Genomic DNA, 72,089 nt, shown 5'->3' on the forward strand with positions numbered 1-72,089 from the left:
AATATCGGATTTTCTGGCGGTTTTCAAAAGACACGAAACGTTCTTTTTTTTAATACAACTTATGAACTCACCAACATTTCATATGTTGACGTTTTTCAAAATACTTGTATTCTCAGGGAACCAGTGAATCAAAGGAAATCTTATTCAGTGATGGCTTGCAGTTTACTTATGTACGAATCGAACAATTTATTGTGGAATGTAATGTTTAAACAATGTATTTCATGTAAACTCTACTGGTTGTACAATACTAATGCATGGTGACGAATGTTGTTATGTTTCATATATATTCAATGTTATGGTATTCAATTGAGTCACGACAGCCCCCGGACGTTTCCGCCGTCTGGTTCGGGGGTGTGACATTATTTATATATGATAATGAACGGTAAAGGAAAGCATTATTTGTTGATAATAATATGTACATTAACCCTTTAATCAAGTTAGTATATTTTCATGAGAAAAACAAATTTACTTACATTTAAAGTTAGCAAATTTTATGACACTATGTATCCAAACATCGAAAATAGTAGAACGGTAACTAAAATTGGGATTTTTGTGGGGGTTTTCTCATTCATCAAAACCAAGAATATCAACTTAGTGAAATCCTCTGTAATAACCGTTAATCAATTGTGAGCGAAGAATGTTGTGTATAGATCTATATGGGTTGACGCCCCCGTCTGTATGGTTGTTAGCTACAACCTTCGTGTGACGAGACAAATCGGATGATAACTTCTTGTTTTTATCTTATTTCTTTTATCAAGGCGTTGATGAAGCGTCGTTGGGACAACAAGCACCGTATTGTTCTTCACAGAGGTTTGAACAAGTCATAGCTCAATTATTTACTCCACAAAATCCCGGATACATAAATACTAATACAAACTTCGCCAAGGTTGTATGTAGTATAAGGCTTTGCTTGTAGAACATTGATCAATTAGTTTGTGTTTATTTATACAAAATAAACACTTTATATTACACATCGCTAAAATATGTCGATTATTACTGAGGTATACTTGTATCGGTTTACAAGTATACAACTCACACGGATTATATCGATAATATTTTTGATACAAACATTTTTTTGCAAATTTTTCTAGGTTTTATGAAACTTATTTTTTATAAAATTTATAGAGTAAAAAAACTGTGGATTTCACCAACAAATTTTGTTGATGTATTTTTAAAATGTGTATTCTCAAGTAACTAAGAAGCCGGAGGTAAAACATCGGTCCCAAGGAATTATATTTCTTTTCTCTTGTTATGAATTTGGTTTATCTTATTGTTTCATATTTCAATAATTACTATATTGTAATAATGTTTACAAAACCAAAGTTTGTAATATATCAATTTATGAATGTTCGATATATGTGGTTGACTGTGGTTCCAATTGTAAACATCGCAACCCTGGCGTTTCCGTGGTCGGTCGGGGTGTGACAATCATGATCAAAACAGTCCCTTAAGGATCTATTTTCGAGTGGCAATAAAACCAAGAAACACATCTCATTCCTTCTTAAAAAGCTTGTGTCTAACTACCCTTTTTGGAAATCGACCTTGGGACTAAAAGAGAGGTAATTACTTGAAGTTTTTATTCACCTTAATATAAAAATAACCAACAAGATTATGAAAGTAAAACTTAAGGATATTCAGCTCATTAATATATATATATATATATATATATATATATATGTGTGTGTGTGTGTGTGTGTTAAGACCTTCCAAAAATCACTGCAATCGCAAGGTGGCGGAACCAGAAACATCCCAAACTAGAAAAGAAATCAACTCACGTGACAAGGGTGATGTCTACGACCCCTTTTTATCGTTTTAAAACACTTTCAGGGTAGAATACACATAAAAGTCGATATAAACTCAAAATATGACTATTTAAGTTTATATATATATATATATATATATATATATATATATATAGAGAGAGAGAGAGAGAGAGTCAAGATCAAATAAGAAGGAAATTTTTAGTAGGAAGGTAAGAAGTTTTTTTTCTACATATTTTTTTCGTGAACAAACAAAATGAATCATTAGATGATTCATTTTTAAGATGATTCATAAGAAAAAATTCTCAAAAAAACATCTCGATGATTCATTTATACAATGATTTTGTTGTTATTCACTAAAATTGTCACAAAAGTGAAATTTTTTCTTAATTTACTTAAAAATGAATCATAAAGATGTTTTTTTGGGAATTTTTTCTTGTGAATCATCTTACAAATGAATCATCTAGTGATTCATTTTTTTTGTTCGTCAAAAAAATATGTAGAAAAAAACTTCTTACCTTCCTACCAAAAAATATTTATTACCGGATCTATATCTTTTATATATATATATATATATATATATATATATATATATATATATATATATATATATATATACTTTATGTCATATTTATACATATATACATGTAATGATAAGTTTATGTTACCGGATCTATATCCTATATATATATATATATATATATATATATATATATATATATATATATACTTTATGTCATATTTATACATATATACATGTAATGATAAGTTTATGTTGTGCATGCAAACCTTTATTTCAATTAATACTCTTATATATATATAAGTGTTGCATGAAAAAAACATCAAATATGTCATAAAAATTTACGATTTTAGATCAAACATTTCATATAATCTTGTAAAAGTTTATAAGTGTCAAAATACATAAATAAAGACTTGTTGTAAGAAAAGGAACCCTTTATGATATTGTTCGAATTTGCATATTTTAGGGACATAAAAATATCGTTGAAATAAGTTGTTCATGAAATGGTCACATCAAATGTCTAATGGTTTAAATGATTAGAAATGATTTGGTTATAGTCATATATAGCTGGTATGCTGTCAAAATTTTGGTAGGAAATAGTTTTTATTTACATTAAGGGTAAATGAACCTTTAAAAACAAGTTTCCGAACATAAAGAACTGTAGAAATGTAACTAAAACTTAAGATTGTTATGAAAGTTTCTCATTCATCAAACTAAGAACACCAACTTAGTGAATTATCTGTAATAAATGTGAATCTAATGTGAGTGAAGAAAGTGTGTGTATATATATATAGGGTTAGGTTATTTTGTTTTTACTAACTATTGTGTGTCAGAATGCACAGATCTGGACCACGGATGGAATATAATCAAATGTCATGATTTGAGGGTCTATGGTAGTAGAAAAGGATAACATGTACCATATAATCAAACAAATTTCAGCATAAGGGCATTTTAGTCAATTAACCTATATTAAAAAAGGAAATTTTCGGATTTTTAGGGATGATTAATTCCTTTATTTTTTAAAAATATGAATATTTTAAATTAATTCAAATTTAAAAATCCGATTTTATTCTGTCAGAATGATAGAATGTCAACCATTAACTAGTAAATGTATTGTTCGATTTTATTCTAGCAGAATGGCAGAATGCCAAACAAAAACTAGTAAATACATTCTGAAAGAATACACAAAATCGATTCTTGAACTAATAATATATCAAAAAAATTACATTGTATGATTGTGATTCATTGAATAATAACAAACATTCTGAAAGAATAACAAGTATAATTCTTAAAAAATAACAACATTCTTAAAAAATGAGTGTGATCATTCTATAATTCATTCTTCAACCCTTTCCCATCAGGTCTTCAAGCCATTCTTGAAGTCATTTCTACCAGAAATTCATTGCCAAATAATTTGTAGTGATACACTTGTAAAACCTGCACATTAAACATACAAATAATTAACTACAATTCTATCAGAATACAACAAATAATATTCTTACAAAATAAACTATTCTGCAAGAATATTCTTTAAGAATTTGTATTATCAAGAATATACCCAACAAACAAAATAAGGAACTAGCATCAACCTATTGTGACAGAATAAGGAACTAACATTCTTCGGGTTCCCTGTGTTTCTTCTCGATATGCTCAATGTATTTAACTGCAAATTCTGACAGAATAAGGAACTAGCATCAACCTATTGTTATGAAAATGGCATCCAACCCAATATAAATTGAGTTATATAGTTCTGAAAAGAATAAGGAACAAATTGACGTAAAAACATTAAAGATTTTTAACTATTTTTTCATTGAGGCATTTCATCGAACACATGGAGGCCATGACAGAATGTTGTTTCAAGAAATTACCTGTGATCAGATTAAGCATGTCATGCAGGCTAGCACTAAGTTCCTTTGGCATGGCTTCTAACAAGGGTATCAATGGACGAAACTGTGACCCATTGAAACAAGTAGCTGCAAAGGAGACAGACACTGTTAACCGCATATGTTAATGGTGGAAAAAAGAAAATTTTGATCAGTTGAAACACACACACACACACACACACTCCTGAGTTGGCCAAAACTAAAAGAATATCAACTATGCATTTTATCAAACACGTGGTGTGCTTCTTCAGTTTCTTCAAAAAAAATAATGATAGTCTTACCAATTTAGTTTCTTGAATTCAAGAAACAACCCCAAACAACCATGAGTTATATCCCATCCATTATCATAAATTTTTTCAGGAAAACCCAAACATCCAAATTTACATGGATTCAAATCAAAATAAGATGAAGAAGAAGATCACCTGTTGGCCATGGATGCAACACCGCCACCTCTTTTCTGAACAATCTATCCTCCAACCTTTCTTTTCCTTCTGTCGATCCTTGCTGCCAAATCGTTCCTACCTGATGTCACTAAAGTCCTGATTTGATTGAAACGATTCATAAAAAATGGAAGCTAGCAGGTAAAGATTGTGGAGGGGGAGGAGCTATTTCGATTGGAGAAAGGATTCAAAGAGGAACACAAGCCCTAGGTTGAAACAGATTGGTCGTTCGATGCAGACGATCGTCGTTGGAGGAGGCATATGTGATATGTTGTATAAGGTTATTAGGTCAAATATATTTACTTTATTTCCATAATTGTAGGATTTCAATTAAATGATTTCCTTAATTAAAAGTACAAAAGGTCCAAAATACCCTTTATTGATTTATTTAATTATTTATTATTTCTTGAATTCTCATTTGTGCATTTAGACACACAATATTTGTTAAAAACATTTGAACCTAACTCTCTCTCTCTCTCTCTCTCTCTCTCTCTATATATATATATATATATATATATATATATATATATATATATATATATATATATATATATATATATGGGTTGACTCCTCGTCTGTGGTTGCTAGCTACAACCTTCGTTTGATGAAACAAAAGAGACGATAACTTCTTATTTTTATCTTATTCTTTTTATCAGGACGTTAATAACGCGTCGTTGGGACAACAAGCACCGCCCTATTTATTGTGCTTCACAGAGGTAGATTCAAGTCTTATAGCTCGGTTATAACTCCACATAATCTTGGATACAAAAATGCTAATACAGGCTAAGATAAGGTTGTATGTAGTATAAAGATTCACATATAGAATATTAAACAAATTGTTATTTATTTATATAAAGTAAACACTTAAGATCCCATATTACGAAAGTATGTTGATTTTTACTTATTCATTATAAATAAATTAACATGAGTACTTGTATCATATTAGAAGTACGAGTTTCACATAAATCATATAATAACAACTTTGGTTATATACTTGCACAAACTTTTCTCTACAAGCATTCTAAGTTTTATAAAATTTACTTTTATAAAACTAACGGAGCCAACACATGTAGAATTCACCAACAAATTTTTGTTGACCTATTTTAAAAATATGTATTCTCATATAACTAAGAACCAAAGGTAAGATATCGGTCCCAAAAAATTATATTTCCTCTCTTTTGTGATAGACTTGGCATGTTTTATATTATCGCTATGTGTACGAATTATTATGATGTTGTAATTTCATTTCCAAACTTAAAAGTCTGTAATATATTAATTCAAGTATGTTAAGTGTTCAATATATATGTGGTTGACTGTGATCCAATCATAACGTCGCAACCCCAACATTTCCGCTGTCGGGGTATGACAATTCCGGCTCATCATATTTATGATTCAGTGATTCGTGCTTGGCCACTAACACTTTGCATCGTTTCCTTTTTTACGGTCTCACCTGTTACATGTTACATCGACCGATTGACATTCCTTAACCTATATAGGCCAAACAATGAACATAAAAAAATGGACGCTAAGATTTAAGTGGGCCGGTCTCGCTTGTTACATCGACCGATCGACGTTCCTTAACCAGTCTAGGCCAAACAATGAACATAAAAATAAAATTTTTTAAAATAATGGATCCTAAGATTTAAGTGGGCCTTATTCAAAGACAAACTTTTGAACACCCTTTGGGCCAGTTTTGGGCTTCAAATGAGTGTCATTTTTAACCACCATCAAGGTGGCTTGGTGGCCTAACGATGAATTGATGATCATTTGGTATTTAAACACTCTGAAATAGGATGAGTTTTAGGTTCAAATCACATAAGTTTCAATCTTCAAATAGTCTGCTGATTAATATCCTCGAAACACCAAACTAACCTAATATTCTTGAAATCAAATTAAAACAATGTGCTTAAAATTTATTCTAAAAAAATCACAAATCAATTTATTAACCAATGCAGGAAGTGTTGTCATAGCAGGACTATATATGTAAAGTCTCTCATCAACTTTGCAAGTATCTTCAACTGTTTTAGAAAAAATGGTTGTATGATAAAACAAATTTTAATAAACACGTTACAATATCTATGGAATTTGACTTCTAGAAATTACAAACATACAAACCGATGTATACAACATAAGAAACACACATTAAACTCTACCATTGTGAGTTACAAAGGGTCGTCAGCAAGCCACCTCATAAACATGCTTAGACATTCTTTAGGTTTATACTCTGGAGCTGTGTGACCTCCTCCCTGGTAACAACACAAACAGGTCAACACCATCATGTTCATAACAAGAAATGCTTCTTTTGCCTCAATAAATTTGCAAAATTTCTTTTTTTATATCAGAAGGTTTACAATTATATCATCAATATTGCAAATAGACTAAATTACTATTGCTCAGTAAGTTTCAAGTTTCAGGGTAGTATACTTGTAGAAATGGATTAGGGTTCAAGGTTTAGCGGTCGCAGTAACCACCAAACAAGGGATTGTTTAATTTATTTGCATCTCACATTATGCTTATTGGATGTGACAGTGTGGGCCAGCTTAGCTTAGGGTTGCAGAAAAATAAAAAATTTTGTAGATATTTTGTTGTATTTGACAAATAGTAAAACTCTTTACAAAGTCGAACATTGTCATTTTCATGAGACAAGAGGAGCATGGAGTGAGATGATTTTCAGAGGAAGATTTCTCACCTTTACAGTAGCAAAGGTTAACGTGTAGTTGTGGTTCGAGTATTTCATGGTATATCTGCAAGAAAATAAGAGAGCAACATAGTATTGAAATCGAAAGTATTACGATTTTTAGCATTTTTTGATGATAGCAAGTCAAATATTGAAAATACAACTCACCCGGCTACTTGTTCATCAACAAACCAAGGTCTCCAATCACTCACAACCAACAGATTTAACAACTCAATCCAGTTCAATGTACCCAGATATGGAACAACCATGTCATGATCTCCACTGTAAAATGTAAAGGATGTTTATGCGCTTGAACATTTCTCTACATATTAATTAATGTTGACAACAATCTTGAGCCCACCCACACCACTATGCAATAACATCATGTGAGATGTAAATCAGGTAAACAAGAGCCTACTATAGGTGGCTGGCATATGGGTCCCGTGCCAACAAGAAGCTCAATCCACATTAGAATTGAAACACCTACACTGTGGTTGTTAGACTCTATTACAAATTATGTTTTCCCATAAAAGTCAATGCCTTTCATTAAATCGTATATATACTCGATACCATAGTTATCGATAGCGAATAGCGGCAAATAGCGCCGGCCACCTATAAGCTATGTAGCAAATAGCGGTAAATAGCGACCGCTATTTCGTATTTAGCGATAGGTATAAAAATATTAAAAAATATTTATTATTTAACTATTATAGCTATTATAACCAATAAATAAGCAAACAAACCACTAAACTAGCTAAATAACTTAACTATATTAGTTTTTTAGACATGGATTCGAAGGCAGAGCAAGTCCAGAGCGTAGAGGTGGGAAGCGAAGTGGCAAACGAGACTTGATTTTAGTTAGCGTCAAGCCGTTAACCCTAATACGTTTATTCCAGCTTTTTTTTAAAAAAATAATAAAAAAAATAACCCTATCGCTAAAAACCCCGCTTTCTGTCGCTATTTAGTCCATAGCGGTCGATGACCGCCTCGCCATGCTATTTGCTATAGCGACCGCTATGGTCGCTATTGACAACTATGCTCGATACATGTACATAATTGGGTAGGTATACATAAGTGGGCTTATAAACATAAAGACCATAGAAAATATATAAAACAATATACTAAAGGAGAATATTACGTCTAACATCCCCCCGTAGTCTGAACGGGACATCAAGAACGGACGTTCAGATTAGATCTAAAATCAAGAAACAATGTGGATGGCAGACCTTTAGTAAAAATGTCAGCATACTGAGAAGACGAGAGGACATGAAGGACACATATCTGTCCTAAAGCAACCTGGTCACGAACAAAATGGATATCAATCTCTATATGTTTGGTGCGTTGATGTTGAACTGGGTTGGAGGACAAGTAAACCACACTAACGTTATCACAGTATACCAGGGTGGTAGATAGAGGAGGATAAAGGAGCTCACATAGCAGGTTGCGTAACCAACATGTCTCAGCAACAGAATTTGCAACACTCCGATACTCTGCTTCAACACTAGAACGAGAGATCGTACCCTGTCTTTTAGATGACCATGAAAGAAGATTCTGACCTAAAAACACACAATATCCAGAAGTAGAGTGACGAGTAGAAGGACAGCCAACCCAATCAGCATTAGAGTAGGCAATAAGACCATGCGACGGAGATATGTATAGTTGGAGACGATGATCCAAAGTGACATCTAGATACCGGAGAATACGCTTAAGAGCCGTGAAATGAGGCTCCCGAGGATCATGCATATAGAGACAGACCTGCTGAACAATATAAGTAAAGTCTGGTCTGGTAAAGGTCATATACTGAAGTGCACCATCGAGACTGCGGTATAAAGTGGGATCAAAGACAAGAGGACCCGTACCATCAAACTTGGCAGAGGATTCTGCTGGGGTTCATGCGGGTTTGAAATGACGCATACCGACACAATCAAGAATCTACGTGGCATACTTCTGTTGAGATAGAAACATGCCATGTCTGTCACGTGTAACAGCAACACCCAGAAAATAGTTTAGAGGACCCAAATCAGTCATTGAGAATTCTGAACGAAGAGAATCAATGATTTGTAGAAGAAGAGCAGCGGATGAGGCAGTTAAGACAATATCATCCACATAAAGGAGCAAATACGCGATCTGGTTACCCTATCTGTAAATAAAAATGAGAAGTATCGGATCTACTGTTAGTAAAACCATGACCGGTGATGAACTGAGCGAAACGGTGGTACCAAGCACGGGGTTCCTGTTTCAGTCCATATAAGGACTTCTTTAATAGAAAAACATGAGTAGGAGCGGACAAGTCTCGAAACCCGGGGGCTGATGCATGTAGACAGTCTCCTGAAGATTCCTGTGAAGAAAAGCATTCTTCACATCTAGCTGATGAACCGGCCAATGATGAGAAATTGCCAAGCTGAGAACGGTGCGTATTGTAGCCGGTTTAACAACCGGACTAAAAGTCTCATCACAGTTAATACCGGGTTGTTGACTACGACCATTTTCCACGAGACGCGCCTTATAGCGAGCTAGAGACATATCTGCATTATGTTTATGTTTAAACAACCAAATACAATTAACCACATTAGCATCGGGGGGCCGAGTCACAAGCTCCCAAGTCCCGTTAGAAATAAATGCATTAGATTCTTCTTTCATAGCATTTAACCAGTTAGGATCTTGAAACGCTACAGAATAAGAACGCAGGACAGGGGAGGAAGATGACTCGACATGAAGATTAAGTTTATCAATGGGTTTGACAATACCGTGGCGTTTACGAGTGACCATAGGATGAGTGCTTGTAGTGATAGGGTGAACCGGCACACGAGGAGGACCAGACACATCCGAAGAAGAGGTACCAGTAGTAGAAGAAAAGAAACAGGAGTAACAACAGTCGAGTTGGGTTGTTGAGTGGCAGGATCTGGACCAAAAGAATGAGGGCCAGTGTAATGAGAGGGTGTGGGTTGAGAATTGAGGGGTTGAGCTCTATGAGAAGGGTGATTAAACATGTTGCGTGTCTCCTCAATATGTAAGAAATCATAGTTAGGAGAATCATTTGGAGTCATTGAACCAAAGGGAAATACGGTTTCGTCAAAAGTTACGTGACGGGAAATGATGATTTGGTTTGTTTCAAGGTTAAGGCAGCGATATCCTTTATGAATCGAGGGGTAACCAAGAAAAATACAAGGAATAGAACAAGGTTGAAACTTGTTGGTATTGTTAAGGTGATGATAGCAAAGACACCCGAAGACACGAAGGTGAGTATAAGTGGGATATTTTTGAAAGAGTTTGTAGTATGGGGAGTCATTCTTAAAGGTGGTGGAGGGAAGAATATTTAGGAGGTGAGTAGCCATATGGAGAGCTTCAACCCAATACGTGGGAGGTAAGTGAGCTTGAAAAAGAAGTGTGTGAATGGTTTTATTTATGGTCCGAAGCATGCGTTCAGATTTACCGTTTTGTTGAGAAGTGTACGGGCAAGAGAAACGCATATGAATGCCATGAGTGGTGCAAAGATTATGAAACTGGGAGTTGTCAAATTCTTTTCCATTGTCACAGTGAAAAGTTTGGATATCTGTGTGAAATGATTTTTGATATAAGCACGAAATATGACAAACTTGGAGAAAACATCAGATTTGTTACATAGGGGATACACCCACAAAAAATGAGAAAATTGATCTAGAAAAATGACATAATATTTAATACCACTATGACTTTCCAACGAGGAAGTCCAAACATCAGAATGAACAACTTGTAAGGGAAATAAAGCTTTAGTTTTAGACAAAGAAAAAGACAAACGGACATGCTTGCCAAGTTGACAAGCATGGCAAAGTAAATGAGAATATTTTTTATTACAAGAAATGACTTTATTTGATACTAAATGCTTGAACACTTGTTGGACGGGATGATCGAGATGTTGATGACATGTGGAAGACTTGACACTAACAATAGCTTGGGGAATTGGACTTGTAACAGGATAGAGATTACCGGTGCTATCGCATCGTAGAAGAATTTGTTTCGTTAAAAAGTCCTTCACAGAAAAATCAAATTCATCAAACTCAATAGAACATTTATTATCACGAGTGAACTTACGCACAGAAACAAGATTTTTGATAATTTGGGGGGGGGGGGGGGGGGGGTAATAAGAACATTTTTTAAATGAAGCGTTCGAAACGGATTATAACCAAGAGTTGTGTTACCCGTTTGTGTGATGGGAATGCTAGATCCATTACCGACTAAAACTGAGAAATTAGAATTATTACATTTATTGCTAAAGGACTTGGGAATACCTGGGTCGGCGTTAAGGTGAGCGGTGGCACCGATGTCCATGTACCGGTCCGCGGTTCCCGGATCATGAAGATTCATAGTGGAGAAAGCATGTGGTAAAAGGGTAGCTTGATCCGATGAAGCATAGGCAGAATTGGGCCAGCCAGAAAAATTGGTAGTGGGTTGTCCATTATAGAATAGAGCTTGTTGCTGGGCCTGAGAAGGCTGATTCCAAGGAGGTTGAGTGAAAGGCGCATGAGAGCTGGATTGATTAGTCCATTGGGCTGCTGGCCAGTGGGCCGAAGATCGTGGAGTCGGAAGCAAGCCACGTTGAAGTGGGTAGTAGACAGGCCAAGGAATCAATGATCCCCAGCCCCAAAAAAATTACCAATGCCGCCTTTAGGACCAGATGAGCGACCACGACCCCCTCTACCATTGCGACCTCCTCTTCCACTGCCACGATTCTTTCTACCACCGTTGTGGGAGCCATTGCTGCTACGAGATATGTTATTGGAGGAGTTTGTGGATGGGGATTGGTGCTCGGTAGCAAGAACGGTAGGGGAAGAGGAAGTTTCGCAGTTAAATGTTTGAAGACCACGTTTTTGTTCTTTTAACATGGAGCGTTCCTCAAGAGATAGCATAGAACGCATCTCGAAAAATGAGGGAATACCGGATCGTAAGGATGATGTGAACATAAGTAGAAGGCATCCAATTGAGAGCATACATGACGAGAGATCCCGGGGGCACAAGAGATCCGATATTAGAAAGGAGATCGGCAATGGCCTTGATCTTGGTACGGTATTCAAGAATGGTGGAGTTGCCAAGAGTGATATTTCAAAGTTCATCCTCCAATTCAATTGCTTGAAATTCCTTATTTTCGTGAAAGAGATCCTGTAGGGCACCCCATGTGTCGGCAGCAGTACAACCTGGTTTGATGATCGATTGAAGAACAGGCTGGGATAGAGTGGCATACAACCATTGTTTAACCACATTATCTTCTTGAGGCCATGATGGGTCGTCGGGTATAGGGTCAGGAGGTTCAAGGTGATCGAACACCTCATAGCCACGACAGTGAGTCTGAAAAAGTTCCTTCAAAGCGTCATAGTTGAGTCGATAAATGTAAAGAATGAGAGGCACATAAGATTTTATGTTGGTAATTCTGTATATCTTGTCGGTGGGACAAGAGGGGGGGATAGAAGAGACTTTTTTAGGAGGCATGGAATAGAGAAGCACAGAGGACCAGAAGAAGAAGAAGAAGAAGAAGAAGAAGAAGAAGAAGAAGAAGAAGAAGAAGAAGAAGAAGAAGAAGAGATACTCTGTGATAAGGGATCGGCTAGGGTTGGCACGTAGAAAGGCCTGATACCATATTACAAATTATGTTTTCCCATAAAAGTCAATGCCTTTCATTAAATCGTATATATACTCGATACATGTACATAACTGGGCTAGGTATACATAAGTGAGCTTATAAAGATAAAGATCATAGAAAATATATAAAACAATATACTAACGCCTTGTTCCCCAGTTTTTTTGTAAATTCATCAAAGGAAAGGGAAGGAAAATTTTGACCGAAAGAAAGGAGGGGAAGGAAAATATTCATTATACCGTGTTCCCAAGTTCGAAGGAAATGAAAAGAAATGAGAGGAAAAATTTATGTTTTCGTGTTCCCGAGTTAGGAGGAAAAAGAAAATAAAACTTGAAATTTTCCTTCCCCTCACTTTCTTCCCAAATCCGCCCAATTTGGAAGGAAAATATGACTCCAAAATCCTTCCCCTCCCTTCACTTTCCTTCCATTAATGAAACTCGGGAACACGATTTTCCTTCGATACCCCTCACTTTCCCTCCATATCCTCCCATTTCCCTCCTTAAGTAAAACTCGAGAACAAGGCGTAAAGGAGAATATTATGTCTAACAGACTCAAACCATAGACCTTTTTGTAAGTGTATCACCAGGGACCCAACTGTACTATGTACACCCTTTGTGGTCAAGGGGAATCTAGTTTAAGGAAAAATAGAATTGATATAATATTTTGGGAGAAAGAGATGGATGAAGGGTAACACCTGTATACAAGAGCTCGGCAATTTTTATGATTAGCAAAGTGTTGATGATAGGTGATCGTACTTAGGACATTGTGCGTGTATGATAAGACTTCCTTACCAAAATCAAATTGTAAGGAATAATTGCATCGCACCCACTCGATTTCATTAAACTCCTGGTGGTCATGAGAATGTTATCCTACATAATCGAGATGAACATGAAATAATAGAACTCGTTGTGAAATACAAACCTCATGAATGTGAAGAGCTTTTCGCACGTTTCTACTATTAGCCCATGTATAAGAATACAAATAGTTGTCTGCCTGTCACATGTATAGATAAAAGATAAAAATTATAAAGAGTGAACCATTGATACTTGTAAATATCTCATATGTAAAGCCATAATACCTGAAAAAAATGGATATTTGGCTCTCATTCTAAGAAAAAACATTTTCTCCTAAATCTAAAAAACGCCATTTAAATCACGATTTGTTTAGATCACTCACACATATTTGACTTGTTAGTGTAACATGAGCTTTTTCCTAAACAAACTGAAAATGTACTATTTGTCAGGATAACTCTGTAAGATATTTTAATTTTAGTATGTCACAATAACTATTATGTTTTTCAGAATTGAAGTGCCTGATAACTCAATGACACCTTAATTTACTATAGGGTAAAATTAGAACTTAAGATAGTGAGTAATACACGACAGCCTTGTATCTGAAGTTGAGGTAACGACCACATATCATTAGGGGTTTTGTCAAGAGATCTTAAGACCCTTCTGAAGAGATCAGATTTTAAGGCGTTGAAAGTGTCACAAAAAGGCTCTAAAATGTGCGGCTTGCGGATTCTTTCAAGGCACTGCAGATCGAAAATAAGAAAGCGACAATTAAACAGAATATATACAGATTATGAAGTAGCCATTATTAGCTAGTAATCCAAGTTGAAGTCTAAGTCAAGCACCTTATCTACTACTTGAAGATCATGTATGCAGAGACTGTTGTTGGGATCTACATTCAAGTGCTCTCCATAGCAATTTTCTTCAGTTGACTGCAAAAATATAAACTTAATTAATTCCTAGGCATATTGCAATTTTGTATTAGTCGACAACTCAAGTGTAGTTTTTTTTTTTGCCTTGTAGATTGCATCTGATAAGAGTCCCATACGATGAGCAAATGGGATTCTTGAATTATAGTCACCACTTGTGTCTGTTAGAGGATTACCAAGCAGGTACCCCTATAAGTTTGAAAACATAATAAAAGAAACATTAGGTAAATCTTTTCCAAATCAAACTCATGCACAAACATTGTTCATTTTAGAATTGTAAATAAAAAATTAAAACAATAACTTCAATTGATCAATTTGTACTTTGATGTTAATATGTGGCCCTTCTCCAACTTCATTACCTACAAAAGAGGGAAACAAGAAAGACTTTATTTAGTCAAAAGAAGATTAGCAGACTAAACAAGATGATTGTAAATTTGTAAGATTTAAATATACCGTTATATATTTCCTGAACAATCATTGGAAGCACTATACCATTGTAGGAATCAGAACCAAGATACAAAGGATTGTTGAGAAATGTAGGATGATCCACAAGCCACTGTTAATTTGAATAGACATAGAAAACAAGCTTTAATGATCTTAGTTTGTATCTAAAACAGATAGATTGCAATCTGTTTTCAAGGACACGAATTAAACATGTGAATATGCTTTAAAATATGTAAAAATAAACCTTTAATTTCATCAGGAGTATATATAACCACTTTACCTTTCTAAGAAATTGGTAAGTCTGCAATGTTGATAATGTATCATTTGTTATATAAGCTTCAGGAGTTTTTGCATAGGAGAATCCAGACCCAGCAGGTTGATCAAGAAATATTATGCTGGCTGCCTAAAATGTAACACTTATTTCATTATATATATTATCAAGAAACATGGACTTATTAGCTTCTTAACACTAAACAGATTGGAAAATTTAAAATGAAAATCAACAAGTAAAAGGACACCTTTGTCCAACTGTGAGGGTTTATCTCGAGCATTGGCTTCTCCAAAGTGGAATTTGCATAGTTTATAGTGAATGGGCCTGTGTAGAATATCAGCAACAGGTTTAGTAAAGTCTTTATAAATTTATGATGGAAATACACATGTATTGTCTTAATCATTTATGATTTTGACATATTAGGTCAACAAAAGGTTACAATGATTCACCAATTTCCCTGAACTTTTAGATAAAATCTTGGAAACTATTTTATACTTATGGACATGCATATGAAGGACGGTGATTATCAATTTATACGGTTTTCTTTTCTCTCTTTATCTCCCATTACACATAAGAAACAAAAGAGACAATTAAGGGTGCGTTTGGTTGTGGAAAACTGTTTTCATTTTCTAAGAAAATGTTTTCAGAAAGTAGAGTTAAGTTTTCATTTTCAGTTTTCAATGAAAATTTTAGAAAACACATTTGGTTGGAACCGGTGGAGTTTTCATTTTTCATCTAAGAAAATTTCGAAAACTTTGGAAAACTGTGAAAATCACTTTTCTAATTTACATACAATTTGGAAAACTGAAAATTTTCATTTTTCTTAGAAAACTTTAGAAAACTGAACGAACGAAAAGCGTTTTCTAAATTCCCGTTTTTGTAAGAAAATTTTCCTAGAAAACTAGAAAATTTTCCACAACCAAATGCACCCTAAGAATTTCATCTCCATCACTTTCAAGGCATACCAAGAAAACTACTTTGCCTATTCCACCAAAAGATAAATCGTTGCATCATCATCTACAAATGCAAGATGTGTCTTTGCACTAAATGATGGTAAATGACTATTCTACCCTTTGTCTTAACAGTACTATTGAATTCCAAAACTAAATAAAGTTGATTTACTAACAGAAACAGTAAATCTTAGAAATACCTATTTCATACAAAAGGCCAGAAAGAGCAGAACAACCAGGCCCTCCTGTGAGCCAAAGCATGAGAGGGTCGTTTTTTGGGTTCCCTTCAGACTCAATGAAGTAGTAAAATAACTGCACATCATCGGATTCTCCTACCCCAATGTAACTTAAACCACATTTTGTCTTAAGAGTTAGTATATCTACCATATTAAACAAAGAATGATAGTAACAGCATATAAAAAGGTTAAACACAATAATCAACAACACACTTTCATTTCTTCATTCATTATAGCATTCAAGTGTCATCTTTCCTATAAAAACATTGTTCTCTGTAAAACTCAATCCAATTATTGAAATGCCTTGCGAATACAAAACAGTTTTTACTAGAATTCCAAAGTACAATGTCCCGGTAAGAAAAAAAATTGGAAGTACAATGACCTAATTGAGTCTATTTTTACAATATAATGTGTTAATAAAAAATAAAAACAAAATGTTACAAAAAACAGATAAATAAAAGTACATTGTTTTTCTTGCATTTAACCATATATAAAACAACATAAAATTAAATTTTATTACAAAGAACGTGGCCTTACCCAGTTTCGAGTGTGAATGGAAGGTCACCTAGCAAACCTGGCAGTGACTTAACCAGGAATCGTGACTCAGTAACCTCCATGGAAACTACCAGAAGAAGAAACACACTAAACAACCTGAACTTGCTAAAGAGGCTCCAAGGTTGAAGATGAGATAGTGGGCATGGTTTCATGATGCTTCTAAGAAAAAAAAAACATATATACACAAGTTAACTTCCAGAAAACAAGATTTAGAGCTCAAGATTTCTTTCTATCACTTGCGCAGTGGTAATAATCTCCATAGCCAAATCACCATTACATTCACAATGAAGCAATTGGGTGATAGATCGAAACATGAGTCGCGTTGACACTGTTCATCGGAAGTCATAACAAAAGGAATCGAAACGATGGAAGCGTACATGACTTAAGGGTGTAATTATACCTTAGGAAGACGAAGCACATTCAGGTTCTTTGTGATGGTGACTGTCTGCTCTTGCTTGTGTTTACTTGTGTTGAGTGTTGACTGAATTTGTGGACAAAAGAGGCCTATCATATATTCAACATCAAATAAACGTACCGGGAATTTAATGAATGAGTAAATTACAAGAATGTCCCTATGGTTTAGGGTAATTTGTGTGTTTGGTCCCTAACTTATTTTTTTAACTCGGAAGGTACCTATTGTTTTTTTGTTACGTGCTTGGTCCCTGTATTACTTAAAAACACTATTTTGCCCTTGATTTTCTAATATATTTAAATAAACACACTCCCAACACTACAAGAAAAATCCTAAATAGCTACGGAAAGTTACTATGAAATCAAAATCCGTTGCTATTTTACTACGGAATATGCTACGGAACGACTTGTCGTAGCTATTTTGCTACATAAATGGTTACAGAATTGTATTATGTAGCTAAATCTTAAATAGCTATGTAAAGTTGTTACGAAATCTAAATTCATAGTTATTTTACTACGGAATATGTTACAAAATGGTTGGTTGTAACTAATTTGCTACGGAAATGGCGACAGAATTGCTTTCCGTAGCTAAATCTTGAATAGTTGCTACGGAATTAAAATCCGTAGCTAGTTTACTATAAATAATGCTACAATTTTTTTGGTTGTAGCTAGTTCTCTATGAAACTTGTTACAAAATCCATGTATGTAGCTAGTTGGCTACATAATTGGCTACAAAATAAAAATCCGTAGCTAGTTAGCTATGAAATTAGGATCCGTAGCTATTTTGCTAGGAAAATTTGCTACAAAATAAAATTTTGTAGCTAATCTATTATGGAATTTGTTACAAAAAGGTGAATTTGCAAAATAGCTACGAAATCAAAATCCATAGGTATTTGGCTACGGAAAATTCCGTAGTTAAGTTGTTACGGAATATGTTTCCGTAGCAAAATATAGAAGATTATTGAAAAAAAATATATTAAAAATACATAATTATTTTTGAAAACTCAACAACAAAAATAAAATATTATTTTTGATTGTTTTGAAAATTTAATTATAATATAATTTCTACATTATAAATATTCTGTAATTTGCCACTTCGCATAAGTGTAGGGATTCGAATAGAAAATTCTGCATACTTCACAAAACTTTACTCCTATTGCGAAAGTGGGTAGTAACTTGACCCATGACGTTTGTTTGAATGTTTATTAGGCCAAAGGGTATATTCACTAGATATTCACTAGAAAAGTGATGTCACATATACGCCATATCCATCCACTTACATGTTTACTAATCCTTGGAAATGGTTATCACTCTATATTGTTTTTTTTTTTTTTTTTTTTTTTTTTTACATTATATTAAAAAAACACAATAAAACATTAACAAAAAACACATTAACAAAAATAATAATAATAATTTTTTAATTTTTTTCCATTACATTAATGGTGTAATTTGTTTTGTATATTGTTATATATTTTTTATAAAATTAAGTTAATATAATATAATTAGTAAGGATATATATTGGAAATATAGAAATCGAAAGAGGTTATATGTAAATAATATATAAATGGAAAAGGTGATATATGTAAATAATATATAACTTAAAGGGGTGTTATATAAAATTACCTCTAAATTGAAAAGAAAAATAACAAAGCTGTACACCAAATTTGTCTGTGATGTGAATAATTTGTTTTGACGCGTAGTAAAGCCCCCCATACCTCATGGCCTTAAGGGAAAATTAGTAAATCTACACAAATCTACTTCTTCCCCAACCCCAAATTAGAGGTATCACGTTCAAAAGATCGCATCTCTCCCTCTCTCAACCTGCCGCCGTTGTTGCTTAGCCATCATTCACGCCGGTCGTTGCTACTCACATCATTCTGATTTGTCAATCGCCGATCACATTCCTCATTCCTCAGATCACTTACGCCTCCTCTCACTCTCATTTGCTTTGCCGTTCGATTTCTGCTCCGTCAACTAGTAGATTTTTCTCGATCGTCAACTAGTAACATTCTTCTCTCTTCTTTTTGCTCCATTTTCTCTTTAGCATCCAATGACTTGAAGGATATTGATCTCTATCGTCAACTGGTAAATTTTTTATTGATGAATTTGATTGATCGAGTTTATTGCATTTGATGCGAATTATGGATTTTGATGCAATGATTGCCAATCTGACATGATTTAATAGATTTCATTTAACAATTACATTCCTAAACAAACTTGAGTGTCGACTGATATCTCTCGTTTTTATCGGCATCAAAATCAGCCAATGGTTGTTGTCGACTGATATCTCTCGTTTTTATGATCCATTGCTAATGAGTATAAATGAAATGTCTTAAGCTCATTGTCTGAATAGTCAAAAAGTTTCTTTCAAGGATGCCTTTTCCACCAAATGCAAGCATATGTCGAAGCTTTCTTGATGGTTGTCATAGACAAAGAACAAAAACTCAAGCATGTTAATAATAATTATATACGTTGAATCTATATAGTTGTTCTTTTTACATATAAATGGTCGATTGCAGTTTCTTTGCATAAAATGGCATACCTAATACCAATGCATGATAGGTGTTTGATAAAATGTCTGAATAAAACTTAAGCACCTAACACTTCCCCTAACCATTGAATCACACAGATTGTTATATCTATCAGTTTTGGGTTTGATCCTGAATTGATCCAGTTTTGTTAAGTACAAGATTCTCATTCTCATTCTAATATAACACATCGACAATATAAATTGGTTGAAAATATGATATGTATTATAGTTAGATCGTTGTTGCATAACTTAATGGAATTTCACACAAATAAGAAATGCGTTAAATACCCACAATTGTAACACATTTATTTTCATTTTGCACAATGGTTTGTTTATGGTACTATTTATTATGAAACAAACAAATTAAGTAAGCTAAATTAGATAAAATGTTTGGACGTAACATAATGAAGATGTTATATTAATTATTAAAAAAATAGAAGAATTTTTAGCATGATTTTTTTGTGACATTGTTGACTTGTTGGTAAAAAGAAAAGAAATATAAATAAAAGTCATTGTTGACTTGTTGAAGAAATTCTTTTTTGTAGGCTGATGATATACTTGGGAATCCATCAATTTATGAAAAGGGAAGTGTGTATTACTACTCTGAACGAGGGGATCGATTGATTGACCTAAATGCATTTCGTGACACCCTTTGGCAGGTATTATATAATTTTGCATCATTAAATTTTCTTGGACCATATTACCCTTCTTACGCTAATTGATTTTGTGGCTTATTTTGCTCTTCAGAAGTGTAATTTTGAGAATCCACATCTGAGTACTTTTGGGAGTGAAGCTAAAGTTGAAGAAGTAAGAAATATTGTTCAACAGCTTCTCAGATGGGCATGGAAACACAACAAGAACCTTGAAGAACAAGCTGCTCAACTCCATATGTTAACTGGATGGGCACAAATTGTTGAGGTAAATGGAAGAAATAGCTATATGCTTTCAAATTTCTTCTTAAAAAAACCCAATTATGATATTGAAAATTGATTTGCATTTAACCCTAATCTTATGTATGTGTGTCATCTTTATCAGATTTCACCTTCAAGAAAGTTATCCTCAATGGAAAATCGATAAGAAATATTATTTTAGTGCGTTTTTTTTCTCTTTCTTTCTCTCTCTCTCTCTCTCTCTACCCCTGAAATATGGCAGGAATGTTAACTCAGGTAATATAAATTCATATATATGTATTTTTTAATTTGTTGTTGAGTTGTTAAATGATTTTTTTTAAATATAAAGGTTTCAATTACATGCATGGCTAAACTACGGGATGAGAGGTTTATTAACCCAAGTGTGTTGAACTCGGATACTGTAACATGTCATGATGTTATTATGACAAGGTGAATTTAAATGGTGCATGTCACTCTATCCTCTATTAGATTATGATGGCAATTCTCAAACATGACACATCAGAAGCATTGAGGAGAAGGTAACTATGGTTACAATTGGAAATTCACAATAATCTTTTTTTTTGGTATATAATGTTTGATGATGAGTCTTGATAATATGATTAAATTTTAGGCACTACACTTTGCATTTAAGCTACTTCCAATATTGTCAACACATACTGGATCCAGATGTTGATACTACTGTTCTTCAATCTTTGTTAGTGGAAGAACAAGAAAGTGGAGATTTGGATCTTGAAAAGGAGACAACTTTCTAAATCTATGATTTCTTCAGATTCTAATTCCTTTAAAATACTAACTCTTACTTTTGGGTTCAGATTGACCAGGATCAGGCTGAGCTGGCACGTGCAAACTTATCTATCCTAAGAAAAGAAGCTCAATCAATTCTAGATTTGGTATATTCCATGATGTTGTATATTGTTATTATTATATTATTACAATAGCAGTAATTATTATTATTTTTAAAGGCCATAAAAGATGCAACTCAAGGCAGTGAGTCAGGAAAAATAATGGCTTTCTTTGTTCTGGATGCATTAATATGCATTGATCAAGCAAAGTTTGAACAACAACTTGCACAAGCAATGAATGTCATTAACACATTGAGTGAACAAGTCAAAACTTTTATTAATCAATGATAGAATATTATGTATCGAATAATGTTTTACGTTAAATTTGTAGCGACTTCTGATTTTGAAATATGTATCTTTTGATGTATTGGATATTTCATTTTAGTTTCTATAGAAATACTTTGTTATTTTTGGTTTTATATTAATTGTATTTTTGTAAATTGATATAATAAGTCAAATTAAATAACCGAATTTTATAGAAAAAATGGTATGGAACGATTGTTATGGAATTGACTACAAAAAAGTTGTTACGAAATTTGCTACGGAATGAATGAATGGCTACGGAATTTGTTACGGAATGAATGGCTACCGAAATTGCTACGGAACAACTAGTTACGGAATTTGCTATGGACCAAATGGCTACGGAATTTGCTACGGAACATTAGCTACGGAATTTGCTATGGACCAAATGGCTACGGAATTTGCTACGGAACAAAATAGATACGGAATTTGCTACAGAATTCATTGTTACGGAATTGTGATGGAAGTGTGTTGTAGTTGAAATGCTACGTATAAACGTCGTAGCAACGGCCATAACAAAATTGCTACGGAACTATAATTTTGTAGTTAAACATTTTGCTACAAGAAATCTTACTATGGAATCTCATTGGCAAATTCCGTAGCAACTTTCGTAGTTATTTAGGTTTAGCTACGAAATTACATCATTTTGCTACGGAATTTTTCCGTAGTTAAATCGAAAGTTTCTTGTAGTGCAACCTCATCCCCCCTCACATTACCTTACATACCCCATAATTTTTCCCTATTTAAGTAATAGTCCTTTTAGATAAGACAGGGAACAACCACGTAACAAAAACAAATATTAGGGACCAAGCGCGTAACAAAAACAAACATTAGGGACTTTCCAAGTTAAAAAAATAAGTTAGGGACCAAACGCGTAAATTACCCCAAACCATAGGGGTCATTCGTGTAATTTACTCTTAATGTATTCATTTGGTTATAAATATTTTTGAAAATAATTTAATACGAGGGCATCTACAATGCATTGAACTCTACAGAATTCAATGGAGTGTCACATCATCATTCACTATTCCATACAACTATTTTCATTTTTTTATTCCACAATATATTAAACTCTACAAGTTCAATGGAACATATTAAAAAATTATTTATTTAAAGATTTAAAGACGTTCTTTTTCTCCACTCAAGAATTCAATGATCATTGAACTCCAAATCCATTGAATGTCAAGGTGACATTTCACAATGGTGGAGTTGTATCCATTAAATGACAAGTAGACATGACACCTCATTCAACTCTTCCATTAAACACCTCATTGTGGATGCTCTGAGTTTGATTTGTAGCAATAAGACAAAATTTCATAATTGGTCCTTCTGATTTGCAAAATATCTTATTGTGAGGACATTTATGGAAAAACGTCACACTATTGGTCCCTGCGGTTTGCAAAATTACATGAAAGGTCCTCATGCCGTTAAATCAAAGGTATTGTTTGTTTTTTGTAAAAAACTTCTTCAGACCTCTTATTATTGTGCGGCGCAGCACAGACGCAACATTTTTAATTTCACAGTTGTTTGTTTTTTAGAAGTCCTTAAAGTAAAAAAAAAAAAATACATTTGCGCGTGTTATGTTTGGCGCAGCACTTGTATTGCCTCTTCCAGCCTCTTCCAATCTCTTTTTTTTCTTGCTGAAATCTTTGTTTATATGTTGCTGAAATCTTATTTTACATTTTTTTTTTAATTTTTTGTTTATTCTTGTTGAATTTTTTTTTTCGATTTATTAGATTGAATAATGATAACTTCTTGATAAAATACTATTATTTTTTTGCTAAAATATCTTTATTTTTATTTTTTTGTTGAGATATCATTATTTTTTGCTGAAATATCATAAATTTTTGCTGAATTGTCATACATTATTAATTTTTCGGTATTAAAAAGTTATTTCGTTTTATAAAATCAGTTTTTTTATTTTTTAATATTTACAACAATATGCAGATGTTAAAAAAAACAAACACACCTTTTATTATAGTCTGCAGCCGTTTGATCCATCTCTTCTACTGCAGATGGTTGCAGAGGTGGTCCGCAGACTTCATAAATTTTTGTTTCAAAAAAAATAAACAACACCTAACTTTTCAGCAATTATATTTTAATGAAAAATATTATTTTACCCTTGTACCAAATTTGCAAAAGACTACAAACCTCAAAGACCATTTATGTAATTTTGTAAATATGAAATTAATATATATATATATATATATATATATATATATATATATATATATATATATATAATACTTTTTCTAATATTTTTACTTATTTTGATTCAAGTAAATAAAAAACAAAAACTCCAATTTAAAATATTGTAACAGCTTTTTTTGTAGAGTCTGATTGTTATTATTTTTATTATTCTTTGTTTCAGTTTATCATCAAATTGAAAATTATTATCTTGAATTTAAACTATTAGTTTCTCATATAGAAATACGATTTAATTTGTAAGTTACATTTTAAAAATATTAGCTAGTTTTCCTATTTTAATAATTATAAATCGCAAATATCACAAATTAAAACATTAATTCTTAATATACAAACCGTTTGATTTTTTAAATTTTAATTTGGCGTGACATATATAAAATAACTACTAAAGAAAAAAAGTATAAACAAAACAAATGGATCAAAATTACAAATATAAATAGAACTTTTTTATTTATTTGAATCAAAATAAAAAAATAAAAAAAGTTACAAAAACCATAAATGACCAAAATTTAAAAAAAAAATAGAAAACCAAAAAATCTAAAACACCAAAAGTGTAATATACTCTAATATATTCATATATTTTACATTTTTTGGAAAATGTCAAAAAAAATTTATCAAATTGATGAAAAGCAAAATGAAAAAACAAAAAATTAAAAAAATAATACGAAAAAAATTAAAAAGAAATAATACGAAAAAATTAAAAAGAAATATGAAAAAAACAAAAAAAAATATAAAAAATGTAAAATGTATTAATATATTAGAGTATATTACAATTTTGGTGTTTAAGTTTTTTTTTTCTATATATTATTACTTGAATCAAAATAAATAAAAACAAAAGAAGAATAATAAATAACTAAAGTTGTAAAAAAAAAATAGAAAAGCAAAAGGTAAAATAATGATAATGATAAATGCAATTGCTAGCAATATTAATTATGGAGCATCAAAGTAAAAAAAATAATAAACCATAATGACATAAATTTAAAAAAAAAAAAAAACAAAAAAAACAAAAAAAAAAACAAAAAACATTAACACTTCAATTCATAAATAAGAAAAATTAAAGAAAAAATGGTTTCGACGTGGTTTATCGAATTTACATTTATGTACTTAAATAAAATATATAAAAAAAACATTAAAAAATCATAAATAACTAAAAATAGAAAAAAAAATGCCAAAAGGATAAAAAAAGTTATGAAATCATTGAAATTATATATATATATATATATATATATATATATATATATATATATATATATATATATATATATATATATATATATATATATATATATATATATATATATATATATAGTATATTTATACTTTATATATATACAAAATTTCAAATTTACAAAAAATACAGAAATGGTCCTTGAGGTTTGTATTATATTATAAGTTTGTTACAAGGGTAAAATAGTCTTTTTCATTAAAATCTAACAGCTGAAAAGTTAGATTTAACGGAAGGAGTACCTTTTATGTAATTTCGCAAACCACAGGACCAGTGGTGTGACGTTTTCCATAAAAGTCCTCAAAAGTGAGATATTTACAAACCACAAGGACCAATTATGAAATTTTATCTAGTAATAATGTTCTCAAATAGTAAAACAATCTAGTCCAAACTTATTTAATTTTAATAAATAAAAAAAACCATGTTTGATAAAATACCATTAATTGTGATGTATATGTATCGGTTAGACATCCTTAAAGAGATTTTTTTAGTGTAAAATAAAATTAAAAAGTAGAAACTTTAACTTCTAGTAAGGAATTAAAGGGAAATCTGTGAAAAAATTCCCAAAGTTTTGGACAAATTTATGATCTAGTCCTAAATTAAATTTCATTAATGAAAAAGGATAGGAAACTGACTATTGTAATCACCTTTAGCCTTGTTTTACATTTTTAGTAGGTTACCTATTGAGGTGTGCGCCAAATAAACTGAGAGTGTAATGTGGCATGGCCTTTCTTTAAATTTTAAAAAATCAAAATTTAGGAGGAAATGTATGAGAGGGAATCGAACCCTTATTGTCATGATTAGATATATCCCTTTTGTCCCTAAATCTTCATGGTGTGAGAAATGGGAAGGTTGGATCTCATAAAGTTGGCAACTTTATGAATCCATGTGATCATTCTAGTGTCATATGTTCCAGATCTGAGGATCTATGTAGTTTTTTGTTTTATGCTCAAGTTTAAATCCTTATTGTCATGTTTTTGCCTTAAATGGAAGTGAAATGCATTGGACATACAGTCCATAAAGCTATGCTTTTTAGGGCTTATTAGGAGTAAGAAATCATTATGGAAACTTTGGGTGAGCAACTTTGGAACTTGGGTGCTTAATGAGTGTATTTGTGCTTTTATTCATCCTTAAGGAATTAGGGTTTGGGATCTTGATTTTTTGAGGAGTCTTAATGGATAAAGTTGGAAACTTTATCCATCAAGACCATGGGAAGGACTAGATATGGGCTTTGGAGCTCGTGAAGTTGTAGGAAAATAACTTAATGGATTAATTTGTCCAGACTAGTCCCCACGGTGTGGCCTTAGGTTTCCATAACGTGGTAATTGGGTGGGAACCCGTCTGTCTTGTCGTTTAGCAACCATGACGTGGAAAAGATGGCTATGGCATGGCGACCAGCTGGAGGTTGACTTTTGACTTTCGACCATTGACTTTGACCAAGTTTGACTTTAGGTCATTTGGGGTATCTTGAGTACTAGATTGAGGCTTAGTCCCTGTGTTGTACACCATAGAGCCAGTACTTGGAGCAGCATTCAGTTCAACTATCTTTCGAACATTAAGGTGAGTTTTCCTCACTGTATCCATTGGTAGAAGGCGCCAATGTCGGCCCACTAGGTTGTCTTATGTGTCTTGGTTTATAGGATATTGTTATGCTATAGTAACATATTAGATTGGTAGAACTGTATCGTTACCTGTACTTGCTGATTATTGTTTACATGTTGCATATGTCTACATATTGGTGGTTGGGTTGAGACAGGAAGCCAAAAAACCATGGATGGCTGGGTAGAGGTGGTACTGCTTCGTGCGGTAGACCAACAAACTCGGGATGGTTGATTAAGGCTATAAGCCAACAAACTCTAGATGGTTAGGTTGAGGCAATATTCCAACAAACCCTAGATAGTTGGGTTGACGCCAAGGTCCAACAAACCCTATTGCATGTATTGTACTTGTTGTTATCATGTGGGGTATGTTGGGGGGGGGGGGGACTCACTAACCTATGGCTTATAGTTTGATTTTATGGTTTTAGGTACTTCAGAGGATAGGGGCAAGGCAAAGGCATGATAGCGCATATCATCCTGGATTTTTATATGACTTATGATTTTGGGATACTCTGATTTATGTTTATGGTTTTGAGAAACTATGATTTGATGTAAATTATTGATTTTGGATTGGTTTTAAAAACGAAATTTGTTTTCATGATTTTGGGATGTTACAAAATGGTATCAGAGCCCTGGTTTGGCAAAATTGGATGAACACTTGTTTGATTCCAGACTTAAACTAAGGATCTGCAAAATGTTTTTCAAAATTTAACCCTAGGAGGGATGCGATGTATACAATCAGCCGGAGCCAAGGAAAGTGATTCCCCAAGATCCCCATACTTGGTTTGTGTATTGATGACATGGTAGAAATGCATGCTAGTATATAAGCCAAGGAACTTTAGAAATTGCATGATAGAATTGTCTGGTGGATGATGCTTGATAGCATATGAGAATTTCTTGTTATACAATATGAAACTGACATTATAACCGCGGTTTCTTAGTTTGTGCACCATAATTGTAAGTAACCAAGATTCTATATGCTGAGAATGTTTGCTTTACCCTTATTTACCATTCTATGTCTGGTTGTGGGCTTAGGGTAGATTCAAGTATTCGACCGTCTATGGAGTCTATTGTTATGTATGATTACAATACACGAGCAGGTGCAGGGTTACTGTAAGTTTCATGAGTGAGTATGAGTTGTAGTGGGCCATCCTGAAGAAAGATTAGCCACTCTCGAGAGACTGAGTATAGGATGTATGTGTATCCTAGTTTTTGGGCTTTGTAGTCGGGTGGTCCATGAGGATCCTTTGAGATAAACACGGGTAGGTGTGGAAAGTAGTATGTGTCTGTATTATTGGCAGCACATGACCCGTACGCGTATCAAGGAAGTCACGAACCCTAAGGGTTTAGTCTTTCCGTAATGTTGTAATAGTATGAATTGTGGTTTTTTTGGTGTTTTTCCGATTTATTTTCAATATGCCGAGCACTAGAGATTTTGGATTAGGAGATAGCAGCCCGGACAGGGCGGGATTGACGGATGATAAGATCCATAATACGATCATCACTTAGGTGACCATGGTTGTGAGGGAGGTGATCCTGGAGGTTTTTGGGTCTATTAAGACCATGATGATTAAGCTTTTTGATGAACGATATAAGCTGATGTGACTGAGGTTGTTGCTGCTGCAGCCACCACAATTGTTGCTATGGTGGGAGTTCAAGCGAGAAGGTCAATTCAGTATCGGGAATTTTGAAGGGTTTTGAGCATATCTATTCTCCTATGTGATCATGCAACCCTAATTGCTTTGGATCTAAGTTTTTCTCTATTGAACATACAAATATGAACACGAGAGCAATAACCCTAGATCTAGTATATACAATTCCGAAATTCACACATATATTAGGGTTAGAAGATTACCTCACTTGTTATGTAGTAATAACAAGTACCACCTTGACTCTTGAAAGCTTAGTGCCCCAAGTGTTGCACCTCTAATGGAGTCACATGAAGACATAATTAGGATTAGATTCACAAATAGTCTCATCAAGAATGAAAGGTACTTACTTGGAAGTATGATCTTTGATGATGATGATGCCATGTAGTGATTCCTTTCTTCCCATAATGTTTCCTTTCTGATTGTTTGATGGAGAGTGTTTGATTGATACCTTCATACAAATGATCATGGTGTTATATAGGGGTTAGAGCATAAATGAAGTGCTCTTCATTTCCCTTGATCGTTTACATGTACAAGAACATTAATTCATCAGTTGCAACTTATGGGAAAGATATTTGGAACCACACAAATATAGTCCCTCAAGTTATGAATGATTGTCATATCCATCATACTACAAATATTTAAGTCCAAGGACCTATTCTTTCATTATGGCAATTATCATGGTACACAATATAACTGTACCTAACATGTAATGAGTATTACAAAATAGTCCTAAGGCCACAATAATGTGTTATTTTCCAACATTCTCGTACTTGGCCGAGAGACTATTTGTATACATGTTTCATTATTTGGCCAAGATAAGTTCATCATGTTTCAAATTAATATCAAAAGCAGAAAAGTACAGCCTTGCGCATCCATTTTAGATACGGGGCCCCCACCGATCATACTATGGTATTTCATATGAAACTTACGATTAATATAAGCCAAATGACTTTATAGTTAAGTGGTCATGCATTATATTTGTCTATATATAAATTAATTGTGTACAAGTTATTAATATAGACAAATTGTGTATTATAGAGGAATAACTATCAAGTACTTGAATAATAAGAATTAAAGGTTATAGTAAAGCACTATGCTAGAATTACATTATACTAAGTCTAGCCATAAACCCATATTGATGACATCTTGAAATACTTCGGGTGGTAGCCCTTTTGTTAGCAGATCCGCTAGCATATCATTAGTGCGTATGTGCTCGATACAAATGACATTATCCTCCTCTTACTCTTTAAACGAACAAGTATTTGTATCGAGGTAAAGCCTCATTACAATTTAATTATTGCTAGTGAAAATCTTATAGAGGCAAAGTTATAGGAATTTACGTTCTTTTAACAGCCTTGAAATGGAGTTTATAATCATGAGCCTTGTGATTAAATTTCTCAACAAGACTCCATGGCAAGTTGTATTATGTGTGACAACATATATTTCCATCATAGTTGATATAGCCATCAATTTTACTTATGACTCTTCCATGATATTGGCTGACTAATAGCATAAAGATGTATCCTAATAATGACTATTCATCTTTGCATTTTGCAAAGTAGAGTCAAAAATCATACATTTCTAAGTTATAACTTCTTTTATAAACAAATTTGTAATTATTAGTCTCATGTAAATATCAGAAAAACTTTCTTGGCAACATTTCAATAATCCAACCTATGATTTGATTGAAAACGGATCATCATGCCAGTAATATAAGTGATTTCAAGATGAATATAAACTTGGGCCTACGTAAAACTTCCAACTACTAAAGCATAAGACATTAATTTCATTTGATATTGTCGTATATCTATTTTTAGGTATTGAAATGAACTAAAAATGTTTCTCTTAATAATGGAAACAACTAAAGGGAAGCATTGTTGCATGCTATACTTACTTAATACACACCCAATATATCCTTTTTAGCATAATCATATTTTATGTATGTTGGATTAGTGTCTAAGTCCATAACTATAATTGGTATGTACTTGACCAGATTTAGCATGGTCCATTTGGGTTGCACTTCACCGAAACAATTTATATGGAGAGTCTTTTGAGAATAGTATGTTTGTGATTTATATTAATATATTATAAGTTCTAATATATTAATATGGAATCATATTATTTAATTAGTATTGATCAAGGATTAATTTAGTGATCAAAATGAACTAATTAAATATGGATTCTTATATATAGTATGGGCCAAGTCCATTTAGGTTGGGCTAAGCTTGCATGGATAGTCCATGGAGTTTTTAACCCATGGATCCTATTGAAATGAAAGGTCATTGGTATTAGGGTTTACATGGATGAAACCCTAATCCTCCAAACTATATAAAGAGGTCTTTGGCACATGAAATGGAACTAGTGTGTGAGCAAACAACAGTGGGCCAATTTCTAGTGTGCTTACTATTCTCTCAAGTTTTCCAAGGAGTTTCTGGTGATTTGTGATTCCACTTGAGGCTTCCACACTATTAGGGCTAATCTCTTAAAGTTCAAGACATCAAGCCACATCAAAATGTATGTCTTCTAACTAGACTTTTGTAGTATTGTTGCTTCATAATATGTTAGTTAGGATAAAACCTTGGAATATTGAATATTTGCATGTATAATAGATAAAACATATATCCAAGGTTTATAGGGTTGCATGTACACCATATGAGTGTTAGAATGCTCAAAATCCATCAATGTATTCATATAGCTATAAGATACAAGGCTTCAGTAGGATCTTTTATATCAAGGTGACATTATAGTAATTATTTTGATTCATTCAACATATAAATGTCATTACACGCTAATAGATAGTCATCTATATATAAAACGAGCATGATAAAATTTCCTCCCATGGATTTTGAGGTATATAAATCGATCTAATTGGTTCTTAATCAAGTTGTTAATGTTCCATTGAATGTTAAATACCATTGACAGGAAGCCTGATTTGGCCTATATAATTTATTCCTTGAGTTTGGATGAGAACATTTCTTAGTAATAAATACCCAATTTTGTGAATACCCTTTAGCGATCAAACAAGCTTTATATCGTCCAATGTTAATCGTTTGGGATTTAGTTTATTCTTAATGATCTACTTGCATCCTGTGGGTGTGAAACCCTTTGGTAATTGAGCAACTTCTCGAAAATCATGCCTTTACATTGAATTAAGCTCATCATTCATAGCTTCATTCCACTTGATCACAAGTTATGGTATCATTATCCATGTTAGAATCGACCTCATGTAATCGTCATAATTTATGGGCCACCCATGTCATAGACAATGTCTTGTAGGCTATCGAGTTTCTTGAGTTTCAATGTCAATCTATTAAGGGGGTTCATTTTGTGGTATTTCAATTTCCCTTTCATTTGAGGAGTCTTGTTCATAAGGAAAACTTGAATATCCTAGTGGTTATCATAATTAGCACTTGAATTATAGTTGAAGATTCTTGGAGGTCAAAGATCCCTCAATGAAACACTCCCACTGATTTTGACATTCTCAAGAAATCTGACATGCTTCATATCTAAAATCAAGGTAATATGTGATCTAACATAAAATTGGAAAATTTTAAAGCTTTCAGGATACGTGATAAAGAAACAAGTTACATTTTTCACGTTGAGTTTCCACGACCGAGGATTCTAGAGTTTTGTCCAGGCCTTAGGCTTGATTTCCTTTTTGTCCACAAAAGGAGTTTTAGGAACATACTTTGAAGGAACTATATGCAAGATGTAGACCGTTACTTTTAATGCCTTGGTCGATAAAAGTTTGGGAAAATTAGTGTTTGCGAGCATACTTTATACCATGTGCATTAAGGTTTTATTTCTCCCTCAGATAGACCATTTATTGAGGAGTACCCATTATGGCGTATTGGTTAACTATCCTATGATCTTTACAAAATTAAAAGAAATATCGAGGTGCTTAACCAACATCTGTATGTTGACCATAATACACAAAACTCATATCTAATCTCATTACTTTTATTTTCGGGTCAAGATAAATTTCAACTATTTCCCGAAAGGTTTTAAGCATTTTAGGAGATTCAGAATTTCCATTCAACAAGTATGAATACATGTAACAAGAATAATCATCAATAAAAGAAAATTTAAATGATTTATGATGACATACATCTACTGGGAAAGTCCAAAAATGGTGGTATAGATCATTTTTTAGTAATCTTGGACTTCTTGTGGATCTTTCCTTATTCCCCTTTACATACTTAACTCATTTATTGAATCTTGAGTAGCTAAGTTATAGTGGAACTTCATATTTTATGAGATGTATCATCTGTCATGTATGGCCTAAGCTTCAGTACCACAAGATAGATGAACTCTCCACTTCTCAGTTATGTTTGTTCAAATTATCATTACATGATAGTAAAAGATTCCAAAAGTGACTGCTATATGCAACATATGGGAATTGAAACAATAGTTACATCATTGTATCATAACATAAAAGTATAGCCAACATTCGCTAACTTATATACAAATAATAAGTTTCAAGTTATACTCTATACATAAAGAGTATTACTAAGACTTAAACAATAACAACTGTCTATATATATATATATATATATATATATATATATATATATATATATATATATATATATATATATATATATATATATATATATAATGAAGGTAGGTCACCGCTTCTATGTTTAGGTCATCATCACTCCCCACTTGATTGGTCTTTGATTCCTATCCAAATTTTGGATAGTATGGAATCCTGTAATGAAATGCATACATATACCAATGAATTGAAGACAATCTACCATGTATTTATAGGGACACCAAGATTAAGGGACTCATGAATCATAAAGCATACGAGTTACATTTCTTCATAAGCCACTTTACGAATGTAAACTATGTTGTTTCTTATGAATAACTTGTGATGGTTTATTATCGGGCTTACTTGTACTTCACTTGAACTTTGACCTTACTAAAATTCGTTTATCATCTTATCATTATGCTTTAATTAAATGTTTTTAAGGAAATAACTAATATGATTTAACATGATAATGAAATAAACATATCAATGTGCCTATCACTAACACCAAAATGATAGATTTTATAGATACCTTATTCAATTATCGGTTTCGCTTTGGCTAGACCAACAATTGAATATTATGGCATCCTAAAAGTTATACTACGCTATACAAACATTGCAATCACCTTTGGGAAAAAATACAATATTTATGCAATTTATGATTAAAATTCATTGCACGAGTCATTATTCAATTAGTCTTTGGGTTCCTTGAATAATAAATCAAACAATTGCTTAATGTGGTGTTTAATCAACTCCAATGTCAAACCAAACAACATTTCTTTGGTCCAATCACTTAAGTCTAACATCGTAGTTACCACTCATCACTTCGAATTATCAAATTTCAAATTTATCAATTTATAAATATTTAGGTGATTTTATAAACAATGTATTGAACACTCAGTAAATTTTGATAATCACTTCATGAAAACGAACGAATAAATAAAGGCCAACTACAAGATTAAATTTCTTACGGTGGGAAATTTGATATACATAAATATGATGCAAGTCTCATAAATTAATGACAAACTAGAAAGGTTACCCCGCTACGCGGGGGCCAGAAGCTTTCAATGTTGTTTCCGAATCGATAAATATGACAAACGTAGAATGTGCAAGGATGAAAAGCCCGGGCTTTTGCCCCAGACCGTTTTTTTTCATGTTTTTATGATAAATGTAAAAGTTATGACTGCAAGGACCAGAAGTGTCAAAATGGCTAAAAAATTAAAGGGGTAAGAATTAGCAACTGTTTACAAAAGGGATCGAAGTTGTCAAACCGTTAAAGTTTTGTGGCCAAACTTTAAATGTTAAAAGGTTTCTAAAAAGTGTAAAAATATTGATTGCAAGGACCAAAAGCAAAAAATGTAAAAGTTTTGACTGCAAGGATCAGAAGTGTCAAAATGGCTAAAGAATTGAAGGGGTAGGAATTAGCAAATTTCCGTTAAAAGTTCTTCCTTGATGTTTACATTGATCCAAAAAAAACCTTTAGCCTAAGTGGGAAAAAAATGTGTTAATAGAATAAATAGCAACATGCTTTCATTTCTTCCTATTGCATCATTGTACTTTGGAAGATTTATTCAATTATAGCAAGTCAAAGTCTAGCTACAAAATATATGTTTGCTTTAACAAAAAAAAAAGGTTATTAAAACCCAAAAATTTATTCAATTATAGCAAGTGAAAGTCCATTCCTTTAGCAAATACCTGCAGAAAGAAAAGAAGATAAACACAAAAATTTAACCTAAAAATACTTTAAAACCCATTGAATGTTCATAGGAATAGTAAATCTTTTTTTTACAAAGAAGAAAACAAAGGTAAGCAAGTAGCTTACCTCTATCAATTTGCGAAAGGATGTCAAAGGGAAAAAATAACCGACAACTGTGATTATTCCAAAGAACAAACCAACTGTAAATAATACAAACATTTTACAAACAACCGGACTAAAAAAAGGAATAGAAGTTTACCATCAACTTTTCGATTATGCCCCTGCCCCTAAATCTAATTATTCGAACATACAGGGGTATTTTGGTCCACAGCTGTTAAAATCAATTTTTTTAAGTATAAAAAATAGTATGCAGGGGCAGTTTTGGTACAAAAGTGTTAAAATCAGTTTTTTTAAGTTGAAAAACAGTATGCAATGGCAGTTTGGTCCAAAAATCTTAAAATCAAAATTTTTAACTATAGAAAGAGTATGCATTAGCAATTTGGTGCAAAAATGTTAGAATGCAAATTTTTTTAACTATAAAAACAGTAACAGCTTTGTTGCTTGCTGCTGTCTTGGTTATCAACTATCAAAATGTGGTAAACTAATCCGATAACATGATTACACTGGATATGGTAGGCATTTATATTTATATCGAGTGAAGCTGAAGTAAAAGATATTTATATTTAAAAAAATTGTTTTACCTGGGAAGTTGTATGTATGAGGTTTGTATTCATCTAGAATTGTTGGAAGGGTGCGTATGTAATAGTTGATCAGTGAATCACATAGAATCTGTTTATCTTGTGAACTGTGTTATCAGATAACATGATGGATACTTCAGTTAAATACGGATAAACTGCAACAGAGGCATATTAAAAGTATGAAAAAAATAATGAAATAAAGTAACTAAAAGCTAAGAATAATAATTGTAGCTTCGAAGGGTTCTATCGCAGGTGTCGTGGTCTTCTTCTTCACCGATGATAGAGATAAAAGGAATAAGAAGGTGAGAAATAGAAGAGGTGAGCAAAGGCGAAACACCATCACGACTCCAACCCACTACCCCCATCATCAGCAGTAGCAGTGACGCCGACGCTGCAAGCGGGTGTCCCACTACAAAAAAAAAAAAAAAAAGGCAGAATGAAACTTTTGACATCAACCTGGTCACACAAGAAGAAAACCGCCAATCAATAAGCTACACTTTATTTTGTTAAGGAAATGAGACTGATTATTTATAAAGAGGAAATAACATTAAAAATCAATAAAAGTAGTGACCACACCGACACTTCAAATTAGGATGTCGTAAATATCTCCCTAATAAATTTTGTGGATATACCATGTCATTATATTTCCTCCCAAATAGATTTCGATGATAAAGTGTACAACTTTAATCAAAAAAACAAAAGTCAAAACCATGTAAAAAACAATTAACAGTATAATCTTTCACATTATATTATTAGTTATTACTTATTACCTTCCAATAAGTCCTGCTAAAGGGCCACTTGTGATTCTGCATATGAAAGAACTCATAAGTAAAACAACTATAAATCAACAACTATACATCGAATTATCGAAATGATGAAATCCTTTTTATAATAATAATAATAATAATAATAATAATAACAACATACCCACTATTCACTTACACGTTCAACTGCATTAATAGTGACACGTTCAACTGCATTAATAGTGAGGTCCACCTTCCCTGAATCTGTAAAATTGCAGCATCTTTGATTTATAAAGAAGACTTCATTCTATTTTCTGAATCTTGATTATATAAATTGGAGTGCCATTAGGTATGTTACCTCCAGCAGGCTGTGGAACAATACTAACGTCTTCCATAATTCCCATAGCTAACAATGTGTCTACATCTGTTTTTGCTTGAAGCATACTATATACCTGATAATAGCATTTCAACTTTCATATTTGATATTTGATATTGCATCTTCAGTTTTAGCAAATTTTAATAAAAGAAAAAAGGTAATTGCTGATTGATTGCTACATGTTGTTTAAAATACCTGCCCCTTTTTGGCATTAAGTTGCCTAAGAATTGTCTCAGGCCCTGTCTTTCCTGTAGTTGGCTCACCACTAAATTTTAAAACCAAAAAACAGATGTTAGTGTCAAAAAATATCTTCAAATTAAAGGACTATATAATTAGAAAAAATAAAGATCTTCTTACGTTCTATGGAGAAAACGTACGGATATATTGTTGACCTCTGCTTCTGACACTTGTAACCTAGTAATTCCTCCAGAGAGAATCTCAATTCCTGAAACCTGATGATTACAATTTCATCATGATAAACACTGTAAAATGGAAATATAATTACCTGTTTCTACCAACTACCAACACCATTTCCTGCCAAAAAAAAATCTTGAATCCTCGAGGGATAAATTAGTAAATATGTAAGTTATTTTTAATAATAGAAAAAATGAGATAAAATGGTCATTCTAAAAATATTAACAGATAAGTACTTAGATTTAATAATAGAAAAAATAAGATATCCCAATACCAAATCTGTAATTTAATCTAGTAAATAACATATATTAATAAATAATAAAAAATATTGGTGTTTTTTGAATAAAAAAGTTGAGAAATGTGATAATTTGTTACCATAAAATAAACATTAACCATATATAATTTATAGTGCTATGAATTTTTTGAACACTTACTATGTCCACAATTAAGAACCACAGGTCGATAGAGAAGTTCTTTACATATTCCAAAAAGTAAATCATTAACAGCTACATTTTTTGACATTTCAATACTTGAAGTTGTAGGACTCCCTTTTGTACATTTACCTTGTTGGACATAAGCTGGAGTATATACAAAAAATATGAGAATGCATTGCCAATGTTGTGGCATGTAAACTAATAAAAAAACAAATATTGCCACTGAAATTAATAAAAGTAAGAATATAATTTTCTTTATTTGATTAATAAGTGAGTTGAAAAAAGATTGTTATACCTCTTGTTTACAGGGGGTATCAGCTTCTTAAATCATGAACCTGTTAATTATTGGTTACTCTTGGGATACATCACTTCAGCTTCGATTTTAAATGATTTTACGTACCCATAATTGCTAGTCTCCATGCCAACCTCAATCAAATACAACTAACAAATTATATCTGAGTTTACAAATCAGAAATATTAAAATAATAAAATAATGTTTATAAGCAAAAAAAATAAAATTAAAATATATATAATGCATCAGAAAATACCTAATTAAGCATCCTTTGTACTTCACTCATTGTGGTTGTTTATATATATTTCTTTCTTCCCCTGCTATTGACATTCCCAAACACCCACCTGCTGGTTCGATTTTATTCTTCACCTAAACAAAAATACCTAATCAATGCAAGACTCGACATAAGATGCATTTAAGATTAATAAAAAAACAAACAATGAATAAAAATTCAATCTTTAAAAACTCACTCCATGATAGTCGTCTCTAGTATAACTGTAGACATCTCGGATGCAACTGTATTGGGTATCACCGAAGGTGTCGACGTAGCGGAAGGAGCCATAAAGCCCTAATAAAAAACCAAGAAGAAATTAAAATCCTTAATATGGGAAACGCAGGGGAATTTGTGTCTGCCACCGAACCTTACTGGAACCGCCGTCGCTCAGCGTCCCACCGGTCGCACCCTCCCATCTCCATCTTCGGCCTTACCAACTCGGAGGCACTCCGTTCCCTTCGCGAGATGACGACCATGATCTGGCCTCGAAGCCGCTTGACGCTCCTTCTCGCTGTCTGATTTCATTGCTCCCGTATCCCTTTTCTTTCAAGCTGATCGATAAAGAAATGATGGGGGCAAAAACCGAAAAAAAAAAAAAAAAAAAAAAAAAAACAGATGGTGAACCGGGTGATTGACCCAGCTAGGGCTTTTTCTCACAAAACCCAAATAGCCTAAAAAGTAGAATAGAATCTGTTTGTACATGATGGAATGGGAAAACGGAGAGGGAGGGGAATTAATTTTCTAACCTGAAACTCAAATAAAGGCTCCAGATGTTCTCCAATTGAATATGGAAGCTTCAATCCATGGACAAAGGGAGAAGGTTTGCCGTCGGTGTCACCAAAATCGATGGTGGACGGTGGTGCACCGACTTCTTCGGACGCAGGAGGCGACGACCTATGTGTACCGGTTCCGGGTTTTATGAGATTGAATCAGAAGAGCCGACCAACAACGGTGATATGTGATAGAGACGATGGGTTTTACTTTTCGTTGAGTATCGCATCACTTTAGTTGCAAGATATAGTGTCGATTTTTCCTCCATCTTCAACAGTGTCGATTGAAGAGACGGTGGAGAGTTGAAGAGTGAACAATAGCAGTGGAGTGAGTACGTGGACACCTTTGAGGCGGTGCAGTGCGATTTAACTAATCCAGGTAAAGTAGGTAACCCAAGGAACAGTATCTGTGGTCAATACTGTAGCTAAGGACATATAATTTTAATATATAGTATAATATAATTATATTTAAATAGATAATAGACACATTGATTGACATCATATTGACGTCATATATAGTTGCAAAGTTGCAAATGAATGGCCAGTTAAAATATATAAAAACTTATGTATCACCTATAGTGATTTATACATGAAATAAACATATTCTTTGACAATCCATAATTGGTCTTACAACATGAATAAAAAATACATCACCAAATAAGACATTTAAATTTATCTTTCGCCAACATATAATATATTTATTTTGTAGTGAGCCAATAAATTTGTTAATTTATAAGACACATATAATATACAAGTTGAACTAACAATAAATAAATAAACGTTAGTCCATCTCATATCATAAGTACGTGTCATTCAACGTAAATGCTTACAAATAAATATTCGTAATAGTTTAATTTGAGTTTAAACAAATCAACTGATAAGTATATTTATATACATATTAAAAACGGACCACACTAAGGAATAGTAAACACCTATGTCTTTGGTTATGAGTGGGATTGCAAATCTGTGTCTTTTTTTATGGGTCATGTCTTCATATTTTGTATATTCTTAATGGGTGTGTGTTCTTCTGTGATTGGTTGGATTTTTTTTCTTGCGTGTTATCCGTGTGTGGATTAGTGTCTTGGATACGTGTTGCATTGTTGTGTCACCGCAACCTCAACCAATCGTTTTCCTCCGAATTCAACAACTTTTTTTTTCTGGATCCATCCACCGCCTACACCTCCCACCTATGTTTCACCTTCGTCTGTAACATCACCAACGAACCTGGCCGCCATCTTTTTTCTTTCTCCTTCCACCGTTCCTCCTTCTATCGTCTCTTCTTTTTTCTTAGCTCATCCACCGGTGTTACTTTAATCTACTGCTTCACCTACTTAAAACTCAATGACTTAATCCTTCCACCGCCTAGTGCTTCTTATCGATTTATCCCATTTCTTCCTTATCGGTCTCACTATATGAAGTTGGTTGATTTATGTGAAATCAGGTATTCCATGTAAGTTTAGAAAACCCTAATTTCAGAAAGAGGAAAAGTCGACCAGCTCTGCAATCCGATTTTGACTAATGCAAAAATCCAATTTTGATCTATGGGAAGTCGAAGCCGACGGTTGATGTTGCAATTTTGATCTATGGGAAGTCGAAGCCGACGGTTGATGTTGGTGAAACGCAGGAGGTTTCTAACTAGAGGTGAGTTGGTGGGTGTGAGCGGAAGATACCGGTCCGCAACGGAGGCTACGGTGGTGGTCGTCTATCGTTTCCAGAGACGATTCGGATATGAGCGGCCTTCACAAAACCCTAGATGAATGTAATCACTAGACACCACCATCAACAAATGCCTATTTCCCCCCATTTATCAAAGTCAACGCCTTTAAAGTCATTCTCTCTTTACTTACTGCACACTTCTGAAGATTTTCGATATAAGGTGGATAGGTTGCCTCTGGAGGTCCAAATTTCATCATATATTTGTATATTCATTTTTTTTATTTTAATTTTTTCATGTTTACATCAATTAATGTTGAAATGATTATGATTTGGGTGATATTTCCATTCATATATAATTTTCTGTTGGTTTTCAAACTTGTTTCTCAAGATCCTATTTTAAGGCATGTTTTCACTTATTAACAATATTTCTTCATAAAAAATGGATGATCTGAGGATTATTCTTTTAATTTGGAACTGGAGATAGGTAAATTCAATATATCAAGAAATGTTGATGGAGGTTTACCTACTAATCATAATCTGTAATTCAAAAGCTGCAATAGTGCATCTATATTATTACTGCATCTATATGATTATTTTAGGAATATATGATGTGATACAAGTTGCATTTTATGTTCTTGGTTCAATTTTATGCTGCTAAAGTTGGCATCTATATGATTTATGTCTTTATTTTATTTATCTTTTTGTAATATTTCATATGAGCTAAAGTTAATCTCAAATATCTCGATTTTATTGCTGCTTTAGGAAGATGACGAGTGTACCCTTGAGGAAGATGAAGCTCTTATAACAGAAGATGAAAGATGAGAGGAATTAACAGCATTGGAAAGTGAAAAGGATTTACCTGCTCATTGGATGTCGTAGTTTTAACTTTTATTCTTTTATATTTGATATAAAAATATATTCAGAAAATACTTTAGGAAAGACTACTGATGGTGTACGTGGTAGAACTAATCCTATGTACCAGAGGACAAGTTATTGTGTAAGGAATGTTGTTTAAATTTAATGTTTTAATTATTAATAGCATGTTCATATAATTATATTCTATAACTGATTTTTTTATGGGTCATGATTATGGTTACTAACCTAAAATCTAAAGTACTTCACTATTGAGCATCATTATTTTCTTTCTCTTATTGCAGGTCAAAAGTAATGATTGATCATCAGTTTTGCTCATTTAGATTTTGGCCACAATTGTTTGTGGTATTGTTATTATAAAATTTTTAAAAGTTGAGGTTGCAAAAGGATAGTGAAATTCGAGTAGAGGAGTTGATTGCAAGGTATAGACAAATTTCAATGGGACCCACATGTAAGGTGAATGTGGATGACCATATGTAAAGTCACATTTTTTATATTTTATCATTCAAAAAACTTTTCACAACAATAAATAAATCTGGTAGATTAGTTGTTAACCTTCAAATACAATTATAACTATTTATAGTTTTTTTGGAAAATGAAAAATAATTTCATTGAAATTTAAAGATTTTATAGAAACATAGTTACACTATTTGTGTCACGAGGGTTATTAAAGGATTGGGTGGTTCGTTTATCCAATTGGTAATCATCTTGCATTCTCTTTTTATTGTTTTTTGTTGTCGGTCGATTGAATACATAATGTTTGGTGTGATGGAATTGGTGAGTGAATGGAACGTGTGGAAATTTTGATTTATTCTATTTCTTTTTGGTTATGCTCCATCTTTATGTAGCTGCCATCTTACAAATCTATGTGAAATAAGTTACGATAGTCTATGTAACCAAAAAAGAAACCATTCATTGACTTGTACAATCTATCCAATTATGGCAGTATCTACAAGATATCGTATGGACATGAGACATGGATTATAATCATTCTCTTTGTCCAAGGTTTGTTTCCCAATTTCCGATTAATGATGAAGGGCTTAGACTACAATTGAACACATCAACTTAGTCCAGGCATGACCAAGTGCTTAAGGTGTGATCACTAAATCATCGAGTACTTACAGATATCGCTTTTATCCCATTTAGGGTAAAAGGAACGGATAAACTTCGACTCATATGCTTGTACTATTTACTCATCAAATCACACACAACAATACGTTTTATAACATCAAGTTACTAATGTGTTTATGTATTATCAATGCACAACCGACTTGTAAACAACAACTATATGTCTCCGTTTCAAGAATATAAGATATTATCGTCTCACAATCGTCTGTGATAAAATCCATGAAGTGATTCGAATGAGTGTGGTTTTAATCTAATACTCAAATTCTTATTTCAGGAGTACTCACGAACACTGCAGCAAAACATTTGCTATGTCTAAGCTCTTGGACAATCTACAGTCGGATTCATGAAAATCTTAATTCACTACTTACTTCCAAAAGTATGATCGACTGTGGATGCTTGAATAATCTTATTATCCAGGAAGTAAAACATGAGAAGTGAAACACAAGAATAACCTAATCCAATATGGTCTCAAAACTTTTGAATATAAATAAAACACTCATTATTTAATCACCATATTGATTAGACCTTATTCATTGTTTACTGTTACAACTAATCAACTCAATATTTGAATTAAAACAATAGTCATCCCATGATCCAATCATACACACAATGTTTACCTATGGTCCTTCCTTTGTGAAATAGACCAATTGAACACATTTCCAATGATGCTCATTTCACAATTTCCTAATCCTCATAAGTGTAAGAATACAAAATTCTTTCCACTAATAGAATGTGTTAAAGTCTAACCTTTCATGCAACGATCCTTTTGTAATGTCAAGGCTCCAAAGTCACAGAGATTTGGCCAATGATATTACAAAGCATTCCATTTGAGATTGTTACAAGACAATTCCACAATTATGAAGTCTCGCATTCAAGGTACACTCCTTGAACATCCTTCTTGCATAAAAGTTTCTAACATACACATAGATTCTTAATATCCATCTCCCATTATGGAAACATTTCCATAATTTCCATATGACAATCCATTCTTCATAGAATCCTATCTATTCAGAATTATATCAATATGGTCCATCCATTACTATACTTCCAACTGTCCACAAGCAACCAATCTTCGGTAAACATTAGATTGTCCTTGACAGTTGTTTAACAACTTTAATCATATTTGGTTCCAATCCTTTTTCCCTTTTAATGCACTAGGCATTTGGAAAAAACAGAATAGGTGAATATTATAGCATATGCAATAGATCCTATACCCGAAGCATATGGGATACGATTCATAATGTCTTACATAAAGACATGATATTTTACCAGTCTCTTGCTAAAATATTCCCATATATAGAATTTCCTATGTTGAATCATTTCAACATAATATTCATATATGACCATGACTAAGTTTGATTAAAATTTCAATCTAAGCGTTTAGATTTGAAATGAAGTATAAATGCTCTCTCCCTTAAGCCTTACTATAGAGAAACAATTTCCAAATTCTACAACTTTGCAAATTTAGAATTTTGTTTCCTATAAATAGCATTGCTAACTTGCAACACCTAACATAATAATTACGCTCCCACTAGCATAACAATTATGTTCTTATTAGTATAACAATTATGCTCTCACTAGCTTTGACATATATCCAGAAATCAACTGGACTTCCAAAAATCAATACCTATTGACTTTCTTACCAAGGTTCATATTTTTGATACGTGGTGCTTCGATAAGTCTCTATCTAGACTTCTCAATCTCATACACCTTTCATTAGACAGCTTATGTGTGTGTCTAATCCTTTTCGGAATTATAGCAATAAGTCCCGAATGTTCAAACTAATTGTCATTTCTCACAATTTGAACTATGAAGAGGTATGTTGTAATCATATTCGAATTTGAGAACGCAATTATCACAACTACTAACTTTAATCCTTTAAAATCTACCAGTGAAAGCGTTTCCTCACAATCATTTTTCATGAAGTAGAGAAACCTCTTGCCACTTAGATTTTATAGTGTATGCGTTCATATCCATGTTAAATTTTCATTTCCAACCACTATCATAAGACAAGGTTTATGACAAATTCTAACTCATATGGACTGAACTTGCTTAATCTTAATTTCTTGCCATCCGGTAGCACAATGGCCTACCAGTGCTTCCAAGTTATTGAGCATCTCATCCAAACTGATCAATGTACTTTCATTGATCAAGGTGTTTTGCCTTATGCAATCAAATGAGAACTAATAGAACTCACATGCATAGTCAATTTAACTAGAATAGACACAAAAATAAGAATATGTCAACACGATAGATTATTAATCCTGAAGTCGTGTGCTAGTGATAACTAGAAATTTTATTCTTGATTAGTTCTTGAAATTATTCAAGACCATTAAGACTCCCACTGACCTCTTGACATATAAGATTCTCTGTCCAGAAACATTCCTTGAAAAACAAATATTCAAGAGTTAGTGCATGTTCTTATCAAGAAAACACTTCATAAAATTGGTCTTAGTTGGCCTTTGTTTTAGCTAGAACATCACAACTACCAATTCCAAATGTGCAAGAGTAAGGAAAACATTTCTACTCTGCATTTCATGAGGTGTTGTAAACCTATTTAGAACATATTACTCAAGGTACAATCTTTGAGTAATTAGAGTATAACTCCAAAACTTGATATCGAAACGAAGTACGACTCATCCTTTTGATTTAACCATTTCAACAATTCCTGATTCCTACTTTTAGTCATATAAATGCACTAAGGTGACCTTAGAGGATCAATTGTGACATGGTCCCCAAATCATTAAGATGATCCTAAAACATCATACTAAAGTACTCTCATTTCCTTTCAGATTTCAGAAACTTTTATCTTTCTGTCCAATTTGATTCTTCTTGTTCGTTCTGCTATATATTGAAACTTTTCAATGTATCATAATTATACTTAAACTTGTAAGCATAACCATATTTACTGAACTATTAGTAAATCATGACGAATAGACTTATCGTCCTTTGTGGTGGATATGACCAGTGCACTGCTGGGTTTTAAGCATTCTAACAATCCTAAGGTGTACATGCAACCCTAAATACCATGGATCTATATTTTCTCTATTATACACACAAACTTGAATTTTCTAAGGTATTACCCTAACTAGCATACAAAACATTGATAGTTGGCTAATAAAACAAGTTAGATGACATACATTTTAGTGTAGTTGGAAACCTTGTACCTTTAAGAACTTAGTGCCCTAAGTGTTGCACCTCAAATGGTTCATACAACACCACCAAAAATTGGAATAACTTGAGAGAAGAACACATGCACTTCATGAAATCGGCTAGCCATCCTTACCAAGACTCTAGGTCACATTTCATGAGCTATGAGGCTTCTTATATAGTGTGCATATTAGGGTTACACCATGTAACTCATGACTTTCCATGATCCTCATGATCCATGGGTTTTAACCTCCATGGAGTATCCATGGGTCATCACATGGGTTTAGCCCAACATGAAGAACTATGGATCATAAGCCCACTTTATAAGAATGAATGATTTCCCAAATCAATCCCCATTTATTTAATTAGTCTCTTTTGATCGCAAAATTAGTTCCAAACTAATTCTTGATCAATACTAATTAAATAATATGATTTCATATTAATATATTAGAACTTATAATATATTAATAAATCATAATTATCCGCTTCTCACAAAAGTCTATCCAATTTGTTCTGATGCCATGCAACCCAAATGGACCATGCTACTCTCGGATCAAGTACATATCAATAATAGTTATGGGCTTAGACACCTAATACAACAGTCTCCCACTTGGATAAGTCTAATAAGTATTGTTGCAAGCATGAATCCATCCCGACTAGCAATCATAGATCATAAAAGCCGTTGTCGAACTCTGATCTAGTCAATGACGTGTCCATCAGATAATGGATCATATATTCCTCCATTCTAGATATCATATGGACTGAGACATGGATTATAATCATTCTTTCTGTCCATCTGTTGTTTCCCGATTTCCGATTTATGACGACCGACTAATTGACCAAATCAAATCAGTCCAAGCCTGATGTCATCATTAAATCATCGAGGGGCCCACATATATCGATTTTATCCACATGGGATAAAAGGAACAAATAAAATTCGACCCAAATGCTCGCTTGTACTTACTCATCAAATTACACACAACGATATGTTTTATACCATTGCTTACAAGTAGTTATGCAAACAACTGAGAGCTTATAGAACTCACATGAATAGTCAACTTTAACTGGAATAGGCATAGAAATAAGAATATGTTAGTATGATAGGTTATAAACCTCAAGTCGTGTGCTAGTGATAAACAATAAGTTTATTATTGATCAGTTCTTGAAATATGCCAAGCTCTTTAAGACTCCCACTACCCTCTTGACATATATGATTCTCTTATCATGAACCATTCCGTGACAAATCGAATATTCAAGAGTCAGTGTGGATTCTTATCAAGACAAACACTTCACACAGTTGGCCTTAGTTAGTCTTCATTTTATCCTAAACCATCACAACTTACCAATTTCAAATGTACAAGAGTAGAAAACTTTTACTATACATTTGATAAATGTTTTAAACCTTTCTTAAGATTATGTTACTCAAGGTTACAATCTTGGAGTATGACTCTAAGACTTGTTTTGGGAACGAAGTATGACTCATCTTCCTTATTTAACCATTTCAACAATTCATAATTCCTCTTCTTAGCCTTACAAATGTACTAAGATATCCTTAGAAGATGAATTGTGATATGGTTTTCCATAATCATTAAGATGATCATAAAATACGATACTAAAGTACTCTCCCATATTTTCAGATTAGAGAAACTTTTATCTTTCTACCTAATTTGATTCTTCCCATTCGTTCTGCCATACATTGAACCTTTTCCAATGTTTCTGAATTATACTTAAACTTGTAAGCATAACCATGTTTACTAAACTTTAGTAATTCATGATGAATTGTCTTATTGTTCTTTTTGGTGGACCTGACCAGTGCACACCCAGTGTACCCGATCCCCTAGTCCTTCACTTGACTCACATATACATGTGAACACGGAATTAGTCTTAATTTACCAAAGATGAAAATTTCATTTCATCATACAATACAACTTGCATGATTCCAAGTTTCTGTCCAATTGAAAACTTAGGTGATGAGAATTTTTCCTTATTTGGTAACTTTTGACACTACCACAAATGAAAGAATCAAATCCATATTGCTAACAATAGAAACATACAAACATCAATTTTTCATAAATGCCATTCTATGGAGATATAATAAAATAAAACAAAATTTTATTTATTTATAAAAATGCAGAAAAACTTTTCCTTACAATGAAATTACAAATGAAAACTTTGTTATTACATATTTCCTAGCAATCTATCATAACTCCTAAGCAGTAGCTCAAAAATCCGATCATTGAACCATGTGATAGAAATCCATATTCACAATTAGATTCTACATACTCTTCCTCTAAGCTTCCTTCCATTGCATGATCCTACAAAACATCAAAATGAAACCTTATGACATCATGTATTAAGAAGAAACAATTAGGAACTTAATAGAGTTAGATAGTTTACTTACCTGAAGCAGAGTAAAATTTTTCGATTCTACCTTTTCTCAGACTTTCAGGTAGTCAGGGCAGCTTTGCAACCAATGCCCCTTTTCTTGGCGACAGAAACATATGGACTCTTTGGGAATGGTACACGGGACAATCTCAAACTTAGCCTTTCTCTTTCCCTTGTAAAGAGAAATCTTTTCTGGACTTCCAATGTTTCCATTGTCAATGTCCATGGAAGTTTGGGGAGTAGATCTCTTACACCCCAAAACCGGTACAACGGAAACGTTCTGGGGTGGAGGACGTCATGTTTAGTATCACAAGACATGCATCATAGTAATCAAAGTAATAAACAACCATTTCATTAGAAAGAAAGTGTTTACAAAGTATGTGTTCACAAAACATAGAGTACATAAGCAAATAACAAAACAAGACTTAAAGCTATACTGCTCCATCTTCTGAATTCCCAGTGCGCGTACCTGTCTACTAGTTTCCTGAGAATACAAGCTATTTTGAAAGCATAGATCAGCATTTATGCTAGTGAGTTCATAAGATTTTAGTGATGTGATTAAGTTGTAGAAAGCTTAGTAAGTTGTAGTAAATTGTAAGTTTTGTTTAGAAAAGTTCGAGTGTTCCTCCAGAAAATCCTATATTTCCTTCTTTGATGACATAGTAAAAATGACTCTACAATCCTTTCTATGAGTACTAAATGGATACTAATTATATACAACTCGGAGTAAACAAACAATCAATTGTGTGTATCTGCCCTAAGCCCACAACCAAACAAGGAACAGGAAATGAGGCGGATGGCACACATCCCATTGGTTGTTAGATCCTTGTTGTATATATCCATGGTGTATTCCCTTGGTACTCACGGAGTTAACTGTAATAGTTTCTTTATATTTGATGAAAAAAATTCTTTAAGAAAACCCTTATTTCGTATAATAAAAATAGTAACCACAGTGGTTCCTTCTATAATCACTTAGTTTATACTAGTTACATATAATATAATATCGAATAGATAGTTAATTGTGTGGATCTGCACTAAGCCCACAACCAAACAAGGAACAGGGAATGAAGCGGAAGGCACACATCCAACTACCTATCGGGTATTAATTATATATAACCCTGATGTATAAACTAAGGTATTATAGAGTTAACCACCTAAGGTCCTTTAAGTTTATACTTGGTTTAATAAAATGGATTAAACCCTTTACTGGTATGTTTCTAGTTTTGTATACCAAAAGTTCTGATTTGAAAAGTATGTTTTGTACTAGAAAACTGTGCATTTGAATTAGTGTCCTATGACCTGACCCATACCTGATACCCCTTATGATGACTTAATGTATACAGAACATATATATATATATATATATATATATATATATATATATATATATATATATATATATATATATATATATATATATAACAAAGATCGAATGGATAATAGGCTGGGTGAATCCGCTCTAAGCCCACAACCAAACAAGGAACAGGAAATGAAGCGGAAAGCACACATCCTATTACATGTCGGATCCTATTACATATATTCTTTGATGTATACATTGAGGAATCATAAGGTTAGCATTATAGGTCCCTTTCCCACTTAATGTTCATGTTACGAATAAGTTATGTATCTTATTTATTATCATTGGGTACCTTACAAATGTACCCTTTTTATAAATAAATAAGTTAGGTTGGATATAACTATCACCTCGTGCCTGCTAACCCTGGTACATGAAATCGTACTGGTGTCAACGCAAACCCAAAAAGATACATTATTAAGTTTTATCACCTCGTGTCTACTAACTCTGGTACGTGAAATCAGACTAGTGTCAATGCAAACCTAGAAAGATATATTATTAAGTTTTATCTCCTCGTGTCTGCTACCCCTGGTACGTGAAATCCTACTGGTGTCAACGCAAACCCGGAAAGATGTATTATTAAGTTTTATCACCTCGTGTCTGCTAACCCTGGTATGTGAAATTGTACTGGTTTCAATGCAAAACCGGAAAGATATATTAACATGTTTTTCCCGGTACCTGTTATAGTATGTTCCTCTTTGTACTTATTATCGTGTGTTCCTCTATATACTTGTTATAGCATGAAATGAACCCCTAAACTATACCTATTATAGTTTACTAGTATTGTACTTGAACTATTATTGAAAATACTCATTTTACTACTAAGTTATACTTGTACTTTAAGAACAGAGTTTTGTTAAACTATAAAGTAACATAACTTTAAAAGAGTTTTTGAAATGTTTTGATTACTTATAAAAGACATAAGAAATCTTTTGAAAGATGTTTATGTCACACCCCCGAACCAGACGGCGGAAACGTCCGAGGGCTGTCGTGACTTAATTGAATACCATAACATTGAATATATATGAAACATAACAACATTCGTCACCATGCATTAATATAGTACAACCGATAAAGTTTACATGAAGTACATTGTTTAAACATTACATTCCCAAAAATAAATTGTTCGACTCGTTAATAAGTAAACTGCAAGCCATCACTGAGTACATTTTCCTTTGATTCACTGGTTACCTGAGAATACAAGTATTTTGAAAAACGTCAACATGTGAAATGTTGGTGAGTTCATAAGCGGTATTTGAAAAGCAATGTTTTGTATCATTTTGAAAACCACCAGAAAATCCGATATTTTCTGAAAAGAGTTTTTGAAAACATTTGTGAAGATCCATAGGTATGCTTGTTTGTTTCTATAGTTGTAAGAAAAATGTTCATCAAAATTGTGTACATTTTGAAAAACGTGTGTATTGAAAAACCTTAGGAAAACCCGATGTTTTCCTAATTCTTTGAATTCCATGATGTTAAAAATAAAACCATTGCAGCGCGTGAAGTCATTAATTCCAGGCGACGTCGGATTATTTTTGCGCATGATTAATTGCTATAAACACGTGTTACACAAACGACCCGTTTATAACTATACTAACGATCCCGTAGGCATCGTCCGTACTAATCACGTTATCCGACCGCCCTGACTTCGAGTAATCCCACATCCGAAGAGAAAGAGGACACGAAGACCCCGATGACTCCATTAACCGGTTGGGGATAAAAAAAAAAGGTACGAGGGGCCCTTGACCCGCCTCGCATAAAATACCGACTTTACTAGCAATACCATAGGACCCTTGGGGACCAATAGTATAAATGCCATTGAAAGTCCTTTTACGCTGTGTTAGATCATGTAAGATCCAACAACTCGTAAGGTAGAAGTCTTCGGGCCTTAAGATCAGGTCATTGGGCTAGCTAGGCCCAACAAACAAGATTTTACACTTTGGGGCCCAAAGATGGTGCGTAGACGTCTGTGCACTCTCACGTGTGTATTGAATTACCAAATGTTTTCGTGTATGAATCGACTTATCGTCGTGTTAGTATTTTCGGATTGTTATTGATTCGAGACCGAATCAATTCGTTTAACAACGATTTTTGGTATTGTTGTGTATTGTATTACGTAGGTAGTCGCGGTGTCAATGGTTGATCAAGTTGCGTGTATTGAATTAGCCTTGAAAGTTTTCTGTTTTCAGCCCCTCATTGTTTGTAAAATTTACTTTTTCAACCCTCTAATTAAATAACTTTCCGGTTTGGTCCTTAAATCATTTTTCTTGACATTTTAACACCAAAAATTATTGAAATTAATATTTTTCAGCATATTTTTCATTGAAAACAGTTTAAGTCCCTGAAATTGCAGTTTTCTCGGTTATAACCCCTCTTTTTCGCAGTTTTTACAATTTTGGCCCAAATTGGAAAATTTTTGCAACTGTGGTCCTTTTTAAATTTGAAAAGCATTTTAAACCTTTGAAAAGTACTTGGAACACTAGTAGTCCACTGTTTTACAGAAAAACACAGTTTTGGCCCTCCAAAACAGAAAATTTCGCATAATGGGCCCTATTGGGCCGAAATTGTCATTTTTAGCCCATTAAGCTTGAAATTTATATTTTTAATCCCCCATATGAGTATATTTCCAGAAAATATTTTATTGAAACTGTTTTGACACTCCTCATCCATCAGAATTCGTGATATGTCATTTTGGGCCCTTTAACTTTATATTTTTAACATTTTATGTCCAAAAATTGAGTTTTTTTTAGCCCAAAGAAGATGTTATTAAGCCATTTAGCTATTTTTCTTGGAACACTTTGTATGTAGAAATATATTTGATGCTAGTATCATTTAACATAAAGTATATCTCGATTTTTAGGGGTTTATGGCTAGATCCAGCATCATAAACACACAAAATCACACATATAAGCATAGAAATCATACAAGGCATACAAAACACATATAGATCTACACTTTCACTTGTATTCCCCCCCCCCCCCACAAAACTCATAAAAACAGAAAATAGGGGGTATGAAGCTCACCTTAGGGTGTGATTTCGGTTTTTGAAGAAAAGATGGGAGAAAACTTGGTGATTTTTGGCCTTAGCACCCTTTTCTTGAAGATCTCGAGTTTGATGTGCTTCTAGGATGTAAGATCACGGGTTTTGCATGGATTAGGAAAAGATTTTGATAACAAAAAGAATCTAAGTCATAGATCTAAGCATAATCTTACCTTAGATGAAGAATTTGTGGAAATATCCTCTTGAAAGCTTCCTAAATTTCTAGATTTTGGAGTGGAGAGGGAGGAAGTGTTCTTGAGTGTTCTTGAGAGAGTTTGAGAGATATTTGTGTATGTGTGTATGTGTTTCGGCTGAGAGTGAGGGAGGGAAAAGAAGAGAAGTGATCCTTGATGAGATAGGTGCTTGGAAGTATGAGTTCCATGCATGGATATCCAATGAATAAAAATGAGGTGGCAATCCAAAGTCAACTCCTCCTTTATCCTTGGGCTTGGGCCGAAAATAGAGAGGGAAGGAAAGATTTTTGGGCTTTTTGCCTCTAGGCCCAATATTAGAGTTAGTTTGGGTGATCATTGGCCCTTTAAAATAAAATTGTGATTTTTATTCTTCATTAAGCTAGATTAGGTTAATTATGGATCAAGGCTTTTAATTCATTTCATTCTAGGCCCACAATGGTCCAAAATGTTAAAATAAATGATTGTGGGTCCAATTAGAGCCCAATTAGGGTTCTAAGCCCATGATAGTCAAATTGGAAGCTTATTGGTCCATTTGGGCCAAATAAGGAAGTCCTAGTCCAAAGTGGACCTAAACAAGAACTTCTAGGGTTTCCAATTGTTTGATGACTATTTGTAGTACTTGTATGATGTATTTGATTGAAGTTTTTGATGTCATAATAATAGGTATCACACATGCTTTTAAGTTTTTGATTCACATTAACTTGCGTGTATAGATTACATGACACAAAATTTCCAGTGGTGACAGTTTATAACAAACATTTACACAATTATCATTGCGTTCAACTTGTATCCCCCCTAAAAGCATTTAAAACAATTAAAAGATTCATTATAGGGGTATGAACTCACCTGATATGGGTGATTCAAACGAATGTGTGTGTAAGGATGAGAAGTTCCATGAACGAAGTCCCGAGACTTAACAAGTCCTAAATGACATATAATGGCATATATTGGCATAAATATAGTGTTTAGAATCAACCAAATGCAAGGAAACACCTCACGGGACTAGGAAACACTTTGACCAAGTGTTGGAATCACATATGATTGATCAAGGGAGAGTTCACAGCCACTAATGGAGTTTACGGCCAAGGGAGTTTACGACCATAAACTCATGGTCAATCATGCCAAAGTGTGTGTTTTAAGGTCCTACAACATCCACTAAGGGTTCAAGGTCAAAGGCTTGGACTTTAGAAGGGGTTTCAGCCAAAATGGCACACTTATAGGGGTTTACAGCCATGGGAGATGGCTTGATCGTAAAATTCTTTTGTTTGTGCATTTTTGATGGTTTTCAAGGCTCTAATCAGGTGTTTCAACTAGATAACAAGCTAAGGAGAGAGTACTTACGATATAGAGGCTTGAAATGGTGATTAAGGTCCAAGAACACTAGTGTGTGTTCTTGGTGAAACTTGAAGATTTGAAGATCTAGCAAAATGGAATGATTTCATGGATGAAATCAAAGAGTGATTCAAGAGTAAGAAGGGTAACAACAACTAGAGGGAAGAATCACTTACATTTTGGAAGTTTGGGAATGAAAATCTTGATGATACTTGAGAGAGAAATCAAGTGTTCTTGAGTTGGAAATGAAATAATGAAAGAAAGTTGAAGGATATGAGACTTAAGGAGGGAGTTTACGGCCCACCTTGAGTTTACGGCCGTAAACTCAAGTGTTGTGGTCGTGAACTCCTTTTGATGAGGATTAAGGCTCGAATGTTGCACAATGGCTTTATCAGGTACTTACTAACACTTATTCCTTAAGTGTACTAGGCTAAAACTCCTTAGAATGACCTTTAACAAGGCTAGTACTCATTAGCAATGAGTCCGAAACTCAGTTGAGTTGACTGACTGAGCTTTCAAAGCAAAAAAATTTCGGGTTGTCACAAGATCTTTCCATCAAATTTGCTTTTCCAGTGTGCCAAATCATTGTTGATTCAGTAGCAACAAGCAAATATGTAAGATCAATAAGGGTCATATCGTGGTCTATCACATAGTAGTCCTTAATGAACTCATTATATGACTTAGGAAGTGATTGAAGAACCCAGTCAAGCGCCAACTTCCTCGAGACAACGACACCCAATACTCTTAGCCTGTCATTATGTCACTTCATCTCCAAGACGTGAGTACACACATGTCTTCCATCTTGATGTTTCATTGCAAGTAGGTCTTGAGTGACCTTGAATTTTTTCAAGTCTTTGAACTTGTGGGTTAGGGAGAATTATTGGAGGAGGTGGAGGAAGTGAAGTATGACTTCCACGATCCAACCGTGGGACGTCATCTTCAAGAGGAAAACTTGTTCCAAAGGATTTGGGAAGACCATAATTGTCTGAACTAGACATCTACAAATAAGAGAAATTCAAGTTTAGTTGATTTTAGTCCTTAATATAACACCCAAATGAAATATTAAGGCTAGGACCCACCACAATATTTTACAATTTGGAAGACGGGTGCCGTAATCCAAACTGCAAAATATTTTAAGGTAGGTAAATGACGATTTACCAATTTCCACCATGAAAAACGAAAAAAAATTAGGTTTTAAGTGAATTTAAACTCCTAGATCCTTTGAGATTCATTGAACAATTCAATGGCATGTTTAAATCTCGATTGTGCCCTTCTAGTATGTGACTGGGATGTCGAGGATCACATATGAGGTGTGAATAACCATGCAAATTAGCTTGGTACACCCAATGTTACAACCATCTAATCAATTTTCCGGTTAACCACACACGCTCCATTGATCTATGATTAACATCAAGCTACCCTTTGCCACACACTGTCAGCCTAGATTAGTGTGTCGGTTAACCACATATGCTCTACTAATCGGCTTAACAAGGTGCAAAGTGCAATTTCATGGGTTAGCACCATATTCACATTTTCCTAAGTAACTAAGATTTGGGAATTTATAAGTGTTTAGTTACTTTATATTTATCATTATAGTTTTAATGAAGGGGGAATTAGATTCCTATCCTACCCGTTCGGCTAACGACCCTCCACCAGTCAAGGAAGCGGTGGGTGAGAGTGGACACCCATTAAACTACTATTTTATAGGCAGTAACCTTATACCCCCTTATAGACCGGCTTCGTGAATGAGGCCTACTAACGGTAAGACTGACTTTGTCCTTATACATATATATAAATATAAACCTATAATATTATAATAGTATAAGGGTAGAATTCTAAACTTTAAAATTCTAGGGTTTGGAATTAAATGTTTCAAAAGTTAGACTTTTACATTTACAAATTCCAAAACTTAAGGGCAAGTTTTGAACTATTCAAAACCTTTTGGAATCCATAACTTATGAGTTTAATATAGATTTTAATGAAAAGACTTTTGTCATTCCATAACTTGAGGACAAGTTATGGAGCTCATAATACCATTTATGGGAAAAGACTCTTCAAGTTCATAACCTATGACTTTAATGATTTCTTTAAAAGAAAACTTTTCATTTTCCATAACTTGAGGAGAAGTTATGGAATTCATCTAAATCATTTTGATAAAAAATTCTAACAAGAAAATCAACCAATTTGTCTATGATCTAAACTAAACTCATAAGAACAAGACAATTCACATCAAACAAATTTCATGTAATTAACCTAACCATATAAACTAATACAAAACATGAAACTTTGAAAATTATATTATAAATTGGATAAGCATGATCATTAATACATCAAAAACATATTTATAAGTTCAAAAACAGCTTAGGGTAATGATCCTAGTCCAAATCCAGCCAAAAAAACTCAAAAAACTGCTTTCTAGGGCACCAAATTGTCGAGTGTATGAACCAACTCGGCGAGTTGGATGAGTTTGCACTTGGACACGGTGAGTCCACTGTCCAGAACAGCAGAAAATCAATTTTTAAAGCATTTCCATGTAAGTAGCATCAAGTATAATTGAAAACAAGCCTAGGCTCTGATACCACTATTGGGTTTTGAGTATTCTAACACTCCTAAGGTGTACATGCAACCCTAAATACCTTGGATCTATGTTTTCTCTATTATACATGCAAACTTGAACATTCCAAGGTATTACCTTAACTAGCACACAAAACATTGATACTTGGGTAATAAGACGAGTCAGATGACATACCTTTTAGTGTAGTTGGAAACCTTGGACATTTAAGAACTTAATGCCCTAAGTATTGCACCTCAAATGGAATCACACAACACCACCAACAATTGGAATAACTTGCGAGAAGAATACATGCAATTCAAGAAATTGGCTGGCCCTCCTTACCAATACTCTAGGTCACATTGCATGAGCTATGAGGCTTCTTAGATAGTGTGCATATTAGGGTTACACCATGTAACTCATGACTTTCCATGTTCCTCATGATCCATGGGTTTTAACCTCCATGGAGTATCCATGGGTCAACACATGGGTTTAGCCTAATATGAAGAACTATGGGTCATAAGCCCACTTTATAAGAATGAATGATTTACCAAATCAATCCCCATTTATTTAATTAGTCTCTTTTGATCACAAAATTCATTCCAAACTAATTCTTAATCCATACAAATTAAATAATATGATTTCATATTAATATATTAGAACTTATAATATATTAATAAATCATAATTATCCTCTTCTCACAAAAGTCTATCCAAATTGTTCCGACGCCATGCAACCCAAATCGACCATGCTACTCTCGGGTCAAGTACATACCAATAATTGTTATGGGCTTAGAAACCTAATCCAACATGTACATCAAGGTCTGCTAGATCCTTTAGTCTTTCACTTGACTCACATACATATGTGAACAAGGAATCAATCCCAATTTCCCAAGGATCACGATTCTCATACATCACACAATTCAAATCGTATGATTCCAATGAAACTTGGGTGATGAGAATGCTTCCTCACTTGGCAAATTATGACACTATCACAAGCGACATAACTAAGAATCAAATCCATTTTCAACATTGCTAACAATAGAAACACAAACAACAATTTTCATAAATGCCATTTCAAGGAAACATAAAGTAAATAAAACAAGTTTACTAATAATGTGCGGAAAACTTGTCCTTACAACGCAAATACATATGAAAACTATGTTTCTAGATATTTCTAAGCAGTCTATTATAACTCCTAAGCAACAGCTCAAAAATATGATCATCGAACCATGCGACCGGAATCCACTTCTTTATGATCAGACTCAACTTACTTTTCTTTTAAGCTCCCTTCTTTCTCTTAGATTCTGCAAAACATCAAAATGTAACTTTACATCATGTAATAAGAATGTATAAATAGGAACATAATAGAGTTAGATAGTGAATGTACCTGAAGTAGAGCCATAAAATTTGACTTTACCATCTCTCAGATCTCTCAGGTAGTCATGACATCTTCGCTTCTAATGCCCCTTCAATTGGCAGTAGAAACAATTAGACTCTTTAGGAGTGACATGTGGAACTATCTCAAAATCAGCCTTTCTCTTACGGTCAAACTTTTTGACCTTGGCTAATTTCTCTCCCTTAGGAGAAGAAATCATTTATGGACTATCAACGTTTTCATTACCTATGTCCATGGAAATTTGGGGCGTAGATCTTCCAATCAATTTTGCTTTACCAGTGCACCAAATCATTGTTGATTCAGCATCAATTAGCAAATATGTTAGATTAATAAGGGTCATGTCGTGGTTTGTCATATAGTAGTCCTTAATGAACTGACTATACGACTCAGGAAGTGATTGAAGAACCAAGTCAACAACCAGGTGTGAATAACCATCCAAATTAGCTTTGTACTCTCAATGTCATTTATCATCTAATCAATGTTCTGATTAACCACATACACTCCATTGATCAACGATAATTTACGAGCTACCCATTTCCGTCCCTCATCAATCACATATTAGTGTGCATGTTAACCACACACGCTCCACTAACGACCAACAAGGTGTAATGTTCAATTTCATGGGTTAGCATCAAATTCACATTTTTCCTAAAGTAACTAAGATTGGGAATTTATAAAAGTGTTTAGTTACTTCATAATTCATTATACTTTTAATGAGGATTTAATGTCCTATTCTACCCGTTCGGCTAACGACCCTCCACTAGTCAAGAGTGCGGTAGGTAACAGTGGATACCCAATGACGGTCATTTTACAGACCGCTTCCTTAAACACCCCTTATAGACCAGCTTTGTCAATGAGGCCTACTAACGGTAAGACTGACTTTCACACACACACACACACACACATATATATATATATATATATATATATATATATATATATATATAAATTAAACTTTTAATCTTATATAGTATAAGGGTATATTTAAACCTTTTAAGATACTAAGTGGTTTAATCCTTAAAAAAATAAGACTTTTAATTTAATTAAATTTAAACCATATTATTATGGATTTATTAATATTTCTCTTTTAGTTAAACAATTTAATTAATTTTAATAAAATCCATGAGGGTGTAATTTTAAACTATTTAAAATACTAGGGTTTAATCATTTAAATTTCCAAATTTTAAAACTTCTAATTTCAAATTTAAACTATAAAACCAAAGGGTGAATTTTAAAACTTTTCAAAATTGCTAGGTTAAATCTTTGAATCAAAATACTCTTATATTATCCAAATTTAACCAAATCCTTTAATTTTGATAAGAATATCATGTTACCAAATATAAAAATCGATTTTAGGCAATAAAAACGAGTTACGGTAATTATCCAAATCAAAATTAGATCTAAAAATTGAAATTTTAGGTAACAGACGAGTCAACTCGTCGAGTTGAGTTCTGAACTGTTTGAGTTCACTGGACTCGTCGAGTTCATGTGTCTGACAACCAAAAATTTCGATTTCTTGTTCTTTGGACAGTTCACTCTTGCACCAATTCAATTGAAAAACATCATATGCTCTATGTATTTTGAGCATATCTACATTCCTATGTGATCATGCAACCTTAATTGCTTTGGATCTAAGTTTTTCTCTATTGAACATACAAATATTAACACCAGAGCAATAACCCTAGATCTACTATATAAAATTTCAAAATTCACACATATATATATTAGGGTTAAAAGATTAGCTCACTTGTTATGTAGTAATAACAAGAACCACCTTGACTCTTGAAAGCTTGGTGCCCCAAGTGTTGCACCTCTAATGGAGTCACAAACACCCAATACAAAGAATGACTTGTAGAGAGGTGGAAAATCGACTATCTTAGGGTTTCTCAAGCTTAAGGCTGAAATTCCAAGAGATGTAGGGGATTTATATAGCTGGGTGGGATGCTAGGGTTTCTGGAGGAAACCCTAATTCCTGCTTAAGGCTTAAGCAACCCATGGACCTCATCTTTAGAGCCCTTGGACGAAATCTTGTGGTCTTACCCATAAATTTCATCCACTCCACTCTATGGAGTCCATCAGCCCAGTTTTGCAACTATCAATGATTTGCAAAATAGCCCTTCCATTATTAATTAGTTCTTTTAATCCCAAAATTAATATCAAATTAGTTTATGATTAATTACTAATTAATAATATAATTCCAACTAATATATTAATCTTATAATATATTAATAAAATCATTTTGAGTACCAATTTATTATTCATATAATAATCCTACTCTCTCTCTCCACTAGTCATCCTGTCAAGTTGCACGAGTGAAGGCAACCCAAAAGGACCATGCTACAAATCAAATCAAGTACATACCAATTATAGTTATGGGCTTAGACACTTAATCCAACAACTTTAGCAACACGAAGCCCCCAGAGTTCGATGGGGTCAAGGACTTGATTGTGGCTATTAGATGGTTGTCTGATGTGGAGGGTTTTTTCTTCACTTGTTCATGTCCATAAGACCATAAGGTCAAGTGCGCCTTGAACCTTCTTTGTGTGGGGGCAAAGGACTGGTGAACATTAGTGAGTGGTGCTTATTCTCCTATGGAAAAAGCCGCAATGACTTGCGATCAATTTTTAGAGATGTTCTATATTGAGTATGTGTCGCTGGTGGAGAAGGAGAGATTAGCCTAGGAGTACCTGCCACTAAAGCAGATGACAGAGTTGGTCACTGAGATCATCAAGATGTTTATAGAGAGATGTTAGAATAATTAAGAGATGATTAAAAGATTCTTAATAGAAAAGTAAATAAAAGAATAAATGTAATGATCAAACTGGTGCCAAATGATTAATAATAATTGCCTTAGAAGAGCTCGGTGAAGAACTTCTACTGTAAAGGCGAGTTGGGCAAAAATACATTCAATACCCTAATACGATGCATGCATGCACTATATATAGTCTAACCCTACAAACTTTAAATAATGGGTGGATAGGCCCAATCCATTACAAAATGGACTATTATAATACAAAAATTTATTGACACAACACAAAATATCCCAACAGTCTCCCCCTTTGTGTCAATAAGGAAGGCAAATTCTTCAGTTCTATTGCCGCTTGGACCTTGAAGAGCTTTGGCATGAGACTGAGTACAGTGCTGCGAACTGTAATGTACCATCTGATTATATTTTCAAAGCATTTCTTACTTGCAGTATCGTTTGCTTTTGATTTCTCAATTAACTCTAAAACATAGTTCAAGCAGGAAGTGGAGTAAAGATGCTTATCCGAAAGAGAGAAGAAACATCTTTGAAAATTTGACCTATCTCTAGCAATCTGTTGAAAAACCAAACTCCAATCATCTTTATATATATTTCCGAGCTTCACCTTGTAAACATCATATGAGGCTTCTTTGGGGTTGACAATGGGTTTCTTTCGGAGCAATGTTGCAATCCCTACATCCATTTTGCTGACTTTGTGGATGTATGAGACGAACATCCTCTTGGGATGGGCCATAATAGGTTCATATTTATGTTCATCTTTGATCAGGAGATGAAACATAGATATCCAATCAAAAGGATTAAGGCACGACAGGTCTACGAGTGTAAATTCAAACACCAAACTTGCAGCACCTCGAGTAGTTTTAAACCGAGCATTGAGGAAGCTGTCACACCCCAAAACCAGGAACGACGGAAACGTTCTGGGGCGGCGGACGTCATGTATAATATCACAAAAATGTAAAGTAGTAAACAAGCAACAACATCATCCATTGCATTAATAATATAATTATTATACAAATCTGTTCTGTCAAACTTTGATAAACACTAAAGCATAAATCAAAATGAAAGATAAATCTTGAACAAGCTCCATCATCCTTTCTCCTTGCATCGGTACCTGTCTATGATGACCTGAGGATACAAGTAATTTTGAAAGCGAGTATCAGCTTTAAAGCTGGTGAGATCATAAGTATTTTAGTGACTTAATTTGTATGTAAGAATTTGTAAGTATATGTATTGTAAGTATTGAAAGTGTATATGAACTGTAAGTGTTTGAAAGACCCTAGAAATCCCTATGATTCCTACTATTATACTAGGGAGTCTTCTACCAAGACTTAACTGATCTCTATGTAACCTTCTACCAAGGCATCTAGTGTCTGTGTGTGTGTCTCTAGTAAGAGTGTGTATTTTCCCAAGTCCGACTATTATTAGCCAAAAATATAGTTTTCTACATTATCGTACGTCGTGTGAAATATTCACGAAGTGAATGTAATGGGAAAATGAAATAGTACTATGAAGTAGTACCGAACTACAACCGTACCAATTACCTTAAGACCAAGGTAATACTTATGAGTACTGTAGCATTTGAAATAAATGACTACATCGGTACCCAACTGCCTTATTTGAGGGATAAGGTATAATGTGATGTCTAGATCCCAGACTATACGCTACCCTATCAAAGGGATTTTGGGACCTACCCATGAATCCTGCATGTATGCAAGCATGAGCATCCACATTACTATGATCATGTATACTCGATATAACGATCACAATTTCGTTGTGATTCATCGGTATAATTAGATCCTGAACTCGTTCCATGCTATAGCACCTAGTGACGTCTGTCCTATGTATATGTAAGCGTACTCATGTAAGTGTGATCATGTAATTGTACTTATGTAAGTGTGATCATGTAATAGTATAGTAGTGTACTGTAATGTTCCACGTGTGCTAGCTGTATTGTGTGTTCTCTCTATCTAGCAAGTATAGTAATGTAAGGTAATGTTATAGCTGTCATGTACGTGCTCTCTACTTAGCAAGTATAGTAATGATCTAGAAAGTATTGACTCATGAATGAACTGACTCATTGTATGATATTGCGTTCTAGTAATAGTTCTAGTATCTTCCTAAACTACCCATATGGTAGTTTACTAGTAATTTAACTGATACGTATGGACGTGGAGGTATACCCTTGCTACCCAAGGGCATGAGATGAACTGGAAGGACCTTTTATGACTATATATGTACACATGATATATAACTAATATTTAAACGACCTTCGGACGAATACCTGATATCCCACCAGACCACATCTCAAGCGCGAAAAGGAAATATGGTGGATAGCCTTCCTAAGTCTTTTAAACATTTCTTATATAATTATACATATAGAGGCATGCAATTTATAATATAAAAGCATAAAATAAGATTTGTAAAACCTTTGAGCATAAATATTTTCTAAGAAAAGATCGACTTGATGTTGATCTATAAAATGGTTTTGAAGGCATGGGTTTGATAAAACAGTTTAGTATAAAGAACATTTGTTTGAAAACACAATTGTAATTAAGTTTGAAATGTAATATACAGAGTAAAAATATACAGTGTAATAAGGAGTTTTAAAAACATATAAAATGTTTATGAAAAACATTTGAAGGAAACTGTTTGGTAAAACAGCTAATGAGTAGCCAAATCATTTGAATGCTGTATATTAATCACCTGTGATTGATGTAATAAGTAGCGTAATTCTACTTACTAATCACATGTGATTGACATAATAAGTAGCATGATTCTACTTGTATCCCCCCCATAAAACATTTAAAAATAGTTTAAAAGATTAGTTAAGGGGTATGAACTCACCTGCAGTAAGTGACTGGAATTGAACGGACTGTTATATGTAAGGAAGGATCGGGCACGTGCTTGGTGTCAAGTGAAGTCTTTAGACACACACAATGATCCTAATTACATATGAAGACATATGTATATAAATAATTAGTGATTAAAACACTAATTATACAAGTATATCCATTTAAACGCGAGGAAAACACTTTTGGTCAAGTGCTAGGAGGCTAACGGGTTGCAACAAAGGAATGCAATGCCCTTAATGGGAGTTTATGGTCTAAAGACCATATGTCTTGGAGTTTACGACCCAGGGGAGTAAGCTCCTGGCCGTAAACTCTCAACAAGCCCCTAAATGAAGTCTATCAATTATACAACTCATGTGGTGAATTGTTTCAAGGCTAAATCAAGTGTTTGGGTGCCATATCAACTCCTTTAAGGAGTTTACAGCCATGGGACCATAATCCCTTGGAGTTTACGGCCGTAAACTCCCTTGGGAGGGTGTTTATGATGCTTTCAAGTCCCATACTCACATAGGATATGTTCTAGGCAATTGTTCAAGGCTTTAGGAGGAATTATGGCACCATTTGGCACCATATATTGGAGTTCATGGCCCTAAAATATCTTGGGTCGTAAACTCTCTTTTCTTGGTGTTTTAGTGGTGTTTGCTAGCCCCAAACACACTAGGTTACTTGTCCTAATTTGTCTCTTGGCTTAAGGAAGGTTTTCAAGGCATTTTGACCCTTAAACATGGAGTTCACGGCCCAAGAAGCTCCTTGGCCGTGAACTCACTTTTATCAATGATTCTAATAGCTTTTGGTGTCCTAAGCATGCACTGGTGGGTTCTTGTTCGAGTTCTAAAGCTTTGAGGGTCATTGGAACCCTTTAGGACCTTAAAATGGAGTTTACTCCCCAAGTGTTCTTGGGCGGTAAACTCCCAAATCATGGGGTTTAATCCGATTTTGATGTTTTCTAGTCATATACACACTAGCATACAAGTCTAAGGTAGTTACAATTCATGGGGAAAGGACTAGGTAGCATTTAAGCCACTTATTGGAGTTTACTCCCCAAGAACGTTCTTGGGCGGTAAACTCCCGAATCTCACAGATTTGATATGCAATTGGTGTTTCTAAACACAATCTAAGCTATATAACATAACTATATCGAAGTACTCACAATTTGGGATAAAACCCCGAAGATCTGTGAGAGAGAATTTTGACTTTTCTCTAAATGGAATCCAACAAATGAACCAATTTGGTTCAGAATTCTATTTATAGTCCGGAGATATTTTTGGCAGAAAATATTTTTATTCCTGGAACGAACTCTAATGTCCTAGAGTCTTGGAATAACAGTGTTGCACAAAACCCTAGTGCATCCACTCTCCTAATATCTCCTTAAGTGTAAAATCCTGCAAACTGCCAAACTTATACTCGAAATCTGAGTTTTCACTGTAACTGTTCTACTTCTATTGGCTTGATATGGTTTGTTCAGAATGGAAATTTCGGGTTGTCACATCATCCCCCTGTTGAAGGGAATTTCGTCCCGAAATTAGAATTTAGGCAAGGAAGTATGCACGAATGATCGAGTCGTGAGGAGGAAACTTCCTAATCGACTGGTTCTAGCGCACTTAAGTGAAATCGGGTTCTCGGTTGGCATCCCAACGAACCTTCACTAACGGGCGATGGCGTTGCTTCTTCCGCTTGACCTCTCGGTCGAGGATCACTATGGTTCTAATACGAAGGCGAGGATCTCGACGAGTGGACTTACAAGAGTCCTAACGGAAAGTATGGTTTCACGATCGAGACGCGAAGAGTAGAACGTACGTTACTGAGTTCGCGGAGTAGGTCTAGTTTGTGCGAGGCACATGACTGATTCCGATAAGAATCTCAGAGGTCCTAACTATATTGGATTTAGTTTTCCATGCGATACGAAGCGTATTAAGCCATTCCCAGAGTGATTTAACCTAAAGATCTTGGTCACTCACTTGGAATTCCAAAGGTTCCTCTTCTTGCTTAACTTCCCAGTCAAAGGCCACCCCTTGTTGGGTCAAATTCGTACGGGTTTCTGTAATTTGCGAGGAGTTCTGAATGAACTATGTCAGTAGGTCGGTAAGACCTAGAATTTGGTGAAAGACTGTCGGCGTATCTGGTGTCAACAAGTGCCCAATGGTTTTGACAAATTGAAAGACTACTCAAAATTTCCACATTACTAACAGTGTGTCATAGAAATTCGACTCTTCAATTTCAAAACTCATATCTAGAGAACTTCACGAGAAGTTCCTCTGAAGATAATGTTCTCATGGGTTCCTTCTTACTACAAGGGTAGATAAGTAAGTCATTACATGGAGAAATGACGAACTGATCCAAGTAAGAAAGACGTAACCTATTCATTTAGCTCATGAAAACTATGGGCGTATTGGTCCTATCTGTAAGGTATCACTACGGACTCGAAGTGTCCGCATCGAGTTCAGGCGATAGTCTTCTGGACATCTTTCCCTAACACTCGAACTGGTGATATTCGGATCTCAGATCCATTCCTGGAAGTAGTTTCTTTCCTTGCGTTTGCTCAACCATCTCGTCTACGCGAGGCAGAGATAACGATTTCTAATGAAAATTCTTGACGGAGTCCTCGATTACCGAGGCACATACGATGTAATCCGTCGATCTCTGGGAGAATAAGATTGGGGTTTCTCCAGGGTGAGAAGCCTAGTCTTCTTATTCTATTGCTGAGCAGTTAGTTAAGTTGTTTGTACTGTTCTGGTATCTCCATAGATGTTTAGACTGTAAGGTGATTTGTTTACAAGAGTCGTACTGGGTTCTATGTTTGTTCTCATGACGATGTGATTACTCGTAGACTTAAGCAGTTCTCACTCCTGAAGTTCATATTAGAATTCATACATGGTTTCACAATCACAATTTCGGGTATACGAGTCGTATATAATTAAGATTGAAAAGGTAGTCGAATAACTGATTCTTCTTTAAGCTCACATCCCATCGGAGAAAGAGAAGTTAAAGTGGAATCATCAATTCTAAACCTGTAGAAGCTTGATTATATATCACTCTTATGTATGCCTTCCTTAGTGATAGATCAATCGCATGAATCCTTGGATTAAACTTGACGTACTACACGAGTGGTACTTCGGGGATTTCTTCGGAAAGAAATTGACTAAGAGGTACTCCTGGCATGAGTACTTCGGTGTTCTGATGTGACGGCTTTGCTGGAAAAGTGATCTAGAAGAAAGAGATGTACGTATGAAGCTGTTTTCGTGAGGATCAAATTGAATCGATTCGTATGATAATGTCGAAATCATACTGAAACTTAAAGACATTAGATTTGAACATAAGACGTTTACAGACAAAACACAACCGTGCAACCATGAACAGAGTTACAGTACTTTAGATTTACCACAAGACTATTGCTGCGAATAAGGTATACTACAAAAGACAAGTATACGCAGCACGAGAATCCCTATACAGATAGGATCTCGCAAAAGGTAAGACTCTAGTTGCACTAGTTCTAGATAGTTTATAAGTCTGTTACAACGAAACGCCTTAATTGCATTTAACGTGGTTCTGGAGCAGGCTCTCCTGCAGCTGTGATCCTGAGAATTCTCCCATCTGCGCCAGAGTTCTTTGCTATCGGGCAATCTTTCTTGAAGTGCCCTACCTCCCCGCATTAGTGGCATGACTGGGTAGTACTAGCTTTGGCGACGGGATTGCGGTGTTTAGCCAGTGTTATGTGGACACGAGTACCTTCCTCGTTACTCCACCTTGAAAATTTCTTCTTAAATCGTTCTGCATTATAACTCATCTTGTGTGTAGGGTTAGTCCCGATGAAAGGGTCTTGAGTGATGGGTCGTGTCGGTGCTCCACAGCCACGAGCATGGTGCCCTATTTTTAGGCAATTGCAACACTGCATCTCATGGCAAGTCCCATGATGATGGAAACTACAAGTATCACACTTCGGGAGTTTTCCCTCGTATGGCCTGCTCGGTACTGGGATGGCTAGGGTTTCCACTTGCTGCTGTTGTATAGCCAGCCTTTGGGATCTCTTGCGTTCTTTCTGGGCTTGACGCTTTCGTTTCTTGTTCTCTGCTTTTCGGCTTTGCGAGCCTGTGACTGTTACCGTTTGGCGACTCCCTGGATGGATACCACGATTGGAATCTTCATTCTCATCAGCAGCATTGACTGTGCTGATAGCGCTACGGTGCGCAAGGACCGCGGTTACGGCAGCCACCACGGCAGCTGTAACTGCTGTTTGAAAGGTAGCGACGTTCATAGTAAAGGCGGAGGTTTCGTCGTTCGACTGATTGCTTCCAGATGAAGACATGATTCTGTGACACGAAAGATAAGGAATTTGTGAGCGATTGTGGTTGACCCTGATGTACTTAGATTGTTCATGTAAAGAGTACGACTATGTTCTCGAAAGTTTAACCTACATCCCTATGATGCAGTCCTAGTACGGAATGGAAGTATGATCGCGAAGGGTTGACCTACAGCTCTATGATGCAGTCCTAGTAACGGGATGGAAGTAAGTTCGTAGAATGGTCTCAATACGTTTGTTGTTCGAGCTGAGGTATCGTGGGTTGGTGAATAACAAGATCCAACCACTGAAGAGACTTGGAAATGTCTCTGGAGATAAATCACTATAGTCCAATGACTTGACTAAAGCATGTTTCTGATAGACTCCAATGAAAGTATGATAAGAGTACTTGAATGAAGAATGACACAAAAGTTAGCCGGCTGTCAATATCTTTGATATTCACGATGTAAAGATTCGGGAAAATGACCTTGTAAAGGTCTTACATCATATCCAGAGAAGACAGTTCTTGACAGCATAAAGACCTAACCAAAGTACTTACGGTACAAGATAATTTCATAGAAAATGCCACATCGGGCATAAATAGAAAAACACGATTCCTTTCTAACAAGGGAAACAAAGTAAAGAGTCTACTACTGACGATGGTCACCCCTCTGGTGAACTCTAAGTTCAGCCAGTTGATGTTCTACAACAAGTAAGTGTCTTTCGTACACCCTCTGGCGTACTCGGAGCTCTATAACTTCGGCTCGTGATTCAGTCGGTGCTTGCAGCAGGGTTTTATGGTTTCTCTCTGATCTCTCGTGAGCATCTTCTAGACGAATGGTGTGGAGGGTATGCATTCTCGCATTGGCGACAACTTCGGTAATCTGATGTAGGGCTGTCCTGCCTTTAATCTCATTTCGGGTCACTCTGCGGACCAAGATTGGCAAGACTCTATCTGCTGAGCCCCCATTGTTCAAGTCGTAAAAGCATCGGTCGCCATTAAATGGCATGGGCTGATCTTGTCCTTGGCTCCATGTTTCCAAGCATTCCACTCACTCAGGGGTCGGGTCATGAAAAACCGGACGAGGGTTAGGAATTGGAACGGGAGCTGCTCGGGGTAGGTTCTCAACCTCTGGTTCGGAGTTAGCATCATACGAAAGGTCTTCATCATGGTGATCGTTCAAGGGGAAAAGAATGATCATTCTCTGGTTCTTCTTCAAACCAACCAGCTATGACTTCATTTGTAAGGTACTGGTTGCTGAGGGGATGGAGTCCAGCTATGTTTTCTATGCGAGAATTTAGGGTAAGAGAATAATTATTAGACGAACTAGCTAAATAATTATTTAGAAAACCTTCATTAGTTATATCGCTATTTGTGAAGTGCATACCAGCTATGTGTAATCTAAATAGGATAGACCTTCGAATAAGTGACCTTAATTCCAAATTCACACAGAATAGGGGTAAGGCAAAATTTTCACAGATTCTAAGTCTATAACATCCTAATTACATATAGCCTTAGTGTATCCACTTAGCAACTATCAACTTAGTAATGAAGATCCCGTTTTAATTCTCAATTATAAAGTACTTATAGTTACACCAAATACTCCTATAGTATTTTAATTTTAATGTTATGTTCTATTGTTCTCATTGTGGTAGGGTGATGTGCACAAAAGTACCCACTAATTTTAATATTTATAACCTAACAAACTTAGACTATCTATGCACTTATAGGCAGTGTACCTAGTCAGATTACAGTATAGCTTAGGTAAGTCGGGTGTCGATCACAGGGAACGGTGGATTAATTTAATATGTTTGATTATAGGTTACAGGTTACACGAAGAGAATAAAGAAATAAATATCAAACTAACAATTAATTAACTAGTCTCGATAAACTAACAGGAAAGCAAATCTCTTCAGGTACTTTGGTTTAGATAAATTACACCTTAAAAACATAGATAATCGCATACACAAATTCATTTATTCATGTTCACCGATTCCTAAAATGATTAGATTCGCGTTCACTATAACTAATCCTTTAGCAAACAAGTCAATTCAAACAGTGATCAGTTGATTAAACTAACATGCTTCCTAGTGTTTAGTTCGTATCAAGCAAGACCTGTAAATATAGTTAATCAAATTAGTCATTCAATTAACCTCTTGTTGATGGTCATCTAACAAGGCTCACACATTAACTTACTTATTCCCAAGTTAATCCTAGTTTCACATTCGTTATTCCTAGACTTATAATCTCGATGGTCATCAAAATCATAGGAGACAAACAATCAAGCAGATGTTCATACAACTCAATTTACTTAACAATTAACAACAAATAATTATCATTAATATGTAAGGATCTTTTAACAAGCTTGGCAAAATAAATTAAACATAAAAAAACAATCCAATATAGCAATTAATCCAATAATCAAGGTTTCATTCAATCATAAACACAAAGTAAAAGGTTTTTACACCTAAATCAGAAAGTAAACACATAATAGTATCACAGTGGAATGCTAAGCATGGTCACGTTAACAAACCACATGATTACCGATATGAATCCGCTCTCCAATCCCTTAGATCTTTGTTCCATATCAGCTTAACGGCCCTCTGGCCGCCTTCTAGACCCTCAAAACGACAGCTATGAAGTTTTCTTGTTGCACAAGTCGAAGTGGAATATCATAGATTATGAAACTGGTGGAATGATATGGGGTATTTATAGTTGATGGAGATGGAATTATATGGAATATTAGAGTTGTATTGGAATAAGGAAACTAATGTGGCTTAGGGATTAAGCAAATAAAGATAAGGAAAGTGGTGCTTGGGGAATAAGTAACTTGGAGGGAATTTCCGTCCAGCTTTTATGCTTCATCTTCAAGGCCGATTTTGGATAAGATAAGTGTCGAATTAGCCAAAAGTCCCTCTCACATAAGTCGTAGGAAATTTCTTCTAGTTTTCAGAACATTTTGAATCTCATCAATTGGACTTGTGAGTCATCAGATATACCCGAAAAACTGAAGAGGGGTCAATCTGCCAGCAATATCCTTTTTGCATCTTTTCAGCTCCATTCTCTTCCTTTTGCATTCCAACTCCCATTTTTACTGTAATTAAATATTTCAAAGCATATTAAGTATATTTTAGTTCTAAATAATAATAATAAAGGCTAAAATATTAAGATATGTTTCACATAAATATATATAAAAACACACATATCAAAATACCCCACACTTAGCCTTTGCTTGCCCCCAAGCAAACTGACTTTTATTGTTTCACCAATATCGCATAGAATAATCCATTTCAAACCCATCCATTATCCCAAGACCGCAATGCATGTATTTGTGTCTATAAATCCTAAGAAACTTCTCATTCCTAAATACTCACAATCCTTATGAACCTTAACCCCTTAGTTTTTACGGCACTCATTTTTGCAACCCTTCGAATCAATCCTCAGAAATCTTTCTTAACCTCAATGTATTTTTGGTTAAACTACCAAGCATACATAAATTCTAGAAATTACAACTTTGATACCAGAATGGAGCTCTTTGAATTCATCACTTCTTCGAATATTTGATATTTGCTTTCATTGAATTCACCACCTATTGTTTGATTTTTGGTATCTTTAACTTTTTGGATTTCTTCAGAATTTTGATCTTTTGATCTTCATACTTTTATAGCTCCAAAATTCAAACAACTTTTTTTTAATTTCTCTCTCTTTTTTCTATATCTCACTTTTTTCGCTCATACCCTACATGCTTAAGCAAGGAGCTTAACTTTAACCCTTATTGGTTAGAGTATTAGTCTAAGTGCAATGACTAAATAAGCTTTCCTGGATAGATTTCAGGTTTAGGCTGCAAAAAATATTATGCCATATAAACTACCAGATTACCTTTCATATCTCATGGCTTTTCACTAGGAAATGGGAAGCCACAAATACACTATAACATGTGTAGGCTCAAGTAAACATTTGGGTTCTCATTGGATCATCCCATACAATATTAGCAAAATTTTAAATTATCACTAGATTTTCTAAATTAAACTATTATTTCAAGTTTATAAATTTTTAACTAGTTTTTAATTTTTCAATTTAAATTGCTTTTTCGACCCCCTACCCTACACTTATTTCATACAATGCCCTCATTGTACGCTAAAACTAATAAAAACAGTAAAAAGGGAGAA

At 34.1% G+C, this 72,089-nt stretch overlaps 1 protein-coding gene, 2 long non-coding RNA genes and 1 other non-coding gene across 16 annotated transcripts; 1 reads left to right on the forward strand and 3 right to left on the reverse strand.

Moving 5' to 3' along the window:
- Positions 1 to 6,604: 6,604 nt before the first annotated feature.
- LOC111891881 (serine carboxypeptidase-like 18) lies at positions 6,605 to 17,578 on the reverse strand. 4 transcript variants are annotated; one of them, XM_023887943.2, is made up of 15 exons: positions 17,468 to 17,578; positions 17,050 to 17,226; positions 16,477 to 16,622; positions 15,574 to 15,650; positions 15,336 to 15,458; positions 15,065 to 15,167; positions 14,933 to 14,970; positions 14,699 to 14,800; positions 14,528 to 14,614; positions 14,270 to 14,425; positions 13,813 to 13,884; positions 13,586 to 13,737; positions 7,449 to 7,562; positions 7,293 to 7,347; positions 6,605 to 6,849 (listed from the first exon to the last, which is right to left on the reverse strand). In XM_023887943.2, the coding sequence occupies exons 1-15, from the start codon at positions 17,485 to 17,487 to the stop codon at positions 6,766 to 6,768; spliced, it is 1,506 nt and encodes a 501-aa protein (XP_023743711.1). In that variant the 5' UTR covers positions 17,488 to 17,578; the 3' UTR covers positions 6,605 to 6,765. The 4 variants fall into 4 exon arrangements, with proteins under 4 accessions (XP_023743711.1, XP_023743712.1, XP_042758558.1 ...); XM_023887944.2 differs by having other exon boundaries at positions 17,050 to 17,223; positions 17,468 to 17,566; XM_042902624.2 differs by lacking the exons at positions 6,605 to 6,849; positions 7,293 to 7,347; positions 7,449 to 7,562 and adding an exon at positions 7,570 to 7,768 and having other exon boundaries at positions 17,468 to 17,554.
- A 1,583-nt stretch (positions 17,579 to 19,161) lies between these two features.
- LOC111891882 (uncharacterized) lies at positions 19,162 to 22,180 on the forward strand. 2 transcript variants are annotated; one of them, XR_006192478.2, is made up of 7 exons: positions 19,162 to 19,563; positions 20,554 to 20,667; positions 20,756 to 20,926; positions 21,044 to 21,174; positions 21,248 to 21,437; positions 21,530 to 21,809; positions 21,882 to 22,180. It is a non-coding gene; the product is annotated as an uncharacterized LOC111891882 (transcript). The 2 variants fall into 2 exon arrangements; XR_006192477.2 differs by having other exon boundaries at positions 19,162 to 19,480.
- Positions 22,181 to 33,458: 11,278 nt separating this feature from the next.
- On the reverse strand, positions 33,459 to 36,826 carry LOC111891861 (uncharacterized). Of its 2 annotated transcripts, none has more exons than XR_008224411.1 (6): positions 36,768 to 36,826; positions 36,594 to 36,673; positions 36,437 to 36,472; positions 35,095 to 36,075; positions 33,645 to 34,967; positions 33,459 to 33,600 (listed from the first exon to the last, which is right to left on the reverse strand). It is a non-coding gene; the product is annotated as an uncharacterized LOC111891861 (long non-coding RNA). The 2 variants fall into 2 exon arrangements; XR_006192484.2 differs by lacking the exon at positions 33,459 to 33,600 and having other exon boundaries at positions 34,762 to 34,967; positions 35,095 to 35,141; positions 35,670 to 36,075.
- Positions 36,827 to 36,975: 149 nt separating this feature from the next.
- Positions 36,976 to 39,308, reverse strand: LOC111891860 (uncharacterized). 8 transcript variants are annotated; one of them, XR_002850378.3, is made up of 6 exons: positions 38,946 to 39,308; positions 38,567 to 38,750; positions 38,396 to 38,493; positions 38,182 to 38,294; positions 37,143 to 38,088; positions 36,976 to 37,050 (listed from the first exon to the last, which is right to left on the reverse strand). It is a non-coding gene; the product is annotated as an uncharacterized LOC111891860 (long non-coding RNA). The 8 variants fall into 8 exon arrangements; XR_006192480.2 differs by having other exon boundaries at positions 37,143 to 38,074; positions 38,182 to 38,308; XR_006192482.2 differs by having other exon boundaries at positions 38,182 to 38,308.
- Positions 39,309 to 72,089: the final 32,781 nt, after the last annotated feature.

This window comes from Lactuca sativa, chromosome 5 (assembly GCF_002870075.4).
Source record: "Lactuca sativa cultivar Salinas chromosome 5, Lsat_Salinas_v11, whole genome shotgun sequence".
Classification (NCBI taxonomy): Eukaryota; Viridiplantae; Streptophyta; class Magnoliopsida; order Asterales; family Asteraceae; genus Lactuca; species Lactuca sativa.

Excerpts from the sequence above, each read along its gene's own strand:
- LOC111891881 (XM_023887943.2), bottom strand. The coding sequence starts at position 17,487 with ATGTGCTTCGTCTTCCTAAG. Across the intron at positions 14,801-14,932 it reads GGCCACATATTAACATCAAA|GGGTACCTGCTTGGTAATCC; the intron begins GTACAAATTGAT and ends TCAAACTTATAG. Across the intron at positions 14,426-14,527 it reads ATCTTCAAGTAGTAGATAAG|TGCCTTGAAAGAATCCGCAA; the intron begins GTGCTTGACTTA and ends TTCGATCTGCAG.